General features: G+C 46.6%; 1 protein-coding gene and 2 long non-coding RNA genes across 5 annotated transcripts; 2 read left to right on the top strand and 1 right to left on the bottom strand.

The window, feature by feature from the left end:
- Positions 1-23,318: 23,318 nt before the first annotated feature.
- LOC120666137 lies at positions 23,319-26,997 on the top strand. 3 transcript variants are annotated; one of them, XR_005671584.1, is made up of 4 exons: positions 23,319-24,143; positions 24,323-24,368; positions 24,637-26,744; positions 26,873-26,997. It is a non-coding gene; the product is annotated as an uncharacterized LOC120666137 (long non-coding RNA). The 3 variants fall into 3 exon arrangements; XR_005671582.1 differs by having other exon boundaries at positions 24,323-26,744; XR_005671583.1 differs by lacking the exon at positions 26,873-26,997 and having other exon boundaries at positions 24,323-26,846.
- Positions 26,998-30,816: 3,819 nt separating this feature from the next.
- Positions 30,817-31,984, top strand: LOC120663339. The gene is made up of 2 exons (XR_005670481.1): positions 30,817-31,120; positions 31,693-31,984. It is a non-coding gene; the product is annotated as an uncharacterized LOC120663339 (long non-coding RNA).
- A 12,224-nt stretch (positions 31,985-44,208) lies between these two features.
- Positions 44,209-45,803, bottom strand: LOC120667873. Its single transcript, XM_039947864.1, has 6 exons — positions 45,756-45,803; positions 45,365-45,663; positions 45,137-45,283; positions 44,817-45,012; positions 44,631-44,723; positions 44,209-44,466 (listed from the first exon to the last, which is right to left on the bottom strand). Exons 1-6 carry the CDS (start codon positions 45,801-45,803, stop codon positions 44,209-44,211), a joined length of 1,041 nt encoding a protein of 346 aa, XP_039803798.1.
- Positions 45,804-72,089: the final 26,286 nt, after the last annotated feature.

Here is a 72,089-nt window from a genome sequence, read left to right as displayed (position 1 = left end):
GTTAGCAGATACAGGTAAAAGGTGCCCATCCCTGTAAATCCATATCTAGGGGCAGGTGGGTGGGGGTGATCCGCCCCTAAAAATCGATTTTCAGGGACGGGTGAGGGGTAATCATCCTCTACAAATGTATTTTCAGGGCCGGATGAGGGGTGGCCCACCTCTGGAAATGTTTTCCCAAACCCGCAAAAAAAATTCACCGATTCAAATTTTAAATTTTTTTGTTATATTTCCTGCTATTATATTAAAATTTGGGTTCCGGTCAATTTTAATCTACCAAGCTAGTTCACGATCAGAGATATGAAATATGTTTGATATATAAAAATACTTACACATATAAAATTAAATTATATGTAAATAAAACATCATTAGAGTACTTCATTAAAATACACATTGAATACATATTTCTCCCTTATTCCCTAGGAACACTACTAGAGGCGGCATGGTGCTCTTAATTGTGCCACTCACTCACGAAGTCCAATGTATTTTATATTATCGTCTGTTGCTAATTCTTATGCTTCGTCAAAAAAATTGCCCCTCACATTGACCACTTCATGTAGAATGAGACGGCACAAATTGTCGATTATATTTAAAAATTGTTTCTTGTGGAGCGAGCCATCGTGCTTTTCAGGATAGATCATATGATTATGCAATTATTTAATCCATAAAAAATTTAAGCAAGCATTAGTTATGGTAAAAAACAATATCCATATATGCATCTATCCCTAATAAAAAGTAGCCCGTTACACGTTCGGTATCAGTGGTGTATCTCACTTGCATCCGCATATGATCGCACATGTAGTACCCACAATACACGGAACGGTAAGGTTGCTTTATTGTGGCATGAGAATCTTCTACGCCAAGTCATTTACTTTGTTTTGTCGGCAGGATGAGCTCCTCCTTTATGAATGTAATACCAGTAAGCCTTGTTTTAATAAGAAAGAAATGGGATGAGCACCCTCATAGATGAAGGGTGAGGTGGGCTAGCGGCGGAGTGGATAGGGTGAAGGACCGGCGGTGGTTGAGTGGATGGGAATGCCGAAGAGGGGAGCTGGCAGCGGCGGGCGCGCGAGCGCCGAGCGTGACTCCACGTGACCACATGAGATGGAGAGACGACGGGCATTGAGGGGTCGATGGGGAATGGGACCAAGGGTTGCAGCCAGGTAGGGAGCCGGGGTTAGGGGTTGGAGAGAATTCTACATGCGTCGTCAGCCATGGGCTGCAGGGTGCGGTATGGTGGGCTGCTCACATAATTGACTCTCTAAATTCGGGAATACCGACAGGATTTTACCGAGTGAAATGCATGATCCGTGAATTCCGTCGTAAAAATCCCTCAACCGATATTGATCCTGTTTTTGATGAATTTTCCCATTTTTTTCCTGATTTCATTTTATCCAGAAAATATAGTATTCGATTGGTAAATTCATGATACTGTGTGGGTCGGTAGGGAATTTCCCGTTCCCGCTTTCATCCCTAGGGTGATGGGTAGATAAGTGAGAGATCAAATTTTGATGGGCGCACGCGGGCAGTGCAGGAGTGCTACGGGCCGGGTGTGCAACCAGGTGCGGCCTGTGTGCGGCCGGGTGTGGCCAGCAAAGGGCCGTTATTTGGTCGCGGTAGGAGACGACAATTTCCGTTTTTCAGTCATATATCGGTACTTTTTGGTGATTTTTAATCTCACAAGATCAACGGTGAATAAAAAATATTCTATTATAAAATTTTCAACGAAAATGAGAGGAAGTTGTTGAGAAAAATTATTAACGCGAAAGGTAATAATTGACATGTCTTATTGACCACTCCCATAGTTCAAGTTTAAAGTAATTGCATTTAAATATCTTATAAGTATTAAGTAATTCTAATAAAAAATAAAAAAAATTATGACCATTAACAATCATGATAAATTTGTGACACTTCATGTTTGTCATGATTTTTGAAGAGTATTCGTCACAATATGACCTTGGAATAGTTTATCACGATTTCAAATTTGTCTTAGCGACAAACATTTTATTTTGACACTAAACCATGCCTTCCCTTACAAAATGTCATAAAAGTAACTATATTATTACGTTTTGGTCTATTGTCATGAACTATTCGTCACATAAGGTCACATATGTTGCAGTGACTTCTGGAAACACAGCTTGTCAATTCACGTCTCCTACGTGGGTACATAGGAGATGCGAGTCCTACGTGGGTACATAGGAGATGCGAGTTGTCCTTTGATTCTGACAGCGCAATTATAGGAGACTTCTTATCAACCCGCATCTCCTTTCAGTCATATGAGATGCGTTTTAATTCCGCATTTTCTATGAGTGTGTCCCCTTTGTTTGTTTCTTACATAGTGTGATTCTAACCTTAATTTTCCGATCCTTCTTCCCCGTCCTAGCCCCATCTTGTGGCCGACATCTCTTAGGCCCCTACTGTAAGGGAACCGCCAAATTAAGACTCCAAATTAAGCGTAATGGCCGTCATTTGAACACATCGGGCGCATTAGCTTAATGGCTTAATTTGGCGATCCTTTCTCAACCCACGGCCTGATCGAAATAACACCGGTAGTCCCACGCGAAGGTGGGCGCAGATGGTACGACATGACAATACTTGAAAAATAATAATGCAACACATAGCAGGAAACACAAATTTTTACAAACCGAGTTTGAATACATAAATAATTTACATGACAAATCCACCAAAGTTGGATAAATATAAAATCCGGCAACTACGAGACATAGACATGAAAAGAATTACACACATTGCCCAAGAGCATGCAATTTCATGAGCTAACTAATGGTCTGGACCATCGACGCTCCAACCCTCCGCGTCCAGGCGGATAAACTTGGCGCAGCAAGGACAAAAGTCTACCCCTGCGGGTCTTGAAATAGTTGTGGCAACAAACCCTGAGCAACTAATACTCAGCAAGACTTACCCGACCAGTGGTTATAACTTAGCCCACATACCTAGACATGCAAAGGCATTTGGCTGGTGGTTATTTCGCAGAAAAAGCAACTAAAGTAATTCCTTACTTTCATTATTTTAGCCCCCGATTCTATATAAATTAACTCTAATCTAATAGTTGCATGAACCCAACTATAGCAAACATGGTGGTGCAAATCAAATAATTCAATGTGTTCAACATTATATATATATATATATATATATATATATATATATATATATATATATATATATATATATATATATATATATATATATATATATATACAACTCACATTCTAATATTTTGCTACGATGCAGCAAGGAGTTGGGTGCGGGTTCCTGTATTTTCGAAGTAAGGCAGTACTCGGCTTATCGGTTTCGACTACCTCCTACTCCCGGCATGCGGCTAGTACAGTTCAATCCCCGATCAGCACTGCCGACAACGACCGGTCCTTAATTGACACAGACGGGACTAAGACACCCAGGAACCTTGTCCAGATGCCATACCTATGCATCCTCATCATTTCCCGTCTGGTCTCAATTCTCCAGTCATTCTATATCAAATTCACACTCAAATACTGGAATATGAATATATCTTATATCTCGCGAGTAACCGGAAATTACTCGACTTCTAAACATCCTACATCTCGCGAGTGACAAGAGATCACTCGTCTTCTACCGAGAACCGTTAAGCATAGCACTTCTATCGTCCTATACATACTAGTATAACAAAAGGCAACCTAGGGATATTGCAACTAGGGTTCCAAACAACTCTTGAAACGTAATGCACAAGTAAATAATACATATATGGATGTCATAATTTAAAATAAAAGGACATGCACCGGGGCTTGCCTTCGGGCTGTTGCTCAGAGCTAGGCTCATACGGGCCTTGGGCCGGGTTCTCACGCCTCTCCTCCTGGGCTTGCTCTGGCTGCTCCTGCGGTGCTGCAATCACCTCATACACGGTGTCCTCAACTGCGGATGCTACACGAATATATATGAAATGATTGAGTGCAACTCAAACTATATAATCACTATACTTTAAACAGAAATGTCTTGCGGACTGTCCGCGCCCAAATGGCGGACCGTCCGCAATACAATTTCGCAGACCCACCAGAACCAACTACGACTCTGGACAAACTTCAAAACTATAGGGCGGACTGTCCGCTCCAAAATAGCGGACCGTCCGCGGTTCAACTCCGCAAAACCACCAGAGGCATCGATGCCTCTGGACAAATTTTAAACTCTACGGCGGACCGTCCGGCCCCCCTTAGCGGACTTTCCGCAGTTCATTCTGCCAATCCACCAAAGACGACAACGTCTCTGGACAAAATTCTAGACTCTACGGCGGGCTGTCCGCTCTCCAATAGCAGACCGTCCACAGTTCAATCCTGCGAAACCCACCAGAGACAACATCGTCTCTGGACAAATTTCGAACTCTACGGCGGACTGTCCGCTCTCCAATAGCGGACCATCCGCAGTTCAATTCTGTGAAACCATCAAAGACAACAACTTCTCTGGACAACGTCTAACCTAACTTGCGGACTGTCCGGCCCTCCTAGTCAGACCGTCCGTGACCCACCCCTTGACTCAGCGCAGGCTGACGGCATGCAAAAGAGCTAGGCCGACGCCGCGGCACCGCACGTCGTTCTCACCGACGGTGGCCCGACCGACGGCGAGACTAGCACCACACCATCTGCTAGACGAGGCGCACACGGGCATGGGTGACATACGCGCAGAAATCGAGCCGAGCATAGGCGGCGACATGCGACCCGGACGCTCACGACGACATCATTGAGAACGTGCGTGGAAACAACGTGAACGTGGAGGAACGAGGGGAGCTTTAGCATTAGCGACTCACTTAAAATCGATTTGAGCCCTTGGGCGAAGGAAACGGTGCCCGAACGATGAAGTTCCACGGTGAGGTCGAGTTTGGATGAAACTCAGACTGACGGCCGGGGAATCCGAGATTCCCGACGAGGTGGAGGTCGGGGCTATGGTTGGAGGGGTTGAGGAGGGAGCTATGGAGGTGGTTGAGCTTCGAGTGCGGTGGATTTGAAATCCATGGAGGGAAGCTCGCGGATTCGGCCGGCGACGTCGATCCGCTCAAGCTCCGTCCATGGCGTCTGGAGGAAGGAGAGTGAACGAGGGAGAGAGAAAGAGTGAGCACAGGGCTGGTTCAGGGGAGATGGATGGACTTCAATGCGGTGTGCGAGGCTGGCGGGGCAAATAGGTTCGACGGCCGGCACGTGGCGGCGACCGGCGACGGAGTAGGTACCACTAATCGATTCTTGAACCATAACACCTGTAGGAATATGGGGTAGCAAAAACAATAATTTTCTACCGTATAAACCAGGATTACTGCAGTTATAGATCATGGGATTACCACTAGATGCGCGGTTGCGGAACTTTTGTAGCGCGTCGGTGTAGTGTAGATGGAAGTCGGCAGTGCAGTTGCAAGGACCTCCTCTCGTGCGGCTCGTCCTTGTGCAGCAGATGCGCATCTCCAAGGTATCCTCACGTACGGGAAGAAGCATCGTGATCCGGACTGCTAGGTCCGTGAAGGCGACCTAGGGCTTGGGCGCGAAGGAGGGGCGGCACTGTGGCGCCCCGCGCTACTGTTCACGGAGGCGTTATTGTTCACGTTAACAGTAACTATGAATAGTAAAAGGCCTAGGCGCCCCCTCCATCTGTTTATATAGCCCCTTAGGTGGGCTGTCTTGGGCCCCACCTTGGGCGCCCCCTTTTGGGCCGAAAAGGCCCATTAGTGCACCTAAGTCCAGTCTAATTCGGATCTCATCCTTATCAGGCTTCTTTCCCTTAAGTGTGTGACCCTATGGGCTCATATGCGAATAGACATGGCCCGAGTACTCTTACTCGGCCCAATAGTAGACAGTGGCGTCTAGCAAGACATGTCAACTCCTATACACACACAAAGATCATATCAGATGAGCCGCCACAACATCATATGCATGCTGTTCCCTTTGCCTCATGATATTTGGTCTAGTTTAAAGCCAACCACTCTTTCTCGATCCTGTGATTCGGAATACTTGGTTAACTCTTAACCCCAGCATGGCCATGCATTTCCTGATCTGAATCACTCGAGGGGCCCAGAGATATCTCTCTCTTGTAGAGAGGGACAAATCCCATCTTGAACGACTATGTCTCACAGCATGCTTCTTGACAGACCCGAAAGCCACCTTTATGACTACCCTGTTACGGTGCAGCGTTTGATGACTCCTAAGTAAGTCGGTTCACATCTTGAGTACATACGACGATCTCAGGTCTTAGGACACAGCGTACATATTGTGTAATGAGAAGTCATCATCTCGTGTTGGGTCAGTTCAGTCTCATGTCTCACATGAGCCCACATTATTAGTTTGACATCCCCATGTCCATGACTTGTGAAACGTAGTCAATCAACTAATACATGTGCTAGTCTAATATTCATGTGTGTCCTCACATGAACTCCGACTAGGAACATTTTAGAATATTCATACAAGTATAGAGTTTCACAAATACTTCACATAAGCATTAATCAATACAAGTTGTCATCCATGAATATTCAAGGTACACTTTCTTAACCATGAATACAAGGAAATATGATTGCCTCTAGGGCATATTTCCAACAGTCTCCCACTTGCACTAGAGTCAATCCAGAATGTATCTAATACCCATTGCTCTTGTGTGCCTCTCATGCTTGGGCTGTGGAAGGGGTTTTGTCAATGGATCTGAAATGTTCAGGTCTGTGTGTATTTTGCATATTTTGATCTCACCCCGATCGATGAACTCTCGAATGAGATGAAATCGCCGCATAACGTGTTTGCTCTTCTGGTGATTCCTTGGCTCCTTGGCTTGCGCAATGGCTCCACTGTTGTCACAGTAGAGATCCAGCGGGCTAGAGGAATTAGGGAACACACCAAGCTCAATAAGGAACTTCCTTATCCAAACACCTTCCTTCGCAGCTTCCGAAGCTACGATGTACTTGGCCTCTGTCGTAGAATCGGCCACCGTCTCCTGCTTGGAACTCTTCCAGCTAACAGCACCACCATTTATTGTGAACACGTAACCTGATTGGGACTTTGAATCATCTTTGTCAGTTTGGAAGCTAGCATCGGTGTAACCCGTTACAACGAGCTCTTCCTCACCTCCATAGACCAAAAGCACATTCTTAGTTCTTCTTAAGTACTTAAGAATGATCTTCACAGCTGTCCAGTGACTCTCACCCGGATCAGACTGGTATCTGCTCGTAACACTTAGAGCATAAGAAACATCTGGGCGTGTACTTATCATTGCATACATGATAGATCCAATTGCTGAGGCATATGGAACTTTGCTCATGCGCTCTCGCTCATCAGTCGTCGTAGGACACTGAGTCTTGCTAAGATGTATGCCATGTGACATAGGCAAGAACCCTTTCTTTGCCTCTTCCATGTTGAACCGCTTCAACACTTTGTCAATGTAAGTATCTTGGCTTAATCCTATAAGCCTCTTTGATCTATCTCTATAGATCTTGATGCCCAGTATGTATGCTGCTTTTCCTAAATCCTTCATCGAAAAACTATTTTTCAGTGAAGTCTTTACGGACTCAAGCATAGGAATATTATTTCCAATTAGCAGTATGTCATCTACATAGAAGATTAGAAATGCAACAGAGCTCCCACTTTCCTTCTTGTAAACACAAGCTTCTTCTTCGTTTTTAATGAAGCCAAACCCTTGAACTACTTCATCAAAACAAATATTCCAACTCCGAGATGCTTGCTTTAATCTATAAATGGATTTTTGAAGCTTGCATATCTTTCCAGCATTGGTCGGATCGACAAAACCCTCGGGCTACATCATATACACGTCCTCAATCAGATTTCCATTGAGGAAAGCTGTTTTGACATCCATCTGCCATATTTCATAATCGAAATATGCAGCAATAGCTAGAATAATCCGAATAGATTTAAGCATCGCTACGGGCGAGAAAGTCTCGTCGTAGTCAACTCCTTGAACTTGTCGAAAACTTTTTGCGACAAGTTGAGCTTTATAGATGTGAATATTTTCATCCATATCTTTCTTCTTCTTATAGATCCATTTGCACTCTATCGTTCTCACACCATCAGGCGGGTCTATCAAGTTCCAAACTTGATTTTCCTTCATGGATTCTATTTAGGATTTCATGGCATCTTGCCATCTCTCGGAGTCAGGGTCTGCCATCACCTCTGCATATGTCGCAGGCTCATCATTGTCTAACAATAATAATTCCCGTGCTGCGCGGAGCCTTGCTGACCTTCGTGGTTGCGGAGGTGCTTCTGTTTCCATAGGCATCTCAACTTGTTCAGCTACATTAGCGTCACTTGTAGAGTCTTGTCCTATTGGCTCATCTCGAACTTCTTCGAGTTACACCGTTCTTCCACTTTTCTCTCCTTTGAGAAACTCTTTCTCTAGGAAAACTCCGTTCCGAGCGACAAACACTTTGCCCTCAGATCGATTGTAGAAGTAATACCCTAAGGTCTCCTTTGGGTATCCCATGAATATGCACTTATCCGATTTGGGTGCAAGCTTGTCAGACTGGAGTCGTTTGACATATGCTTCACAACCCCAAATCTTTAGAAAAGACAAACTGGGAGACTTGCCAGTCCATATCTCATATGGTGTCTTATCTATGGATTTTGATGGCACCCTATTTAATGTGAAAGCTGCTGTTTCTAGAGCGTAACCCCAAAATGATAACGGTAGGTCCGACTGGCTCATCATTGATCTAACCATGTCCAACAGAGTTCGATTACGTCGCTTAGACACACCGTTTCTCTGAGGTGTTCCAGGCGGCGTAAGTTGTGGAACAATTCCGCAACTCTTTAGATGATTGCTAGACTCGTGGCTCAGATATTCGCTTCCACAATTAGATCGTAAAGCTTTAATTTTCTTGCCACACTAATTTTCAACTTCACTCTGAAATTCTTTGAACTTTTCAAAAGTTTCAGACTTATGCTTCATCAAGTAGACATAGCCATATCTACTCAAGTCATCAGTGAAAGTTATGAAGTATTGGAATCCACTTCTAGCAATCGAGCTCATTGGTCCACATACATCGGTATGTACGAGTTCCAGTAAGTCTGATGCTCTCTCTGGAAAACCTGTGAATGGCATCTTGGTTATCTTGCCTAGCAAACAAGCTTCGCATGTCTCGTATGACTCAAAATCAAACAAAGTTAGAAGTCCATCCAAATGGAGCTTCTTCATGCGTTTCTCGCTTATATGACCGAGACGACAATGCCACATGTAGGTAGGATTCAAATCAGCAAGCCGAGGCCTTTTAGCATTAATATTACAGATAGGTGAATCATCAAGATTTAAAACAAATAGCCCATTCACAATGGACGCAAAAGCCACAAACATATTATTCTTAGAGATAGTACAACCATTGTTTTCACTCGCAAAAGAATAACCATCCTTCATCAAACATGAAGGAGACAGAATGTTTCAACTCAAACTAGGAACAAAATAACAATTACTAAGCTCCAAGACAAATCCTGACGGTAGGTGAAGTTGCATCGTCCCGACGGCCACAGCAGCAACTCTTGCATTATTGCTGACGCGGAAGTAAACTTCTCCTCTTTCAACGCTTCTACTCTTTGTCATTCCCTGCATCGAATTGCATATATGAGCAACCGATCCGGTATCAAATACCCAGGAATTAACATAAGAGTCAGCGAGAAATATTTCTGTAATATGAACAACAAGCGTACCCGAGGTGGAAGAACGATTCTTCTGTGTGGCTAGGTACAGCTTGCAGTTCCTCTTCCAGTGTCCTGGCTGGTGACAATGAAAGCACTCCTTGTCTGCAGCTGGTCCAGGTTTAGCCTTGGGTGTAGGGTTTGGCTTGGGGTTCGCAACCTTAGCCTTGCCCTTCTTCTTCCAAGAAGAACCTTTCTTCTTGAAAGCATGCTTGTTCTGGACAGCCATCACATGGCCGCCGCTTGTGCTCTTCTTGATGTCACTCTCTGCTGTCTTGAGCATTCCACACAGTTCAGTCAGGCCCTTTTCAGCCCCATGCATATGGTAGTTCGAGATGAAGTTCCCATAGCTTGGCGGTAAAGAGGCGAGAATGAAATCAGTGGCCAACTCTTGGCCAAGTGGGAAGCCCAGCTTCTCCAACCTCTGTGTGTAACCAACCATCTTGATTACATGCGGACCCACTGCAGCGCCTTCTGCCAGTTTGCTCTCGACAAAGGCCTTGGACACATTGAACCTTTCAGTCTTGGCCTGAGTTTGAAACATGTCCTGAAGCGCCACGATCATATCGTGTGCCTCATGGTTTGTCTCGAACTGCATCTGTATGTCAGGTTCCATGCAAGCGAGCATAAGGCAGCTTATTTCAAGGTTGTTGTCACAAGCCTTTCTGTAAGCAGTCTTTTCCTCAGCAGGTGCATCATCAGCAAACTCTTCTGGTAATGGGGTATCTAGAACATCTTCCTTTTTCTCTGCCCTGAGAACAATTCTCAGGTTGCGGATCCAATCCGCATAGTTAGTCCCATTCAGTTTGTCCTTCTCAAGGACCGAACGCAATGAAAAGGATTGGGTGTTATTGCGGACCATGATCTACAACAAAATAATAATGCAAAATACTAAGACAAACGTATTCATGATGGAGTAAACGATATTAAGCAATTAACATAAATTACTCCCACTAAAATCAATATCCCTCTATTGATTCTTAGCAATTCAAGACCCACAACTATCAAGTCGACTAGTGAGCTTTAGCATCACCATTAGAAGACTAGATAGATCGGTAAGCAACTCTTTGCTAATCATATCACATATGACTCTTGTTGTTGGGTGACATCTCCATGTCTCGCTCCCAACCTTTATGCCCCTAGGTCCTTAACCGTTAAGATGACTTTGTCAAGCTAACCAACCCTTTATGCATGCATGTATCCGATACAGCCTGTCTAGTCAAGGAAAACCAGTGGCGCCCTAATTTCATAGACCCACCACCAATCGTACAAGACATGTGACAGTGCAAGGTTTAGTTGGTAGGGCATGATAGCTCAAAATTTGTGAGGGATTGTTCTACTTCTACTCTGACGCACGTAGTAGTAAAACGTCAAGAACGGCAAGCACATAATTGTGAATCAGTATGGCCCTTGTTCTTCTGGTGATCTCCATCTCCATAGAACTTGTTCGCCATGTAGATCTCCATCTTCATGGAACTTTTTCACCATGTTGATCTCTATCTCCATGTACATGTGCACCATCCATCATGTGATGAAAACTCCAAGAACTAGAACTTGCTATTACACCTAATAGCTAGTAAATAAAATTACATTCACGACTTGGATCATCACAGGTTGGCACGCAGGCCATTACATCAAATGCAACAATTCATATGGCTCTGGCCGAATTGTCATAATCACGACACGCAGGTCATGAAACCATTACACACATGCATCACATACACATAGAGGCCATACCGATCACAAAACCTGCAAAACAGAGTTATGCAATTCCGACGTCCGAACTTAAAACCCCGAAAACTCTATATTATGGGCCAAATTTTGCAAATCTAAATTTCGCGAAAACATCGGTGCTGTTCTGAACCAAGTCTAACTTTTTCTGTAGATACAAATCGATATAAAATTCGCCTAAATCCGAGTTCGTATGCAAAAGTTATGACTGTTTTACTGTAAAACACGCTTTTGCAACAAAACAGAATTCGCAGTAAATCCAATCTACTGCCCTATGCATCTCATGCATCTGGATTATGCCCTAAGTTTCGATTCGACCAATCACATTGATCTCCAACCGCAGCGACCGGGTTTATGTGCATCACTTAACTCCGATGGCGGAAAACCGACCGGTAGGAGTATGTCGTTGCAGAACCTTCGCAGCTAGTTTACGAAACTGGGTCATAGATCGATCTGAAACTACGCATATCTCCATATGCACATATCTGAATCTATAACGAGATAGCACGGGCTCTTGATACCGCTGTAGGAATATGGGGTAGCAAAAACAAAAATTTTCTACCGCATAAACCAGGATTACTGCAGTTATAGATCACGGGATTACCACTAGATGTGCGGTTGCGGAACTTCTGTAGCGTGTCGGTATATTGCAGATGGAAGCCGGCAGTGCAGTTGCGAGAACCTCCTCTCGTGCGGCTCGTCCTTGTGTAGCAGATGCGGCACCTCCAAGGTATCCACACGTACGGGAAGAAGCATCGCGATCCGGACTACTAGGTCCGTGAAGGCGACCTAGGGCTTGGGCGCGAAGGAGGGGCGGCACTGTAGCACGACGCGGCTACTGTTCACGGTGGCGTTATTGTTCACGTGAACATTAACTATGAATAGTAAAAGGCCTAGGCGCCCCCCTCCTTGTGTTTATATAGCCCCTTAGGTGGGCTGCCTTGGACCCCACCTTGGGCGCCCCCTTTTGGACCGAAAAGGCCCATTAGTGCACCAAAGCCCAGTCTAATTCGGATCTCATCCTTATCAGGCTTCTTTCCCTTAAGTGTGTGACCCTATGGGCTCATATGCGAATAGACATGGCCCGAGTACTCTTACTCGGCCCAATAGTAGACAGTGGCATCTAGTAAGACATGTCAACTCCTATACGCACACAAAGATCATATCAGACAAGCCGTCACAATATCATATACATGTTGTTCCCTTTGCCTCACGATATTTGGTCTAGTTTAAAGCCGACCACTCTTTCTCGATCCTATGATTCGGAATACTTGGTTAACTCTTAACCCCAGCATGACCATGCATTTCCTGATCCGAATCACTCGAGGGACCCAGAGATATCTCTCTCTTGTAGAGAGGGGCAAATCCCATCTTGACCGACTATGTCTCACAGCATACTTCTTGACAGACCCGAAAGCCACCTTTATGACTACCCTGTTACGGTGCAGCATTTGATGACTCTTAAGTAAGTCGGTTCACATCTTGAGTACATACGACGATCTCAGGTCTTAGGACACAGCGTACATATTGTGTAATGAGAAGTCATTATTTCGTGTTGGGTCAGTTCAGTCTCATGTCTCACATGAGCCCACATTATTAGTTTGACATCCCCATGTCCATGACTTGTGAAACGTAGTCAATCAACTAATACATGTGCTAGTCTAATATTCATGTGTGTCCTCACATGAACTCCGACTAGGAATATTTTAGAATATTCATACAAGTATAGAGTTTCACAAATACTTCACATAAGCATTAATCAATACAAGTTGTCATCCATGAATATTCAAGGTACACTTTATTAACCATGAATACAAGGAAATATGATTGCCTCTAGGGCATATTGATGAAAACACTGAACTCTGGGATCATTTTCACTGACCCTTTGTCTAATCTTGCCCATGCCCCCATCACTTTTCTGAAGAGCAATAATCTGATCTCGAAGTGTGGGAGTGAGGATAAGGTTGGTAAGCGTACCCTCAGCTACAATGGCTAGATTCATCTTCTCCATTTCTTGGCACAAGGTTTCATGCAAAACTGTAGCTGAGACGCAGCTGCAACTCGCCTTGCGACTCAGTGCATCGGCAACAACATTTGCCTTGCCCGGGTGATAATGAATCTCCAAGTCAAAGTCTTTGATCAACTCTAACCACCGTCTCTGGCGCAAATTCAGCTCGCTCTGGGTAAAAATATACTTCAAACTCTTGTGGTCTGAGTATATATGCACTGGATTGCCCAAAAGATAATGGCGCCAGATCTTTAATGCATATACCACTGCTGCTAGCTCCAAATCATGGGTTGCATAATTTTCCTCATGCCGGCGGAGTGCTCGGGAGGCGTAAGCAATCACTTGCTGATCCTGCATAAGGACGCAGCCTAGGCCCATACCTGATGCATCACAACAAGTATTCAGTGGCGGAGGTAGGATGGGGGACAAGGGGGGCTGAATCAATGGAGTTGTTAATTTGTATGAAGATTTAATGGTGATTTAATGTTTTTGCTATAGTATTTTAAGTGTGATTAGTTGCTTTAGGGGGGGCTGGAGCCCCCCAGCCCCCCCTGTACATCCGCCGCTGCAAGTATTAATGGCCGAATAATATCCGACGAAGACAAACAGAAATGAGAATGTAGCCGAGACCCGTATCTGATACATCACAATACACATCAAAAGGCCGGGTAATATCCGGCTGAGCGAGGACAGGGACAAACGTCAGAAGCTTTCTCAGAGTCTGAAAAGCTTACTCACATTTGTCATCCCAGTTAAATCTCACCACTTTTTTGAGTAATTCAGTCATGGGTCTAGCAATTTTCGAAAAGTCCGGTACAAACCGGCGATAATAACCTGCTAGCCCAAGGAAACTCCGGATCTCTGAAATAGACTCTAGAGTCTTCCAATTCAATACATCTTGAATTTTGCTGGGGTCCACAGAAATACCCGCCTCAGAGACAATATGGCCCAAGAATTGAACCTCCTTGAGCCAGAAATCACATTTACTGAATTTAGCATATAACTTATGCTCTCTGAGATGCTGGAGAACAATGCGAAGGTGCTCAGCATGTTCTTCTTCATTCTTGGAATATATAAGAATGTCGTCAATGAAAACCATGACAAATTTATCCAACTCAGGCATGAATACCGAGTTCATGAGATACATGAAATGAGTAGGGGCATTTGTTAGCCCAAAAGACATGACCAGGTACTCATAAAGCCCATACCTGGTGGAGAAAGCCGTCTTGGGAATATCCTCAGCTCTAATTTTTATCTGATGATAACCAGAGCGGAGATCAATTTTTGAAAATACCCGAGCCCCGAATAGCTGATCAAACAGGATGTCAATTCGGGGGAGTGGGTATTTATTCTTGATTGTGACGGCATTCAAAAGTATGTAGTCCACACACAACCTGAGGCTTTGATCTTTCTTTTTAACAAAGAGTGCTGGACAGCCCCAAGGTGAAGTGCTAGGACAGATATACCCCTTATCAAGTAATTCCTGCAGCTGCTTCTTTAACTCAGCTAGTTCATTTGCTGGCATCCGATAAGGTCTCCTAGAGATGGGTGACGTGCCCGGTTGCAACTCAATAGCAAACTCCACCTTGCGGTCAGGTGGCATGCCTGGCAGATCCTCCGGGAATACATCCGGATACTCACATACCACTGGTATGTCAGCCAAATTCTTGCCCTCAACCTGATTCACCGTAGGAGTCACTGATATGTGATCCCTCAAGTTCAAGGTCATACTACCATGAATAGAAGATTTGATGTGCACAGTGCACAGATTGTGAGGTCGTGTCCAGAATAACTCCCTGACCCTCCATCCAGTTCATGCCCAATATAATATCTATCCTTTGTGTTGGTAACATTATCAGGGCTGTAGGAAAAAAATTTCCATGCAAATGCAGGGGTACTTGCTTGACAAACTGATTAGAGATCAACTTTCCCCCGGGTGAGTGAATATGGTACGGCTTGGGCATGCTCTCTATCTTCAGTCCCAATCTAACCGCACATTCTTTGCTAATAAAAGTATGAGATGCCCCTGAATCAAATAATACTATAACGGGTTGATCGTTTACTGAGAACGTACCTGCCATCACTGGAGCTCCCTTAGGAATATCCTCGAGAGTGGTGTAGTGCACTTGCACCGGCTTGAAATGATCCACGTTCTGCTTCTGGCTCTGCTGAACGGACTGCTGGCCCTGCTTTGGTGGCATCGGGCAGTTCCGTGCAAAGTGACCCACTTGCCCACAGTTGTAGCACGGAAACAAATTGGGGCGCATCCCCGGCTGTTGCACCCAGACCTTCTGCTCGCTCTGCTGAGGAATAGGAGGTCTGACCGTCCCCTGAGGCTGTGTGTACTGGGGTGGCCGATACCCCCATTGTTGCTGTGGCTGGTGCTTAAAAGGGGCTCTCTGTGGGCCCGACTGTACCAGACGGAATCTCTGAGGAGCGCTGCTCGAAGATCCCGCTGCCGGCGCCTTCCTCTTCTTCTCTACCTTGTGAGCCAAGTGGGCATCTTCCTGAATGATAGCCCCATTGACAAGCTCACTGAAAGTGTCAAATTTAACCATGGCCAGGAGATCCTGGAGCTTGCTGCTAAGCCCCTGCCTGAAACAAGCTTGCTTCTTCTCATCTGTGTCCTTGTGATAGCCCGCATACTGCGATAAATTGTTGAAGGCGTGGGCATACTGTAGGACACTGTTGTCACCCTGTTTCAGGGCCAAGAACTCGGTGAGCTTCCTGCGGATGACCCCTGCAGGGATATGATGTGCCCTGAAAGCCTCCTTGAATTGTGCCTAGGTGAACCGAGTGCCGGCGGGAAACATGGCCACATGATTGTCCCACTAGGTGCGTGCAGGACCCCTGAGCTGCTGGGTTGCAAATCCTGCCTGGTCGCCATCATTGTACGGGTGCAGGGTGAATTTGGGCTCTATGGTCCGGAGCCAACTATCTGCTTCCAGTGGCTCATCGGCTTTGTGGAACAGCGGCAGCTGGGTGCTTAGGAACCGCTCATACCCAGGGACAACTGGCTGGTGGTGATGCTCGTGCCGCTGCGCTCTGCCCTGCTCCATAATCTCTCGAAGAAGTGACGTCTACTCATTGCGTCTGGTGAGCATGGCCGCAATGGCCTGAGCCAAATTAGGAGGTGCCGGTGGCGCTCCGGCAGCATCGTCTGACATTCTGCATTTATCCAAGACAGGATTAGTTCCACCATCTAGATTAATTAAAACAATCCCGATAGTAACTAATCTTTCTATGCATAGCACATTACATAATATAGAGCTTCAAAACAATTATGTGTGACGCTTGCAGGCGGGGCCAGGCGGTCCGACCGGCTCAGTTAATCGGTCTGACCGGGCTGCCCTGGTCCAGCCAAAAAATGTATGGCAGACTGTCCGGTTTACTAGGGCGGACCGTCCGCAATGTAGGAATTTCAGCTCACCGGACCGTCCGCTACCATTTAGCGGACTGTCCGCTTCACAAAATGTCAACCCAACTCAGTTTCAGATGGTTCTGTGTGTGTTTTTCCTCAATGGCCGGCGAACCGTCCGCGTGTCCTGACCGGACTGTCCGCGCAACACATTTGAACTACCAGACAGTGTCTACCCGGTCTGGCTGGCAATGACTTCGTAAGGGTTCTAAATCTGTAATATTTATGACATACCCGTAAAACCTTATGACACAACTTCTTCTATGAGGGTCCTTAAGGTTTTAGACTCACACCCCAATTAACCCCACGGGGAAAAATCCAAAACAAGACAAAACAGGATGCATGCTCGCCCTACGTCCTTTCCAAGAAAAACTTGCCAACCAATATAGGGCCATAGGCGTGGACATTCGGTGGCATACATACGTACTCTCCCTATTATATATATCTAGCTGATTCATACTCATCTTAACTTACGCAAGCGCTTGTTAGGGTACCTGCAGAAAAATCACAGACTACATATAACCGGACCCTTCATGCCAGCACTCATGAAAAGGCCCCGACAAAAATGAAATTGTTGGTTGTGCAAGAAAGTAAGTTTAAAGGGAAAAACTAAAGTGCTGGAAGTCGGTGAATATAATTATATTGCCACCAACTATAGTTTTAATCATGTACTATATAGGGTTTACTACAACATCTATATGGCGCAACTAAGCGATTTTTCATCCAAAGCTAGAAATTCATTTCTATATTTTAAAAACCTTGAAATTAGTCATGCCCGTACCTCCCCCAGTGTGTTTCGGCTCTAATACCAGCTGTGATAGAACCGCCAAATTAAGACTCCAAATTAAGCGTAATGGCCATTATTTGAACACATCGGGCGCATTAGCTTAATGGCTTAATTTGGCGATCCTTTCTCAACCGACAGCCCGATCGAAATAACACCGGTAGTCCCACACGAAAGTGGGCGCAGATGGTACGATATGACAATACTTAAATAATAATAATGCAACACATAGCACGAAACACAAATTTTTACAAACCGAGTTTTAATACATAAATAATTTACATGACAAATCCACCAAAGTTGGATAAATATAAAATCCGGCAACTACGAGACATAGACATGAAAAGAATTACACACATTGCCCAAGAGCGTGCAATTTCATGAGCTAACTAATGGTCTGGACCATCGACGCTCCAACCCTCCACGTCCAGGCGGATAAACTTGGCGCAGCAAGGACAAAAGTCTACCCCCGTGGGTCCTAAAATAGTTGTGGCAACAAACCCTGAGCAACTAATACTCAGCAAGACTTACCCGACCAGTGGTTATAACTTAGGCCATATACCTAGACTTGCAAGGCATTTGGCTGGTGGTTATTTTGCAGAAAAAGCGACTAAAGTAATTCCTTACTTTCATTATTTTAGCCCCCGATTCTATATAAATTAACTCTAATCTAATATTTGCATGAACCCCACTATAGCAAACATGGTGGTGCAAATCAAATAATTCAATGTGTTCAACATTATATATATATATATATATATATATATATATATATATATATATATATATATATATACACACACACAACTCACATTCTAACATTTTGCTACGATGCAGCAAAGAGATCAAGGCTCTCATAACCGCGAGACACGGAGAATCGATCCGATTTAACCTTGCAAGGTAGACCTAACCAACACGGCACACATAGGCCCCGTCGGACCCCACGCACCAACTTTTCCCCTCCCCGCCTCGAACTATAGGAACCAGCCCAACGACATATGGTTAGCCGAGCTCAACTTGAGACCACCAAAAGTAAACAGATGCATCCCCAATTCTCCGCGACTACTCGACTACCCCAGGAGTTGGGTGTGGGTTCCTGTATTTTCGAAGTAAGGCAGTACTCGGCTTACCGGTTTCGACTACCTCCTACTCCCGGTATGCGGCTAGTATAGTTCAATCCCCGATCAGCACTGCCGACAACAACCGGTCCTTAATTGACACAGACGGGACTAAGACACCCAGGAACCCTGTCCTGCTGCCATACCTATGCATCCTCATCATTTCCCGTCCGGTCTCAATTCTCCGGTCATTCTATATCAAATTCACACTCAAATACTAGAATATGAATATATCTTATATCTCGCGAGTAACCGGAAATTACTCGGCTTCTAAACATCCTACATCTCGTGAGTGACAAGAGATCACTCGTCTTCTACCGAGAACCGTTAAGCATAGCACTTCTATCGTCCTATACATACTAGTATAACTCAAGGCAACATAGGGATAATGCAACTAGGTTTCCAAACAACTCCTGAAACGTAATGCACAAGTAAATAATACATATATGGATGTCATAATTTAAAATAAAAGGACATGCACCGGGGCTTGCCTTCGGGCTGTTGCTCAGAGCTAGGGTCAGACGGGCCTTGGGCCGGGTTCTCACGCCTCTCCTCCTGGGCTTGCTCCGGCTGCTCCTGCGGTGCTGCAATCACCTCATACACGGTGTCCTCAACTGCGGATGCTACACGAATGTATATGAAATGATTGAGTGCAACTCAAACTATATAATCACTATACTTTAAACAAAAATGACTTGCGGACTGTCCGCGCCCAAATGGCGGACCGTCCGCAATACAATTCCGCAGACCCACCAGAACCAACTACGTCTCTGGACAAACTTCAAAACTATAGGGAGGACTGTCCGCTCTAAAATAGCGGACCGTCCGCGGTTCAACTCCGCAAAACCACCAGAGGCATCGACGCCTCTGGACAAATTTTAAACTCTACGGCGGACCGTCCGGCCGCCCTTGGCGGACTATCCGCAGTTTATTCTGCCAATCCACCAGAGGCATCAACGTCTCTGGACAAAATTCCAGACTCTACGGCGGACTGTCTGCTCTCCAATAGCGGACCGTCCGCAGTTCAATCCTGTGAAACCCACCAGAGACAACATCGTCTCTAGACAAATTTCGAACTCTACGGCGGACTGTCTGCTCTCCAATAGCGGACCGTCCGCAGTTCAATTCTGTGAAACCATCAAAGACAACAACTTCTCTGGACAACGTCTAACCTGACTTGCGGACTGCCCGGCCCTCCTAGGCGGACCGTCCGCAACCCACCCATTGACTCAGCGCAGGCTGACGGCGTGCAAAAGAGCTAGGCCGACGCCGCGGCACCGCACGCCGTTCTCGCCGACGGTGGCCCGACCGACGGAGAGACTAACACCACACCATCTGCTGGACGAGGCGCACACGGGCATGGGTGACGCACGCGCAGAAATTGAGCCGAGCATAGGCGGCGACATGCGACCCGGGCGCTCACGACGACATCGTCGAGAACGTGCGTGGAAACAACGTGAACGTGGAGGAACGAGGGGAGCACGAGCATTAGTGACTCACTTACAATCGATTTTAGCCCTTGGGCGAAGGAAACGGTGCCCGGATGATGAAGTTCCACGGTGAGGTCGAGTTTGGACGAAACTCAGACTGACGGCCGGTGAATCCGAGATTCCCGACGAGGTGGAGGTCGGGGCTATGGTTGGAGGGGTTGAGGAGGGAGCTATGGAGGTGGTTGAGCTTCGAGTGCGGTGGATTTGAAATCCATGGAGGGAAGCTCGCGGATTCGGCCGGCGACGTCGATCCGCTCAAGCTCCGTCCATGGCGTCTGGAAGAAGGAGAGTGAACGAGGGAGAGAGAAAGAGTGAGCACAGGACTGGTTCAGGGAGATGGATGGACTTCAATGCGGCGTACAAGGCTGGCGGGGCAAATAGGTTCGGCGGCCGGCACGTGGCGGCGACCGGCGACGGAGTAGGTGAAACAGGACACGTTCGACGTGCACGGGCGGACCGTCCGCAGGCCGCAGCGGACTGTCCGCGTGGTGGTTACGCCAGTGTGTTACACCTACACACTCCGGTAGCCCCTCCGCCCATCTCCTATGAGCGGGGCGCGGCCCCAGGTCGTGGCCAAGCACGGGCGGCCGCAATGCAACAATGTCGCCGCCGAGCGTGGCGCAGCCAGAGCGCAGCCACCCTAGCACTAGGGCGCGGCGTCAGGTGGCATGTGGTCAGGCCACATGCGGGATCTCGGTCTCGGGCCATGTTGGGCATAGTCCGGCAGAAAAGAGCGTCGGGTTTCTTTTGGCCCGTCCCGAAGCTGGCCTGGCCCGGCCTACCAACTACCATCAGGTCTAGTCCCAGGCCTCTATTGAAAACTCAAGGTAGTGAAACTTCATGACAAGAAAGTTAATGCCAATAGCATTATCTCCCACCTACGACTTCGATTATCACATTTAATTGGACTTCCACGTCCCCTTGCATTATCTTTTGTATATATAACGTCGCTGGACAACTGCAAACTTATTGTATTTTCCTCCTTCCTGAACCTCTTCAAGGTTCTGTAGTCTCCACATCCATTGCTCAATCATACCCATTGCTAGGAATGAGAGGAATCAGAAAGTTAACCAGCACCTTGATGAATCAGAAAAGGTTCTGCAAACTTTTGAACTGTGTCTACTTGAAATTGATTATGTTTTGAATTTAGTTTATATTTGTGGTGCAGAGTGTGTCATCTAGCGTAAGGCACCTGACATTCTCATAATTACCCTTGGCTGTCGATACAGTTATTAATTTCACAACCAGAGCTAGAGTGCTAGACACCTATGCGGCTATGCCTGCCTTCAAGCATACACCGTTTCCAGATTTTTCTATGTATTGTTTACTAATTTCATTGTGCAACCTTCTCAGATGATTAAAATCCTCCCGTGCTTTCGATTCTCAAGTTTATGTATGTGCAACCTTCTCAGATGATTACAAGGTTTCAATATATCTGCGCTAAGATCTCTGCATTGTAAACTTCTATTCAGAACAGATTTTACCACTGACAAGAGGAACCAAAATGTTGTGTCGTAGTTAAAGGAAAGGTAAAAAGACATACTATTGAGTGACATATAAGATGATGCAGAAAAGGACGACAAAAGATGGCATAACCTGGATCCTCTATGAGGCAAACCAACATCTGTACTATAAAGAATGAAAGAATGAGATACAATTGTTACCAACTTTAATCCACTCATTCTTCTCACAAAACACATATTAATGGACCACTTATAAGACCGGATGCTTGACCAAATCAAGATGGACCGAAAAAATGAAAGGAAGCAAAATGATTCCGCCTCAAACTAAATTATTTTGTTACCGCGATCTCTTTTACCGGCCCGTCTGTACCCACCCTCTCTTTTCGCGCCTCGCCCCGCTGTTCACGGATGTGGATTCCTTTCTCTCCTTAGCCGGTTACTGTTTCTTTCCTTTCCCATCTCGATCTTCGCCTTGTTTAGTTGCAAAATTCAAAATTTCAAATCTATCACATCAAAATAGAATCTTACATGCATGGAGTATTAAATCTAGACGAAATAAATTGCATAGTTTAATTGTAAATTGCGAGACGAATCTAATGAGCCTAATTAGGCTATGATTAGACACTAAATTGCTACAGACGAGTTCTGTAATTAATTTTGTAATTAGTCTATATTTAATATTTCAAATGTACAAAAATTCCGTTTCAAAAACTTTACGGGCGCAACTAAACGCGTTCGCAATGCTGAGTCTGCGGTTGACCGCAGACTAAGCAACTTACGGTCGACTGAGCACGCCATCCCCGTCTACCCCTTCCGCGTTCCTCCCTCCTCTTCTCATTTCCTTCCCTTTTTCTCACCATCCCCGCAGCCTCCCCCTCCCCCCGTTCCCCCTTCCTCTCCCCACCCTTTCCTCTCGATAGATCTACCGGGATCCTGACCAGCGGTAAGCAGTGGCGCTGCGGCGCGCCCTCCGTGCCCGGCAAGACAGTCTGCGAGAAGCACTACGTCCAGGCCAAGAGGCGCTCCGCCTCCTCCGCGCTTCGCGCAAGTCTCCGCCGCTCGTCCGCCTCCGCCGCCGCCACCGGCAGCGCGCCCGCCCCGCCCTTCCGCTTCTCCTCCGCCGCCGCGGCCCGCCCCGGGCCGCCGCCGATGGCGGTCGCGAGGCCCGTCTACGCCAAGGTCGCCGGAGAGACAGTGTACGTGGCGGAGCCCGTTCCGGCGCCGGCGTCGAGGGCCTCGGCGTACAACGGCCTGCCCCTGGGCAATGCTGCCGGCGCGCGCACCGCGGCGAAGGGGATCTAGGGTTTGGACGGGGCGCACCGTGCACCCCGACATCAAAATTTTTTTTGATGTAATTTTTTTCAATTGATTTTTGCACAATTTTTTTCTCGTTAATTTTTTCCTATCTCTTCAGAATTTTTTCCATCTCTCTCAATTTTTTTCTTGAAATTTTTTATCTATCTAAAATTTTTCTTGAAATTTTTTCTCTCCCCCTGAAATTCCCCTTGAAATTTTTTCTATCTCTCCGGAAATATTTTCTGAATTTTTTTCTAAACCTTTTTTATCACAAAATGACCAAAAATTACTAAAAAACGGTCGGGAGATCGACTCAGAAGCCCTCCCTACGGTCCACGGTAAACTAGCGAGACCCAAACACGTTCCCATCCCTGCTTCCCGCACCACTCCTCTGCCCCCGCGGCCCCCGTCGCCGCGCCACTCCTCCGCTCCAGGCCCGCACCGCCATCGCCGGGGACGAGGTCGCCTCCCTCCGCGCGCGCCGAGGGAGGCGCCCAACTTCCCTGCGATAGGAGGGGAGGGGCGTGGGCGTCCCCAAGGAACCCGCAGCTTCACGCGTCGCCGCCGTGGAAGGAGGCAAGTTTGCCCAGCGACGGGAGGGGGGAGCGGGAGCGCCCGCAGCTCACGCCCGTGCGCCTCCCCCTCGCTGCACCTCCTGCCGCCGCCCGCTTTCCCCTCTAGCCAGAAGGGGCCGCTCCTGCGGCCGCAGCGCCGGTGCGCCCGCAGCTCCGGTTGGCGATGGGGCTGGTCCGTACGCCGTCGCAAGGGTCGCTCGCGACCAAGTCCCCGTTACCCACGCCCACGCCACTGTCGCCGCTGACCCCGCGCCCGCGGGCAACAAGAGCAGCCACAGCACGCCCAAGCAGTGCGCGGGGGTCTGGAAGCCGTGGCCCGCGGCCGCGGCCACACACGCCCACGCCACCGGCGCCGCTGAGGTGCTGACCCCCGCACCCGCAGGCAACAAGAGCGGCCACAGCACGCCCAAGCAGCGCGCGGAGGTCTGGAAGCCGTGGCCACTGCTGCACCGACGAAACGACGATCACTGTGCCGCACTTCGACCCGTCGAGGAGGGCGTCATGTCGCCCCTGCGCCTCGGAAGACACATCTCGATCACCAGCAGCAGCAGCACGCAGCACGCCACTTGTTCTCCTTAGCAGCACGCAGCGGACGCAGCCTCATGTTCTCGTGAGTCCCGCATTCTTTCATCCTCTTGATGAACATTCTGAATGTCAATGCTTGGCTACTTGCTTGTTTCAGTTCTAATAGTTGCAATTTGATTTGTTTCAGTTTTAAGCACAGCGAAACGCTAGCCATATGATACATATGATTTTGTACTGAGCTCCATTGATTTAAAATTAATGCAGGGATGCAATTAACCTTATGATGAATGCATGGATGAGCAAGGACAAGGTATTATGAACTTTGTGCCGTGTTGGCATCAGCCCTGTACATTTATGTATTTAGACTTTCAGTCACTGGATACGTTAATTGTGCTATACAGTGCAGAAAATCATGATGGCAGTTTGAAAATTTTGAATGTCTGAATGTAAAGCCATATCGTCCATATTTCTGTAGCAGAAACCAACTATGCACAAACGTCTCAGAATCTGAAACAATTTCTTCGGCTCACTGCATATTAACTAACTGTCTATGCTTCTGCATTTTTTTTCTTTTTCAGGCTACGATGGCTACCATCACATGCATTATCTAACTGGTTACTTTACAAAATATCATGATTAGTTTTACCTATGACCAAGTGATTTTCTAAATATCTTGCTCTTCCAGTTATGTTTGCTGCTTTGTTTTAATCGCCCTGTATTGTTTTCTGACATTGAGGCGCAGGGCTTTGTTCAGATATACCTTACCTACTCAGGTAATTGCAAAACAATTTGACAGATTTGCACACTCATGCTATCCTAAGGGAACATTTAAATTAAAGAATGAAATATTGGGAGGACTCACTGTTCTTAAGAATTGAATATTATATATGTTCATAAGGTGAAAATCCATGAGATGGGGATGCATTCTATATATACTAGGGTTGCTTGTTTGCCTTTTCCTCACACTTAAATTCAGGCAACAAGTAGCAACAGATATGGTTATGGTTGCTTTGTTTCTGCATGCTAACCTGAATATTGTCACTTGATTAAGTTGTGGCCCAATTTCGCATGTTCATCATATTATTGTTTTTAGGGTAAAATGACTGAATTTTGGGTGAGAGCTTTCTCGATATGAGATCATTCTCCTATTTTTAAATTTTATATCATGTCCTCTCTTTTTATCTGGCAAGCATAAGCATACAAGGAAACATAGAAGATATTTCTAGGACATTGTTCCAGAACAAGGAATGGAGATATGAAAGAGTACTAGCAAACCTGGTAATGAAGTTAGAGAATCCAAGCTCATGAATCCTATTTTGTTTTTGTTCCAATAGATTCCAAAACCAGTTCTTGTTAGCAAATTTATAAGCCTTGTGCCAATAAGACTTTAATTTTTGGGTAATGGAGAGGCTCGGTTTGTTTTGCAAATAGGATAATCATTTCATTTTACTAACAAAAAATATGATGATGGCTTAACAAAATATATCAGTGACAATGCATGAAACATGAAGTCTACTTTTGAAGCAATAGATTTTACTGATTTGAGTACGTGATGTTCAGTTTACAAATGCTAGGATCATTTTTTTTGTGCTAACCATCGTTAAAAAGTGAATTTTTCATTCAGATATGCAATGCTTTCTGAAACAGACCCAGGCTTGAGTTATCAAATCAAACACTAAAATGTTGATCTGTCAAATTAGTTAATACTTTGTTGTAATTTCTTCAGTGGATATTCAGAGCAGTCAAGGATTCTTGCTTAAACAAAAATTACATACTTTAAGCTGCCTCCAACGTTGTATATGTTTGTTGCTGAATTCCTTGTTCCCTTTTTGAATTGGATTGACACGTCTTCTTTCCAAAGTTTTAGACAGTTACAGACCACAAGCTATTGTAGCAAGCAATTCAAACAAAGAAAGGCAAGATGTATAATAGATATAAGAGGGATGCATGTTTCCAAGCATTTGCCTGTTTAAGGCTTATAAAGATCATGCAATATTTTTTGAGGTCGTGGCAAGGGTGTACAGGCTACGAGGGAATGCCATTTTAAATATACCATGTAAACTATATTATTTACCTTTTCTAAAGTAAGCAAGGTGTGCAAGACCTGGTTAGGTTTGATTGCCTGATGTCCATATATATGAAAAATATATGTTAGGATCAATATACTTTGCTAATCATTCTAATTTTGTCTCTCTGAAAATTGAATAAATTCTTGATTCATGACACTAAAGTTTGTCTGACTCTAATCAATATATGTTATAGTGCAGGATCTTTGGTTCAGAAATGATAGTCTTGTTTGCAAAATGGTAAAGGAGCACGAACGACAAGTGGCTACTGCTCTGTGTTCTTTATTATTGGGCAAGCAAGTGGCGAGGTATCCGAGGGCCATCTATGGATCCTCAACATTAATTAGATAATGGTATTTATGTCCAGATGAATGCATTAGTCCAATTTTATTAACAAAAAAAAAGTTAGATTATCAAGAAGAAGTGTACAAGTCCTGCGTATTTATAGATTAACCTTCTCAGCTTTTTAACACAGTTCTAAGAATCCAGTTGATTATAGTTGTTCACAAGCATGTATGATGGTATATTCTTGGAATTTTTTTTGGCAAAGGGTGAGGAGGAAAATTTCTGAGAGAACTAGCTGGTCTGCTTGGTGTTTGGTGAAGATAAATAACCCTAAGGTAGTAGGGTACATGACTATGCTTCTATTATTTTTTAAATACATTTCCTCTACATCATGACGTCAATATAACTTGCAACATTAAGATCATATTTTTTTGTAATTATTTTCTCATATGCCTTTATGTAGGTGATTTGTGGTTTTACTTAGCATCATTCCTCACTCAGAGTGCTTCAGCTACATTACACTATTGTGTAGACACATCATGTGACAGAACCGCCAAGTTAAACGGCTTAATTAAGCGTAATGGCCATCATTTGAACGCATCAGGCGCATTAGCTTAATTAAGTGTAACCTGACAGCCTGTTTCCAACCCACAGGCCGATCGAAACACACCAGAAGTCTCGCGCGACGGCGAGCACAGACGGTACCAGCATAATATAATTTCACAAAAATAGATAATAACATAAATATTTACAAAATAGCTTTAAATTTAGAATTTACATAAAATAAATGACAGCAGCGGAAGAGAATATGACCTGAGAGAAGAAAATTTGATTGAGAACCAATAAAACAAAACAATAACTATGAACACGTGAGGACGTCACATCGAGCCCACTGATGCGAATCCTGCTTAGCTTCTATACCTGAAACAGGGTAAACAACAAACCCTAAGTATACTAATACTCAGCAAGACTTACCCGACTTTTGGGTATACCTAGCCCACATATCTAGACATGCAAGGCTTTCTGGCTAGTGGATTCATTTGCAGAAAAGCATATAAGGGTAGATCCTTAATTTCAAAATTTTAGCTCCAAATTATAGTTATAAAGTTGCTACATATCTATGATTTGCATATCTATAACAATCAATATGAAAACATAATTGATTAAATAGCATCAACATGTATCAAAACATTTCATTTCATTTCCTTACTACGATGTGACTCGGAGATCAAGGTGCTCATGTCCGAGAGCGACTGACGGCGAATCGATCCGATTTAACCTTGCAAGGTGGACCTAACCAACACGGCACGTATTAGCCCCGTCGGACCATACGGACCAACCATTCCCCTCCCCGCCTCGAACTACAGGACCGCCCCACCAGCGTATAGTCAGCCGAGCTCAACGAGAGACCACCAAAAGTAAATACAAGCATCCCAATTCTCCGCGACTACTCGACTCGCCCTAAGGGGTGGGAAGGAGTCCTGTACTTTCGAAGTAAGGCAATACTCGGCTTACCGGTTTCGACTACCTCCTACTCCCGGCATGTAGTTAGTACAATTCAAACATGATCAGCAGGGCCGACAACTGTACGGTCCTTAACCGACACAGACGGGGCTAGACAGTTCCCGTCCGGTCTCCAATTCCTTTCCTTTCCTTCATATTCCAATATTCCATAACCAAGTCATAAAGACATCCTATATCTCGCGAGTAACAGTAACTTACTCGACTTCTACCGAATCCTATTTTTAGCATGGCAAGGATAACGACATACACATACTAGTATTCCGACCAATGGAACCTAGGAATCATGCAACTAGGGTTTCATCCAACGCCTAGAAACTTAATGCATAAGCAAGTAAATACATGTATAACATTTCATAAATTAAAATAATAGGTTATGCTCCGGGGCTTGCCTGGGGTTAACACTGAGTCAGTGTTAGTTAGATGATACTCGCTTGGCAAGTACCTTCCTTGGGATCATGCACATCGGAATCCATCCATCCATCTTCTAGACGTGTCCACCATTCACCGTCTTCTGTCTCAGCTTCAACGTGACATCCTTCACGTGATTCATCTATCGTACCTAAATGAAATGCAGCAATGCATATGTATAAATGCAAAGTTCCGAGTTGCTCAATAATATAGATGTTATTATTTTTCCTTCACAATAAAGTTGTAGTCCAACATGATGTGAGTTTGGAGAGGAAACTTATCAATTAATATTTCCTGGGCAGTCATTTATAGAGTAGTTATTTAACACAACTTAGTTCATAAAGTCAAAGTGGGGTTTTCATTATATACCAAAATATACAAAAGTTATTTCTTCTAACAAAACTAAAGATAACATGCTTTGTCCAAAACTATAATTACCCATAGCTCATGGGGTTGAAATTCTGCTGCAAGGAACAAAACTAAAGTACCAACTTACAATAAAATTTTCAGCTATTTTCATGAAGCAGATTAAACATGAACAATAAGTTAACCAACTTCTGCTGGGATAAAGATCTATTTTTATAGAACAAAGTAGGAAGTTATTGATTCTCAAACTTTACATGTAGGTTCATCTACTCAAAATCAAGCTCTAGTAAAACTATGAGATTTTTCTAATGAAGGAAACTAGGGTTTTTGATTTACAAAGTTTATTCATGATTAAATCAAAAGGACTAGTTATACCATACTAAAAATTCCCAAAATTTTTCTATAGCATCTATAAACAATGTTAAGACTGTAGTAAAAATTTCAGCTCAAGAAAACTAGTATAGAACCCTGTGGATTTAAATCTATTTAACATAGGTATAAACCAAGATCTAATGAAACCTATAGCTATATTTGTCAAAATGTCTTCAAATTTTTACAGTAATCTATTCATCTATGGTGTAGCACACTGTCCAAAAACTAGCCTTAGTTCATGGGTATAACTTGAGATCCATACAAATGTGGATTAAACTAATATTTAATCTAGAGATAAAACTATTGGTCAAATGCAAAAATGGATGTAACAAAAGTTGTAGGTCTTGCTTCAAGGATTCCAAAACATTTTAGTTTTCATTTTTTATGATTTTTATATGATTTTATATGGAATTTACAAGTTTGCTATTTTTGAAAACAAAAGGAAAAGAAAATGAACTTTTGCATCTAGGCCCCTGGATTTCTGTTTCCTTCTCAACGTGGGTCCCTGCCCGGCTTGGGAAACAGAGGAGGGGTGGGCGGCCGTTTTTTGGCGAGGGGGAAGTTGGGGAAAAGGTTGAGGGGGCTCGTGCGCACCTGTGGGTGGTGGTTTGGGGGCTCGGGGTGGTCTGTAGTGGTGGCACCGCGGCGAGCGGCGGGCCGGCGGCGAACTGAGCCGCGGCGGCGGCACTCCGGCGAGGTGTGGAGAGGGCGGCTGGGCTGGGAAGGTTCAGCAGGGCCGGGCGAAGTGGAGGCGCTCGGCGGCACGGCCCAGAGGCGCGTGAGCGCGGCTCGCGGCGAGCAGCAGCTTGTCGACGGCGGCATGGCTCGAGAACGAGCGCGGAAACAACGGGAACGTGTAAGAACGAGGAAAGCACAAGCATCAGTGAGTCGAGGGGAGTCGATTTCTATACCTAGGTTGGATGGAGAAGGACCGGAGGTAGGACTTCGACGGTGAGGGCGGAGGTGCTGTCCATGGTGGTCTGATGGTCGGGAAATCCTCGATTCCCGGCCGTGCGACGGCCGGAACTCGGTTTTGAAGGGCGGGGAAGGGAACTAGGGAGGTGGTGAATGGCCTGGGGGTTTGGTGGAGCTCGGGGCGAGCTCGGACGGCGGCTCGGCGTGGAGGTGCGGGCGGCGGCCATGGCGAGCGGTAGCGGCGTGGCCGTTCTGGCCAGCGCAAGACCAGACGGCGACGCTATGGGCGGGGCGAGCATCAACGTGGCCGATGCAGCGGAAGGAGGGGACGGCACGGCATGGCGGGGGCGCGTGGCGCTCTGCGTGCGCGAGCGGCGCCGTGGCCAATTTGGCCACGGTGAGCACGCACGGGAGAGAGGGAGCAAGCTACACGTGGGCTTGATATTTTTGACTCCATTTGAATCTTCAAATTTCGTTTAAGACTCCTAATTGAGGGCTAATTGAGGGGTGTTACACATCACCCTTCCTTGTAGTCATTCAGGTTTTCCCAGTAGCAATTGAGGTCGAATGGATGGATCCACTTGAAAAGCTGATGGAAGAAGAGGCTGTCATTACCATTTTACCATGCTCCAGCAGTCTGTCGCAAATGATGAATAAGATTTTGAGACATGTATGCAGGGTGCTTCAAAGTTGGACCTGATATCTCCTAAAGTAGTCTTAATTGAATGGCGGTCAATCAAGATACTGCTAAAAAAGATTACTGGTATTGATTAAAAAAAAAGGAAGGGGCCCATAAAGGGTCCATAATTTTTTTATCAACCGGCAACCAGGTCTGCGCACGGGAGATCCGGTTCTGTTGGTCTGGTAAGCTAATTTCCTGTTCATTCTTGTTTATCCAAAAATCCCCCGGTTCTTTCGCTGCCCCTGCCTCCCCTGCAGATCCATTCTTCACAGAAGCAGGATATATACGCTCCAATCATCCACCGGCGAGGCGGCGGCGTCCTAGCTCCGTCGATCTCCTTGATCAGCTGGTGCCACCGGTGGGCCAGATCGTCGCGACTGCCGCAATCCTAGTGCTTTTGTGACCTGACCGTCCTATTCAGGCCAGCAAGCACAGGCCGCCAAGGTGAGCTGCCGCAAAATTATCTGTACCCATTAAATCTTAAGTCGATTCCCTTTGATTAAGAGCCTATTCCTTTTGGACTATGATTATTGCTTCACCGTAAATCCATTCTCGTAGAACTTCTCCCTTGTTCTGTTTAGCCACGAGGAATTGGGAATTTCTTCGTCAATCTAATCTAAAAAAAATAGATACTGGCAGTGGAAGGTTTCATTGTTTCGTGTGTGTTTTTAAATTTCGTGAATCTAAATTTTCTGAGTTTTATGGTAACTTAGATTGCTCTTATAGTAATCCTTTGTTTCAGTTCTCTTAGATGATCAGGGGAGCATGTAAACTTGTTCTTTCAGTGCCTAGGAGCTAATTTCCTTTAGTACTATTTTGCTAGTTTTAATGTAAACTCTGGACTAGTGCGTCCAGTAGACAAAAACAAAGCTTATGACTTACGAGGATCACTATGTTATTGGCAAGCTAGAGCTCCCTTTCTTATAGCCATATATGTTATTCCCGTTTTTGCTCAGTCCTACTTGTTATTATACATGTACATTTGTTCTAATTTTCATTCTCCACTACAAATCCAGGAGAAGGGGCCCCTTCAGATTAGGTCAGAGCTCCTCTTCTACGTGCCTTACAACCCACTAAACACAGATCAAGAAGCTTCCAGCTAGACTTGAGGCGCAGAAGACAAGATCTTGATGTCATGGTGTTCAAATTAAATAAATGGAGACATCGTATCTTATCTCGTATATTTTGTTTCTATTTCATTCTTTGGAAAAAGATGGATTGATATTTATGTCTTGCGATTCACCTAATCGATGTGCCATGGTATACTATAATTTGTGTTATATCCTACTCTTATTTTGCATTGTGTTACATCATGTGGTTCCTCGGAGCACCTTGACGCTAAATCGTGCCTAGCCAAAATTATGGTAAAATCGGGTTATGGTAAATTATGACATGTACAATGGCACACATCAGTTCTAGCAACTAGATCATGGTAAAATGATCTATTTGTATACTGCCTAATTGTCCTGGGAACTGCTTGACGCAAATTGTTGCTACCTCCTTCCTAATTACTGTATATTGAATTATAACACGTACCTGACTTTATAGTAAATATTGATAATAATATTTTATAGTAAACTGAAAATAATACTGACCGCCAATACAAACAAATAGTAAATCTGTCCAAAATTATCAAATTTGTAGTAAGCTGTGTCCTATCGTAAGTCATCATGTAATAAATCTGATCTGATGTATTACTTAGAGATTGCCGTAATTCATATGTACTGCAAATAGTGAACTCTGGTATACTCCACTTAGGGATGGTCGTAATTCATATGTACTACATAGAGATTGTCGTAATTCATATGTACTGCAAATAGTAAATCTGATATGCTCTTATAGTAAACTCTAATTCGTATTACTTGAGCCATTCTCGTAACCATTGCGCACTGGCATGCACTACGTGTGGAAAAAAAATACCGTAGCATACTGACATGCACCGTGTAGAAAATAATAGCTAGGCGACATGCATGAAGTAAATGCAACGGTAATCACGGTCATTTATTAGAAATAAAAAAGCTGGCCGGCTCGTGCAGGTGCAGCTTATAACAATGCGGCTCGCTCACCCTGGATGGCTCTCAGGCTACCTGCACTGGTGTGCGGTAAAACTCCCTCCTTTTGCAGGTAGAGTAAAAAACGTCTGCAGCGGCATACGCTACGGGCTACGCTACCGAAGCGTAACATCCTCGTTGCGCCAAATCAAGAGGAGGTAGCGGGGGACGCTACCGCACCGACCTGGCGTGGGGCTCGCGTCCCCGCGCGCCTTCCCAACGGCTGCGGGAAGCTGCGGCCGAGGGCGCGCCGGCGACCGGACCGCCGTCGGAGGGGAAGGGGCGAGTTGCTGCCGGAGGAGGGGAGGGGTGCCGGCGGCGGGGCCGCGGCCGAGCTCCCGCGCGCCCGCGCCCGTCGCCGCCTGCCCGGCCGCTCACCACGCCATGGCCGCCCCTTGCCCCGGCCGCTGCCGCCGAGGTCCTTCGCGTTGCTCCGCCCGCCGCGCCACTGGGGAGTCGAGCCATGGACGCGGCAGCCAGCCCGCTCGCACGCCATGGCCTCCGCGACGCCACCGCCGCGCGCACCGCTGCGTCTCCGCCGTGCCACGCACCGCCGCCCAGCCCTGCTCGCCGCGACCCAGGAGAGATGGGGCGGTGCGGCTCGCCGGCACCCAGGCCATCGGACGTCGCCGCGCCAAGCCCCGACCGCCGCGCGCAGGGGTGGGAGGGAGCAGGGGGGCCGGCGCGGAGAGGGAGGCCCCCGCTCGCCTCCGCCGCCTGCTGCCGCGCTCCGCCCTACCCTGCTCCTCCGCGCCGCCTGCCGCTGCCATGGCCGCCGCCGCGGGTCTCCGCCGCCGCCCGCGGGCCTCCCCGTCGCCGTCGCGCAGGTGCACGAGGGAGGGGCCGGCCGCCGTGGACTTGAGGCTGCGGGAGGGAATGGAGCATGGCCGGAGAATGGCGTCGGGGGAGAGGGAGGCCGGGTCCCGCCGTCACTCCCGTGGCGCGCCGTCGCGGCCACCGCGCGCCGTTGCGGCCCGGCCGCCGCGGGCCCGCCGCGCAAGCCGCCGCGCGCACGCTCGCCGCGGCCGCGAGCTCCGGCCGCCCTCGAGCCCTACCGCGGCCGCTCTGCCGCGCGCGGGCCGGGTCGCCGTGCCTCGCCGCTCCCAACCCCGGCCGCCGCGAGCGCGAGCAGTACGCGCGCCGCCCTGCGCCATGGCCGCGGCCGCGCGCGCGGCCGGGGGAGATGGCCGGGGAGCGGCCCCCTTGCCAGAGGCGGAGAGGGAGTCGAGGTGGTCGAGCGCGCGAGGCAGAGAGGGGTCGAGGTGGTCGATGGACAACGCCGGCGAGGGAGGGGGAGGGAGGCCCGAGGCCGGAGCTCTCCGGCCGGCCGCTAGGAGCAGGGGAGGGGGCGATACGGGTTGGGGAGAGAGAGAGGAGGGAGGGAGGAGAGAGAGTGGGGAGGGAGTGGGGTATAAAAATTTCTGACATGTGGGTCCGTCTCTGGTAGTTAATATAGAGTAAGTATGGGTGCAGAGAAACTAAATGTAAAGAAAAGAATTTTGATGACTAGATATGAATATTTTTTTTAGAAGATGATTTTAGAATATGACGAGTGCGGATAGCCTCATGCGAATGGAAACTGAGCAGGCGGAACATTAACTCCTGATTAAACACGAGGGGGAGCGGATGCGCATCTGGTGCGTAGAATAGAATAGCTACAGAATACTCTATTTTATAGTCGGCTATAGAATATAGCCTCTCGTATATATTAGGAGCCAGGGCTTCCAATAACTAACGGAAGCCCCGACCAACCAGAGCCAGCCCCACGTGCACAAACTGGACCAGCTCCCCCCTCCATCCCCCATCCGATATATATATATACACACACGGACAACCCTACCCACCCCCTTCCCTCTCCCAGCCGCCACCCCCACCCATCCCCCCGCGCGCGCATCAGGGCACAGGTGGGCCCCCCGCGGCAGCGGCACCGGCACCTCCCTCTCCGACTATGTGTAGCGATCCCGGATCCGGCAGCCACCGGCGGCATGCAGCGGTCACCCTCCCCCAGCGGCGTGCAGCGCTACACCTCCCGGCGGCGCGGTCGGGGAGGAGGGAGGCGGCAGCGCGACGAGCAATCAGGCGTCCAGAGGCCGCCTGCGAGGGGGCTGCCGTGAGGAGCAGGGGGCAAAGGAGGCCACTGCGGCATGCTGCAGCACAGGGAGGCGGCCGGCTGGCCGGCCGCTAGCGGCGGCAGCCTGCCCAACAGCGCCTGTCCGACGGCGCTGGAACTGCCCATGGACGACCAAACGGCCTTTGCATGTCGGGTGTTCGACCATATGCCCCTTAGGCGGCAGCTCGTCATACCATGGATTGCTTTCTTTTTGGTTTCTATGCGGAAGAAATATTGTTTCTAGATGTGCATCCTCTCTGCTTCCTTTCTATGATTTTTGTTTCAAAACACTGATTCTTGCTTCCTATGCTTCTATATAGGATTCTATGCTCGGTGGAGCTACCGACGATAGTGAGCAGATGGCGAGGAGGGGACAGGAGAGCGGCGGATTCGCGACGAGCATCTTGTTCCCCATCCCCGCTTGGAGTTCAAAATTTCTCCTTTTTTCTGCAGGGATGCATAGTGGCATTTTCTATGACATGTACTTTGGGTTTCTATGACTTACTGTTGCATTCAATCATGTACAAATTCAACTAGCATTTTCTATGACATGTACAGTGGGTTTCTATGACTGTTTACCGTTTGCATTTAACCGTGTACTGATTCAACTGTGTTGCTGTAGATATGAAAATTGATGGTGGAATTAGTTGCTCTATTTGTTCCTCTTTTTCTTTGTCCGATTGAAGTTTAAATGTTCAAATGTGTATGATTTTTTGAGTGTAGCTCTATGATTGTCGTCTTCTATGACATTGTTGTTCATGTTTCTATGACATTGCTCGGCTTCTACGCCAATGTTGATGTGTTTCTATGCCATTGTCCAGTTTCTATTGATGTGTTTGTATGCCATTGTCCAGCTCTATGATTGAAAACCATTTGTGAAAATCAGTTGCGAACTGGATATCCGAGTGAAGAGTTATCATAAAAAAAACCCGCGTGGAAACCACTTCTCTCTCTCGCTGGCGAGATAGTTTTAGATCTACTAGCATCCAATGGTTGTCACCACTGCTTTCTATGATTGTCACTACTGCATTTTATGATCACCACCGGTGAATTTAAAATTATGTTGTACTAGCTCTATGATTGATGCTACTGTGCATAATTTTTGAATGTGTGTATACAAATTTCTGCAGAGGATGTCTGATTACATGTCAATATTCATACGTGTTATGTCTGGTTTTATGCGTGTATGACCCATATCGCTACTTTCTATGACATGTATATAGTATAAACTGCCATCTATGACCTTTCTATGCCTTGTATCCCTGTCTTCTATGATCTACACGACAGTGTGATCTCTATGGGTCAATAAGATTCGAAGTTCAAATTCTATGAGCCAATTAGATTCAAAATTTAAATTCCCCATCCCCCTAGTTGTTATATGCAGTTCTATACATTTTTCTATGCCTCTGCACACATGTTTCTACGAGTGCACACTTATGTTTCTATGCCATGTTTTTAGGACAAATGCATCTATGACTATAACTATGAGTTTCTATGACTTGTATGACATGTATACTCTGCCTTCTATGATTCAAATTTTAATTTGTAGCAAAAGTGAGACGGTGTTCATGCCGGACTTTTATGACCTGTGTTGCTGCCTTCTATGACTCTGCATAGAGCATAAAATAATTTGCATCATCGCTAGCTTCTATGACCTGCCCTCTATGACTTGTATCGCTGCCTTCTATGATATGCTACTGTGATTTCTATGAGCCAACTATATGCAGAGGGTATTTTGTGCCTCTGCACATATGTTTTTATGACTGCAGGCATATGTTTCTACGCTATGTTACAGGACGCATCTATGACTATAACTACAGGTATCTATGATGCCTAGATTTAAATTTCAATTTTTTTTCAAAAACAATTATTCAAAGTGGATCTCATATGATGCAAAAAACACCAATAATCTAGTGGTGAAAACCGTTTGCGAACTAGATATCCGAGTAAAAAATTATTGTGAAAAAACCAATATGAAAAAAAATCATCTTTTTACTCTCTCTCCCTCCCTTACCTGCGCATGCAGCGGATGCGGCTGGCAGCGCATGCGCGTGGGGGCCCAGCGCATGCCGCGGCGCATGAGACATGCGTGGGGTCCGACGGGACCGCGTCAGGTGCCGGGGGGGGGGGGTTGGCACGCTTGTGGGTAGGGATGAGAACGGACGGAAACGGGCGGGAAAACCTCTCAACCATTTCCGTTTCCGTTTTTTTATTACGGGAAACGGGAGCAGGAGCGGAATAGCCGGGTACGGAAACGGGATATAACGGTTACGGAAACGGGCGGGAACCGGAAAATCTACCGGAATGCATTATTATTTAATCACCATTCATTTTGCATGAATATAACATTGGACACTCCTTTACACAAGTTATTTTTTTAAGAAATATGATCAATGTTTCTTGTTTCCTATGATTAAACGGTGAAGTACATGTATTGATGTTGAGGAACATGAGAGAAAATATGGTGTACTTATTATTATTTTTCCGGATTTTATAAATACAGAACTAATACGGGATTATTCCAGCTAAAAATGGGATCCCACAAATACGGGCGGGATACACCCCTTCCCGCTTTATGTCCCATTTCCGTATTTTTCCGTAAATACAAAATCAGATGGAATAAATATAGAAATACTAACGGGGCGAGATGGGAATTTTTCCGTCCGTTTTCATCCTTACTTGTGGGGGACGCCGGGGGCTGGCTCTGGTTGACCGTGGCTTCCATTTGTTATTGGAAGCCCTATATATATATATATATATGAGAGTGGATTTGCTGCAACGGGTGGCCGCTGCCCACCCGCGTAAGTTCAGCGTCAGGAACGGTTTAGCTTTCTGACATTGTACTTCCACGGATTCAGTCAGTGCGCCGGTAGCCTGCAAATCCGGCCTACCAGGGGCGTGTTTGGTTCCCTTTTGGGTACCGCCTGGCTCGGCTCTCGGGAGGCAGGCTCTCACGGGCCAGCAGCGAGCGAGCCAGGCTCCGGAGAAACGAGGTCCAGGTTCGTTTCCCGGGAGCCAGGCTGAGCGCCAATTTCTGCACGGGAAGGCGCGAGTTAGATGGAGATGCAAGCAACCAATCTCCCGTCAGTTGTATGCGCCGAGCCTGGCTCGCGTTGTTGCAGCCAACCAATCACTCATCGGGTGCATGCGCCGAGCCTGGTCAGGCCGCATACAAGCAAGCAAACACGCCCCAGATGTAGGGCCATAGGTTTATTCGGTGCAGGACTTGCTGGATTGCATGGTACGGAAGTACGCGCGGCGCATTGACTTTTCATTCATACCTGATAGGATACGTCGTCTGGGTTCATTAACTAATAGTAAATTCACGCCAACCAATACCTCTGGCTTGTTTCGTTCTTTCCCAACTTCATGTTAGCCTTTGGCTCCTGCTAGTCTGTTGTTGATGTATGGATCCATTCGTCCCCTCCTTAGTTCTCTTCTTCGTCCTGAGTTTCATTCTTGTTAACGGTGGTGGTTTGCCGGCTATTTTATTTGGGTTTGCTGTGGTTGCTGGGCTGTCCTTACTGGTGCACCACTTTTCTCTCTGCAACCGTGGTGTTTTGCCCCTCAGTTGCAGGAGAACGCACGCATTGCTTGCGGCTATTTGTGGCATAATTTGCTCATCACTTCCCTGTTGGAAGATTTACTACACTTTTTCAAAGCCTATCGCCGCTGCTTGCTTCTTCCTAGTCATCTGTTTGGATTTGTCTGTTGTGGTGGTGTATTCGTTATCTCTTTACAGCCAAACTGATCAAGAGCTGGCAGTTAGCACCACTGTTCATGTGGTTTGATAACTAGTGCAAAGGCGGCGAGTGTACTTGCTGTACTTGTCGTCCGTATACGAAAAATTTGGCGGCAAAATTCTCCGTTTCCCACCCTATGTCTGCCGGTAACAGCTAAGTAAAAATTCAGCTCCCACAGTCCCCCCCCCCAACTACAAATGCACTGCACCCGCACGGCGCCGGCATCAGTTGTATCCTTCCTTTTTCTGCTCTTTGGGCCTGGCAATGTGTTCCGAGCCTGATAGTGTTCGGTGAGTTTTTTTGTACCTTTACAGCTTTCCTTCACAACTTTTTCTCCTCTTGGTTGTTATGTAATCTATTGTTTTGTTCTTGCGTGCCCTGCAGGCTTCCTGCCTCTTGGAACTACGGCGCTATTGAGGGGGATAGGTCAATCTTTGAGCTTGAAGAAGGAAAAGTCTTTGACTCTCCGCAAGAGGGGTTTGAGTTCTTTAATATGTATTCGTGGGAGCTTGGTTTTGGGATTCGGTTTGGTCGCAGCCGCATCAATATTTCTGGCAGACGCACCAGACAGGATATCGTGTGTGCATGTGAGGTTAGCTAGCCTGATTCTTGTAGTTCAGTGTCCTTGCAATTTTCCCGTTTTTTATTCTGGGTAGTCTTTTTAGTTTCGATTTTTTCCAATATTTTCTGTAGGGTCGCGATGGGAGTCCGGATGCCAAGTCTGTTCATTGCGGATGTGCTGTTATGATTCGGCTCTTGCGCAAGGATGACGATTCGTGGTATATTAGTCGTTTTGTTTCCAACCACAACCATCCTTTAGCATCCACTTGCGGCGAACGGCGTCAGTGGAAGTCCCATAGCAGGATAGACCAAATGACGCGTGACTTAGTCAAGAATCTTAGGGCCAACAACGTCCAAATCTCTAGAGTTTGTTCGATTCTTGGGAGTATGCATGGTTCTAGCAGTTACATTCCTTTCAGCCGGCAGTCAATTAGGACTCTATGTGGCCGGCTTGCCCAGGAATCAATTGAGGGGGATATGAGTAACACACTGGGTCTTTTCACTTCCATGAGGGAACGTGACCCAGCAATGGTTATTAGGATGCAATTGGACGATGAAAAGCGGATCAAATCTCTGTTCTGGTGCCACGGTTCTAGCCGTTTCAACTACTCTTGCTTTGGTGACGCTATCACTTTTGATACAACCTACCGCACCAATTTGTACAACCTTCCTTTTGGTTTGTTCGTGGGTGCTAATCATCATTTCCAGACCATTATATTTGGAGCAGTTCTGCTCACGGAGGAGACGACGGATGCATTTCAGTGGACTTTCCGGACTTTTGTTGAGGCTATGGACGGACAACATCCTAGGACGATTCTGACAGGTTTGGAAGAAAGTTAATTGTGACTGTTGTGTTGTTGTTACTTTTGATTCTTTTGAGTGTGGGTGCAAAAAGGTTAATTTTGTTTTTTTATGCAGACCAGTGCCTGGTTATGAAAACTGCGATTGCTACGTAGCTCCCAACCAGTAGGCACCGTTGGTGCAAGTGGCACGTGTTGAAAAAGCTAAAGAGTCGCTAGGAGGCATTTACAGTAAGAACTCTACCTTTAAGAAGCAATTGCATGAGCTGGTTGATGAGATAGTTTCTATCCCAGAGTTTGAGACACGATGGGCTCAGTTAGTAGAGGATCATGGTCTTAGGGAGAACGAGTTTCTTGACCGCGCTTACTCTAATCGGGAAATGTGGGCTAAGCCCTATTTCACCGAGACTTTCTGTGCGGGGATGACTAGTACTCAACGTAGCGAGAGCGCTAATCATCTGCTGAAGACCTATATACCTCGGTCAGCTCCCATGCATCTTTTTGTGTCACAGTACAACAGGATGATCGCTGATCGTGAGGCCGACGAAGGAAAGGAGGAGCACGCCACAAAGCAGGTTACTATTTAAATATTTCGCGGGATTAGTTTGTTAATTTTCTTTTTCTCGACTTAAGCTCATCAAACTTGTTTGCCGCACTAGGTCCGCCGATGCCTGTGAGTTGGTGTTCCTCTCGAGTTACATGCTGCTCAAGTATATACCCGTGCTTTGTATGAGAGGTTTTCGAAGGAGTTATTTAAGTCAGGGAAGTTTGGTTGCGTTGATGAACCAGAAGGTGGTTCGTACAGGGTGATTTTGCTAGACTACGGTCCATATATGGACCACGGCATGGTTGAGTACCGTGTGGGATCGAACCCAACGTCCACAGATTTCTTTTGCCAGTGCAAACGTTTTGAGCATTGTGGAATTCCCTGCCGTCACATACTTAAGGTATACACATTTTGAAAAGCTGTTGTTTTGTTGATGGTTTGGTTTTGTTTTCATGTTTGGGTGTGAAAAATCTTCAGCTACTGATGTAGCTTATATTTTCTGTGATTGTACAGGTTCTGGTCCATCATGGCTTTACTGAGATTCCTCCTGGTATTTTGCTGAAGCGATGGACTAGGGAAGCCAAGGCTTTTGGTGATCCAAAGCTGGCAGCAGTTATCTCAGCGCAGCAAGCTACTGATCTTGATTTTTCTGGTATGCACACTTTACTGTATGCTGCCGCGATGGAGCTCGTTGGTCTTGCATCCACGTCAAGGCCAGCTTTTGAAATCGGGATGCAGACTTTGTCCCGTGGGAAACAAGCCATTACGGCCCTGTTTGGTTAGTACTAGCACAAGTAGCACAAAAATTTTGACTAATAATTAGGGGTACTAAATAAAAGTAATTTACAAAACTAACCTGGGAGAGTGTTCATCAAATGCATATGCCGTAGGGTAGTTGTACTCACCTTGTACGTGGGTCCGTATAATATTTTGTTTAAATTCTTTATTGATGACTTAAATCAGTAAACTTTTTGTTTTCCCAGTGTGATTGTGGGTTCTGGCAGTGGAAGGATATTGCGGACTGTGCTGGTGCCGCTACTTCTTCGCAAGGTGCACCTGAGACATCTCCTGCACTCGGCAATCATGGTCCCGTGGACGGCTATCCTTCCCAGTCTGCGACTCGTGCCAATGGGTTGGACGCACCAGCTGACTTTCGGGCCGAGGTTGATCGGCTACGGAGATAATACTTGGAATTAGAGGGAAAGATTTACCGTGCTTTTGTGTGTTGGTTTACGTTGGCGCTTGTTATTGTGTGGTTTGCAAGTCGTGTCTGATGATCTGTACTTGCTTGCCGTACTGCCTGGTCTTAGATCGGGGCATGCCTATGAGATGTTCAGTTTATTTCTTAAGGTTTTATATCATTCGCGTGTCTCACTTTGGTTGGCATTTATTTCGTTTTAATAAAATAAGATGTGAAAAGTGTACCCCAATGCCGTAATTAATGCTTTGATGTCGTGCACGATTTCAACGGCCCTCTGGTGCCGTGCGCGCTGGGCCTTCTGCAACGGAGCATGACTGCACGGGACTGCGCCTAACGGTCGATTTGCTTGCCGTGTTTTTTTTATTTGTCGATTTTGATTTTATGGGTTTTTCTAAAGAAATTTTGGAGAGAGAAAATATTGATGATGAAAATTTTGAGATAGACTATTTTTTGGTAACAATTTGAGAAGAAATCTGGAGACTACAATGTTGCATCTAGAACAAAAAAGAGGTTTGGTAAAGATTTTTTGTTTCCGAACAAAAAATGATTCGGTGCAAAAAAGGACCAAAACGAAAAAACATGGAGGACACCGTGAATATATTGCAAAAAAATAATAAAAAAATCGGAAACCCAAAAATCTTGCCGTACAGGTCGTCGCGTCTCGGTTCCTGGTACGATGGAGATGGGGCTTAGCTTGGATGAGACCGAACGCCGTGAAAGGAGCTGGTGCTCAGCCTCTGGATGGTGGCCGGAGCTAGGAGGGAAGCGGATCGTGGAGTCGGGGAGGCGGGACCTTGAGTAGGGGGATAGTAGGTGTGGCCGGCTGTCCACGGAGCCGCCGGTGCGGCTCACGCTCCTACCCGGACTGCTACCTGGCCTCAGCCTCCCATGGCCGCCGCCGGCCGAGGCTATCAGGAAAGACAAGGGGGGAACCAAGTCTCTGGATCTAAGAGACCAAGCGGAACGGTCAACAGTAGATGTGTAGTGGGACCAGCCATGTGTAGAGGGTAGGTGAAATTTGAAATTGATCGTGGGGAAGCAGGTTGCATGCAATCGAAATTTGTGCATCGGGTTCTGGGGCCCGGACGCTGCCACGTGATGGAATCGTGGTGACCGGTTTCCGCGCCGGGCCTCAGCGCCGTGCGACCGATTTAGTTGGTCAAGCATGTATCTATCTCTTTGGCCCTGATCGCTGTGCTGGTGCTGGAGGTTGCTGCTGGAGTGGTGTGAGAGGAAAACACTGTTGGCTGGCTGGTGGCTAGAGTCTGCTGCTGGAGTGGTGTGAGAGGAAAACACTGTTGCCTGTCATTGTGCGCAGACAACTTAGGTTGGTCAGCCGTCGCAATTATTGAAGCATTGCTACATAATGTTTGTTGGGTCGATCATTGACCTTTTTAGTAGGTTACTGCCAGCGCATAGGATACAACCTCGAATATAGGTGGTGATTGGGTGGTTTGTTTAGTCAACCATCGACACATGTACTCGGTCAATGGCAAGCGTGTGTAGGTAGTTGGTCCATTCTTATAGGGTTGCGTATGTCGTCCGAGCAATCAAGGAAGGTTACTTGAAAATTTTTGTAGGCCGATTTGGTCGGGTAAGTTTTGATGTAGTAGTTAACGATGTTAATCCATTTCGTCTGGCACCCAAGGTGGTGATCAAGCACTTAGCTATGTAGCCGGGCAGTAACTGGTGCATTCAGTTTCCCGTTAACTGATCAAATTTTTGACGCACTGAACCATTTGACAGGTGGTTGTCAAAACAGCGACCCGTTAGGAAGAGCATCAATGACTACATTTGACAATAAATTTCCAATTAAGCTTGCCAGGAAGAACCCACCTTGGTTGTCTGCTCAAGTGTCGGCTGATAAAAAAAAAAGAGATGGACCATTCTGTCGCTCGTGTTTTTTTGTGAGGTAGGACAAATAATTTTGGATTTGGGATTCCCAATGTAAGATCAACGTGAATCCAAAAGCGGTTGAATAAGGAAATATCTGCTGGTCCATACAAAGGCGTCTTGCGCCTGCTTACAAAAGCCGGTAGAGCCAAATGTTCTTGAGACGCATTACAAACAAGCATGGCAAAAGCAATTAATTAAAAGGACTACATCAGAAATGGAAGTTTCTTCCGGAAGTTGATGATCTGGATCATAAATCTCTTGCACTGGGCCTCATTGTGGTGGGGTTGGAAGTCTTTGCGGCAGGTGGGCACGGTTGCACTCCATGTGGATCAGGTCGTGCGCCAATTGCTTCCTAGTTTCGTATGCCGTGCGCTGCGTGCATTCAGTTAGTGAGATACATAAAGATTTAAAACGCAGGCGTGAATGGACTAGAAATAGAGATGGAAGCATTGAGTTGCAGCTAGGATTCTGACCTCGTCCAGCGTCACGATACTGACATTAACTTCCAGTGCGTACCACCGCATGCATGTGATCGTATAGATCCCGGTGTCCCATATGCAAAATGGCAATCGTAAGAGCCCCAGTAATGCTGGGTAACTGTTTCAGATGTTTACTTTATTCACTTACACCGAGCACTTTTCTTCTGGCATCATTTGTATGGTTACTTTCCACCTGTTGTTTTCTTCGGTTGCGACCCCCCTGACGCAGTCGAAGCATCTCATTGCTTCTTGGAGCACCTTCCTAGCTGTCATCTCATGCCACTGGGTGCTGATGGTCCCCCCTTCTTCCTTAAGCAAAGGGTCCATCACGGTGAGGGTCCTGCTTGCGATGTTGACGGCGTAGCATGACCAGCCTTGGCCGATGCGAACGGGTGCCAGTAGCTGAGTAACAAAATTCGGAAATTACGGGAAAAAAGTTGTGGTTGTTACAAGACGTAATAAAAAGTGGAACATGGATTAATGCAGACTGCAAAAGGATTGTATGCGGAAAAGGCAACATTGGATTTGGGACTGAAAATATAGAGCATGTAGGAAACAACATTTACTAGTGTGCATGTGCTTAGATCATATCCTATAGGGCTGCTTTTGAAGTACTGCAGGGACATGTGGCCTTCGTAGTTTGGCTGTGTTACATATGACTTCTCGAGGGCACAAAGCATGGTCTGATCGGTTAGAAAAATAGCATTATATGATTAGGGGAAAACAAAGCAAGAAAATGCAGGTACACTCACAGTCCATTCGGGCGGGATGTAGTGCCTTGCAGCGATATTGGCTCTGTGGGCCATCATGTTCCTCTCGAATTCCCTGAGCAAGCGGATAGTACCTCCCAAAATGAAGCTGTCAATCTCGACCGGTTTAAGGATCCCCTGCTTAATCTGGTTTCCAGTGATTTTAACTGGCAGCCTCCCCTTGACGTCGACCCAAATGCTGTAACGAATTATAGAGGAAATGATTTCAGGGTAAAAAAAAGGTGGATATTCAGGAAATGAAAACAAGAGAAGTTTGAGGTGGCAACATTGATCAGTGGGAAGTGTGTAGCGGCGAGCCATACCTGCTAAGTTCTTGTTTTGTTGCCATGTGGTTGATCCATTTCAGCGTATTGTCGCAGGACCTTTGTTCAAACTCTGCCAAAGAAGCCTTAAGCCTTGGTTGAAGCCACGCATCTTTCCTGATGGGCGTGGCATTGACCACAACCTCCCTATTTGAATAAACAACTGATTCTATACAAATTGATGGGATATAGCTACAGTTAAGGAATGTTTTGTGTTTTCGGTGTTACCTCTCCCTTTGGTGTGCCTTGTCCTTCCCCTTTGCTGATTTTAGCATGGCCAGCACGTCTTCTCCACTTGTCTCAGTGAGATCAACAACTTGTTCAGTATTTGGCGAATCTTCCTGCTGCCAAATGGATTTCCGTTTCTTGTTTTGGGCCAGCTTCCCTTCAACCTCATCCAGTTTCCCACTCATCCTGTCACACCATGACCGGATGGTTGCAATGCCGCCACGCATGCTGTTGATTGCTTCTTCCAGCTCTTGCAGGGCTGCGCTCGAGGTCTCAGTCCAAAGCTGGTTGATAGGTGCCTAATATTAGAAACAAATCCGCATGAAAATGTTGACCTGTCTTTCGGTAATGAACGATTGTGTAGTAAAAGAACTGCATGATTTTTGCTGACCTTGTTCCCTGCTATGCGGCCTTCCACTTCTATGGAGGTTTGTCGCATGGGTATCTGTGATTGGATGCAGTCCTCGTGAGGAATGAGAGTACTCTATCCTACCTATGATGAGTGGATTGTCAACCGTGCGGTGTGATCGTGCGCTTGGTCTTTGGATTGCAGGTACATGGGCATCGAGTGTCGACGGGGAGCTGCCGTGGAGGTGCTGTGGCCGATGGACCGTGCGGTGGACGGCGGTGAAGGGCAGCCGGGACCGGAGCTCGGACCGGGCGGCAGCTGTGGCGTCCACTCCTGGATCGAGGGCGCAAGCGGCGACGGAAGGCGGGTTTCTTGGTTTGCTCCACAAAACCAAGGAGGCGGATGGCGGTTGAAGACGCCAAGTCGTGGAGGTGACGGGAGTCGGTCTCGGGACTGACGGAGGCGACGGGCGTCGACGGCGTCTAGGGCCTCGCTGCGGGCGAGGAGGTGACGGGCGTCGGGCTGCTTCCAAGAGTTTTAAGGTTTTCCAAATGGATGTTAAATCTGCCTTCTTGAATGGTTTTATCGAAGAAGAGGTTTATGTGAAGCAACCCCCTGGTTTCAAAAATCCCAAGTTTCCAAACCGTGTTTATAAACTTCAGAAAGCTCTTTACGGTTTGAAACAGGCACCTATAGCTTGGTATGATAGATTGAAAACTTTTTTGCTGGCTCAGGGCTTTAAAATGGGATGTGTGGATAAAACTTTGTTCCTCATGCGATCTGGCACTGATTTTCTTTTAGTTCAGATATACGTGGATGATATTATCTTTGGTGGCTCTTCTCACGCTCTTGTCTCCAAGTTTTTTGAGCAGATGTCCAGGGAGTTCGAGATGATCATGATGGGTGAGTTGCAGTTCTTCCTCGGGCTGCAGATCAAGCAAACTCCTCAGGGCACCTTTGTCCATCAAGCCAAGTACACTAGATACATGCTACGGAAGTTCGACATGAGTGACTTGTCTCCTCAGCCGACTCCGATCAGCACATCTACAGCGCTTGATGAGGACTTGGACGGCGAGGCGGTGGACCAGAAGGAGTACAGGAGCATGATCGGCTCTCTCCTGTACCTAACGGCGACGCGACCGGACATCCAGTTCGGCGTCGGCCTTTGTGCGCGGTACCAGGCTTCTCCGGGCACCTCCCACAGGCAAGTGGTGAAACGCATCTTCAGGTATTTGAAATTCACCCCTGAATTTGGTCTTTGGTATTCTGCGGATTCTTCTCTGGTTTTGGTGGGCTTTTCTGATGCCGATTTCGGTGGGTGTCGGTTGGATCGCAAGTCGACATCCGGTACTTGTCAATTTCTCGGTACATCTTTAGTGTCTTGGTCCTCTCGCAAGCAGGCTAGCATAGCGCTTTCTTCCACAGAAGCTGAGTATGTTGCCGCTGCTAGCTACTGTTCCCAGATACTTTGGATGAAACAAACCTTGCAGGATTATGGCTTGAGTTTCGGTAGGGTTCCCATCTTTGTAGACAACATGTCAACCATTAGCATTGCAAAGAACCCTGTCCTACACTCCAGAACCAAGCATATAGATATCCGGTTCCATTTCCTGCGAGATAACCATGAGAGAGGACACATAGACCTGATCCATGTCCCTTCAGAAAGGCAAACCGCAGATATCTTAACCAAACCGCTCGAGCAGGACACTTTTGCTCGCTTGCGAGGGGAGCTTGGGGTTTGTTACCCCTTTTGATCGCTAACTTTTGTTTTGGTTGGCTTGGTAGGTCTTTGTTTTTCTTCCCTTGGTTTTGTAGGTTTGGTAGTTGCATTGTGCATATGCATTGTACATGTCTGCATTTTGCATTGACTCACTTGCACTAGCATTCTTGTATACAATGCTATGATCTTCTAGTGCCTGCTAGTGTGAGTTGGTAAACTTGATCATGTATAGCTTGCTCCATTGTGTATATGAGATCTTCTGAGTTAAGCTTTTTTATTTGAAAATCTGAAAACATGATCACCCTGTCTTGGCTACTAGCATGTTAGGGCGTGTTGATGTGCTTTGCTATCTTATTCATGCTAGTGTAGTCTTTTCGTTCAACAATTCATACTTGAAATGATCTAAATCTGATAAAATTGCTTGAACTGTTCTGGAAATGGATTGAAAAGATCCAGGTGGGATTGCTTGTCGCACTGTTCGAGCTTTCGGGATGGCTCACTTTGCACTTGTGAGAACCCGGGTAAGGCTGTGCATACTGAAACGAGTGCTTTAAGCTTCTGATTGTCTTTTGACATAGGCTTGGCCTCGTTGCTAAGTAAAGCATGACAAGCTTTCAACCCCTGGCATTAAGAATTGATTGCTACAAATTTGATTGAAAAATGAATGTTGCCAACTTGTTTTGGCTGGTTTGGCTCACCTGTATGAGATTGAGTAGCACTGCTTTACATTTCCTACTTGTTAGTGCTAGATCATGGGTGATGCTTTTATTTCTCCTAAACTGAACTTGCCTAGCTCTAGACTGATTTGATATACCCTGTTGAGCTAGATGCAGGTGCTGTTTATCGATGCATATGTGCTTGAGACTAGATGTTGCTCATATCTTTGTACCCCTGAATGCTTTCACTTACACCTCCTGCATTGCATTCATTGCATAGCATTTGTTCAGGTGGAGTCTCTTCTTCAGGGGGAGCTTTAGGTCTTTTTAGACTTGATGTGTGCATGTGCCAACAAGGGGGAGACTAGTTTGATTTTTGAGAAAAACTTGTTGTGCACAGGGTTTTGAGAGTGCATCATTTTGGGAGAGTTGCACTTGTGAGAGGGAAAAACTTTGTTTGGGGAGTTTCTGCTTGTTTTGGCTCCTGGTTTTCCTCGTTTTCCCTCTACTTCTTGCACGACTGCGTCGAGCTTTACCTCTGTCTTTGAGGAGTCATGTTTTGGCTTTTGATCGATTGCGTCGAGCCGTTGCCCTTGTCTTAGGGGATCGATCTCTGCTTGAGTAAGTGATTGTTTCTGCCTTTCTGAGCTTTTTGCCACTTGCTTGAGTTCTTCACTTCTTGCTTCTCTTTTTATCACTTCTCTGGTTTCAGGTGGTGTGTTGACAATGCACTCATCAAGGGGGAGATTGAGGAATGAGAGTACTCTATCCTGCCTGTGATGAGTGGATTGTCAACCGTGCGGTGTGATCGTTCGCTTGGTCTTTGGATTACAGGTATATGGGCATCGAGTGTCGACGGGGAGCTGCCGTGGAGGTGCTGTGGCCGATGGACCGTGCGGTGGACGGCGGTGAAGGGCAGCCGGGACCGGAGCTCGAACCGGGCGGCAGCTGTGGCGTCCACTCCTGGATCGAGGGCGCAAGCGGCGACGGAAGGCGGGTTTCTTGGTTTGCGCCACAAAACCAAGGAGGCGGACGGCGGTTGAAGACGCCAAGTCGTGGAGGTGACGGGCGTCGGTCTCGGGACTGACGGAGGCGACGGGAGTCGACGGCGTCTAGGGCCTCGCTGCGGGCGAGGAGGTGATGGGCGTCGGGCGGCGTCTAGGGCCGTCAGAAGGCCGAGGCGGGAACGGCGTATAGGGCCACGGCGTGGAGGCGGGAATCTTCACGCGCGTGAGGTTTTGGCGGTTTTCTCAAAACCGGCCTCCTACCCGGGTTTCGCGGACCCTCCAAAACCGCGGACCGGATCTTCGTCGACGTCGCGGCATCGCGACAAAAACTTCGAGTCGAAGAAAGAAGCTCCGCCGTCGATCGAGGCTGTACAGTAGGGTTGCTGCTGCCCCGACCGGTCTGACCGGTCCCCTGGACCGGTCTGACCGGTCTGGCCGCAGCAGCCGGGTATAAATACCCCGCACTAGCCCGTGGGAGGGTGAGTCTCTTGAGTCTTTTGTTTTCTCTGGGTTTTTCCTTCTCCCTGCCCCTGCTCTAGGTTAGGGCCAAGAACTCCAACGCAAAAGAGGGTTAGGTATAGCTAATCTCTCAATTCTAGAGGGTGGATGGCTCTAGCTTTGTATAGGTGAATTCCTCCGAAATTTATGAATGAAATCCTGTTGAGATTCACCTTTGTGTGCTGAGTACTCGTCCTCTCCCTTCTTCTTTGCGTTTTGGTCTTGATTTCCTCTCTTTTGGATGATTCGTGTTTAGAGGAATCGAGCCCTTGATTTCGTGGTTTGATGGACTCATTGTGACGATTCTAATCTATCTAGCCTAGTGCCAAACGTGCAGGAATAGCGAGTTCTCACGAATTGAGGTTTTTGGGTTCTTGAGAAAACCCCAATTCTCTTTGATCTTCCCCCAATTTCTCACGATCTATTAATCTTCGGGGAAGGATCTTTTGGTAATATTTCATGGGGTAGATAGGAAGCTTTCCTCCAAGTTTCGTTGGATTTGGAGTCCGTTTGCTCGAGATCTGACATTTGGAGCTTTATTGGCGGGCTGTCTGGGAGAGACCGGTCTGACCGGTCTGTGCAACCGGTCTGACCGGTCTGCAGTTTGAATTTCCCAGCCCGACCGGTCAGACCGGTCCAGTACACCGGTCAGACCGGTCTGGATGTGCTGTGCTGTGTTTTGTGAAGTTTCTCTCGCCTTTGCTTCCGCGCTGCAACCTAGGTCTTTTGCTTCGAGATAGCTTGTCCATAGCTATTCTCGCTGACCGAGAATCGAAGGCTTGCGGTGATTTTGGGATATAGGCCGACGGATCGATTTCCGAAGAAATTTTGATCGGCTCCTATTCACCCCCCCTCTGGTCGCCAGCTTCGGTCCCACAATTGGTATCAGAGCTTGGTTGAGGTTTTGAGTACCTTAACCGTTTCGAAAACCACTCGGCGACCATGACGAGTCTTGGTAAGATCCCGGTGTTTTCCGGCGAGGATTATGCCTACGGGAAGGTTCGCATGAGAGCCTTCCTGCAGAGCATGGGAGCTGACGTCTGGGAGATTACCACGAACCAGCTTTACGAGGTGCTGGCTGTTCGGACCACACCTCTTCAGGTGATCCAGCACGAAGCTAACGCCAAGGCCGTCAATGCATTGTTCGCTGGCGTTTCTCGTGCAGAGTTCTCACGTGTCTAGGGTTTTCAGGAAGCCCACAAGATTTGGACGTGCCTTGAGAACTACCACGAGGGTACACCTCTGGTGAAGGCCAGACTGTTCAAGACTCACCGGCGTGAATACGAGAACTTCACACAGGAGCTGGGTGAGAGCATTGATCTGATGTTCAGTCGTTTTCAGTCGATTGTGAACAAGGTCAATGCGAACAGATCTGCTGGTGCCCTTGAGTACACAGAGCACGAGAAGGCTCTCAAGTTGCTCTACGCACTTGATCGCTCTGTGTGGGATCTCAAGGTGAACACTATCATTGAGTCTGCAGGATATGAGACTCTGACTGTGAACGAGCTTTTCAGCAAGCTCAAGGCCACGGAGGTGGATAACCAGACACGAGCCAAGCTCAATGGTGCCCCTCCTTCCAAGAGTGTCGCTCTTGTGACTGGCCCAGGTGGATCGAGCTCTAACGCTAACTCTGCTCTTGGCTTTTCTCTTGCCTCTTTGCCTTCTATTTCAGATGAGCAGCTGGAGACGCTGGGTGATGACGACTTGTGCCTCCTTATCAGCAAGTTCCAGCGCGTCTACCACAACAAGCAAAGGAAGAAGAACCCCAGGTGCTACAACTGCGGCGATCTGAACCACTTCATCGCCGATTGCCCCAAGAAATCCGGCGGTGGCCAGAACAACTTCTTCGACTACTACCGCCACCGCGACCGCGACGAGGGAGGCTCCAACAGGGAGCGTCGGCGCCACAAGCACCGCAGTCGTGACCGGGGAGGACGGTTCGACAAGGAGTCGCTCAAGAAGCGCTTCCAGTATAAGGCCAAGAAGAGGGAGAAGGCCTTCCTGGCGCAGCTCAGCGACCTCGACAAGAGCTCCGACACCGACCGCTCTTCTTCACCGACCTCCGACGACGACGACAAGAAGAAGAAGAAGTGGGACAAGGAAGCCACCAGCTTCATCGGCCTTTGCTTGGCGGCCGGTCGGCGCAAGAGCTTCTGCACCATGGCGGGTGAAGCCGATGGTGCTCGTGCGTCTTCGGGTGGACATGCTACACCGACGCACTCCAGTTCTTCTCCTGGGTCCCAGAGCGATTCAGAGGTAAACTCCACGATTGACCTGCTTGATACAGAGGTTAGGGAGTTGTACGCCGCTCTCGACAACCAGAAGAGGCTGCTTAAGGAAGCAGCTAGAGAGCGTAGAAAGCTTAGGGCTGAGCTGGCTTGTGCTAGGGAGAAATCTAGTGAGGATGAGTGCGCTGGCTGCATATCTCACATGAATGATCTTGTTGCTCTCCATGCCAAGCATGATGAGAACGTCGCGAACTTAGATGTTGCTAAGACTTCGCTTGCTGACGTGTCTCATGAGCTCGCTAAGGCCAAGCATGAACTAGAACTGGTTAAGGACGCTCCTGTTGTTAGCGATGTGCTTGAATGTGATGAGTGTCTTATCTTTAAGTCCGATCTAGTTTCGTTGCAGTCCAAGTTTGCTACTGTTGTGTGCGAGCTAGAGGAGATGAAGTCTAGGCCAGTTTTGCTTGGTGCTTGTAAGCTTTGTCCCACGCTTAGGTCGGAGCTAGAGGAGAAGAACGCTTTGATCAAGTCTTTTGGAAAGAATAAGATCATAGAGTCTACCCACCTATTGACTACTCTGTTTGCCCTGGTTTGATCTCTGATTTGGATAGTCTTGCGGTAGAGAAAGCCCACTTGGAGAATGAGAACACATACCTTAGAGCGATTCTGAGTTGGGTTTCTAGTAGTGAGCCGCAGTTGGGCATGATGATCAAGCAGTTCAACCGTGGTGATGGGTTTGGGGTCGGTTACACATACACGAAGTCAGACTTTGACAGGTTGTATGGTAAGATTGGCAAGGCTGCTGGAAACACTGCTAGCACGAGCACGCAGCCTTCGCTTGTTGACCCTGCGGATGGTGTGCTTAAAGAACCACCGAAAGCACCTCCGCAGAAGCAGGTTTGGGTTCCAAAGCCCAATGAGCTGAGGAATCCCCTCGACACGCTCCCTGCTTCCACAGCCCAGGTTGCCCAGAAGAAGAGGGCTGCTCCTCCCCGTCCGCAGGCTAGGCCTCTACCTCCCAAGCGTGAGGTGAGGTACCACTGCGAGTTCTGTGACAGGGGAGGTCACCTGGAGGATTTTTGTTTCAGGAGGAAGCGGGCTGTGAGGAAAGAGCAGGAGAGACGGAACGCGGATATGTACTCTGCTCGGGTGCATGGTCCTTCTCGGCGTGGTGATAGGCGAGATGCTAGGGCACGCCGTGTAGGTGGAAGTCAGGGAGACAGTGGTGGTTACCGTGCTCCAGCGGGTGGTCGCTTTGCCGGTCGTGCTTCTGGTCGTTTTCAGTATGGCTATGGACCACGGGACCGAGGCTTTGGAGGAGGTTTTGAGGCTCCACGTTTTCCTCGTGGTGGTGTTCGTCAGTCACGTGGTAGACGGGACGGGTGATACGCTTTGTCTGGTTTTGCTAACCCTTCTGTAGAGCAAATGGCTCGACACTGGTTTGCTTCTCACTTTGCTAACCCCAGTGTTGAGACATTTGCTCACCCTTTGTCTCACTACTGATGTGCAGGTCGGAGGCTTGGAGAACAGGTGGATCATGGATTCCGGTTGTTCGCGCCACATGACCGGAAATGACAAATGGTTCTCCAGCCTCACCCCGATGCGCTCAAAGGAGTACATTGTGTTTGGGGATAATGGAAGAGGAAAGGTACGTGGACTTGGCGCTGTTCGGGTTTCTGATCATTTTACCTTGAGAGAAGTTGCTTTGGTTTCGAATCTTGGCTTTAATTTGCTCTCTGTTTCGCAACTTCTTGATGAGGGGTTTGAGGTTCGCTTTAAGGAGGGCTGTTCGCGTGTTCTTGATTCCAGGGGGGATTTGGTTTGCCGGATTACACCTCGCGATCGGGTTTTCTTGGTTGACTTCTCTGGAACTCCGTTTGGCCCTTCTCATTGCTTGATGGCTGGTCCTTCTTCTGATCTGTGGAAGTGGCATAGGAGACTTGGACATTTGAGCTTCGATTTGTTGTCGAGACTGAGCTCACTTGGCCTGATCCGAGGATTGCCCAAATTGAAGTTTGAAAAGGACCTTGTGTGCCATCCGTGTCGTCATGGGAAAATGATTGCTGCTTCTCATCCGCCTGTCAATCAGGTGATGACCGCTCACCCTGGAGAATTGTTACACATGGACACAGTAGGTCCTTCTCGGGTGATGTCTGTTGGTGGGAAGTGGTATGTTCTTGTGATCGTGGACGACTTTTCTCGCTATTCTTGGGTCTTTTTTCATGAGAACCAAGGATGAGGCTTTCGAGTTTGTTCGAGACTTGATCTTGAGGTTGAAAAACGAGTTACCCCAGGCCATGAGAGCGATCCGCAGTGACAATGGCACAGAATTCAAAAACGCTCGTTTTGACGCCTTTTGCAATGATCAAGGGCTTGAACACCAGTATTCTTCTCCCTACACTCCACAGCAGAATGGAGTTGTAGAGCGGAAGAATCGGACGCTGGTTGAGATGGCGAGGACGATGCTCGATGAGCATAGGACTCCTCGCAAATACTGGGCTGAGGCGGTTAACACCGCTTGTTATGTGTCCAATCGCATTTTCTTGCGTCCTTTCATGCACAGGACTTCTTATGAGTTGCGGTTTGGACGCCAGCCCCGTGTTGACCATCTCAAAATTTTCGGTTGCCGGTGCTTTGTGCTGAAAGATGAAAATCTTGATAAGTTTGAGTCTCGCTCATCTGACAGTGTTTTTCTCGGTTATGCTTCTCACTCTAGAGCGTACCGTGTGCTGATTATTGATACTAACATCGTCAGAGAGACTTGTGAAGTCACTTTCGACGAGACTGCACCGTGCAATTCTTCTGTCTTTGAAGTTGCAGGAGATGATGAGCTCGGCACCTCCATCTTTGAAGATGAGGAGGAAGAAGCTGCAGATGGCGACGCTGAGGGTACCACGCGTGCTGTGGACCCAGCTATCTCTGCCACGAGCTCGGATGATGACGATGGCCCCGACCCGACTACGTCTACTTCCCGGGGGCTGTTCGAGGAGGTGACTCAGGCTTCACCAGCTGCACCTGAGGAGGCACCAGCTTTGATTGAGGAGGAGGCGACTTCGACACGGGAAGCACCGTGACACATTCAGCGTCGCCATCCACCTCAACAGATGCTAGGTGATCTCAACGAGCGAGTCACCAGGTCCAAGGTAACAAGTATCGCTGGCTTTGCTCATTCAGCATTTGTTGCCTCTTTTGAGCCCAAGGATATTGGACACGCTCTTTCTGATTCTAATTGGGTCAATGCCATGTATGAGGAACTTGAGAATTTTGAAAGAAACCAAGTTTGGGTTCTGGTCGAGCCTCCACCTGCTTGTAATCCCATCGGAACGAAGTGAGTTTTCAAGAACAAGCAGGGTGAGGATGGTTTGGTTGTTCGAAACAAGGCTCATCTTGTTGCCCAGGGGTTTTGCCAAAAAGAGGGTATTGATTTCGAGGAGACTTTTGCCCCTGTTGCTCGTTTGGAAGCTATTCGAATCTTTCTTGCATTTGCTGCTTCCAAGGGTTTTAAGGTTTTCCAAACGGATGTTAAATCTGCCTTCTTGAATAGTTTTATCGAAGAAGAGGTTTATGTGAAGCAACCCCCTGGTTTCGAAAATCCCAAGTTTCCAAACCGTGTTTATAAACTTCAGAAAACTCTTTACGGTTTGAAACAGGCACTTATAGCTTGGTATGATAGATTGAAAACTTTTTTGTTGGCTCAGGGCTTTAAAGTGGGATGTGTGGATAAAACTATGTTCCTCATGCGATCTGGCACTGATTTTCTTTTAGTTCAGATATGCGTGGATGATATTATCTTTGGTGGCTCTTCTCACGCTCTTGTCTCCAAGTTTTCTGAGCAGATGTCCAGGGAGTTCGAGATGAGCATGATGGGTGAGTTGCAGTTCTTCCTCGGGCTGCAGATCAAACAAACTCCTCAGGGCACCTTTGTCCATCAAGCCAAGTACACTAGAGACTTGCTGCGGAAGTTCGACATGAGTGACTTGTCTCCTCAGCCGACTCCGATCAGCACATCTACAGCGCTTGATGAGGACTTGGCGGCGAGGCGGTGGTCCAGAAGGAGTACAAGAGCATGATCGGCTCTCTCCTGTACCTGACGGCGACCGGACATCCAGTTCGGCGTCGGCCTTTGTGCGCGGTACAAGGCTTCTCCGCGCACCTCCCACAGGCAAGTGGTGAAACGCATCTTTAGGTATTTGAAATTCACCCCTGAATTTGGTCTTTGGTATTCTGCGGATTCTTCTCTGGTTTTGGTGGGCTTTTCTGATGCCGATTTCGGTGGGTGTCGGTTGGATCGCAAGTCGACATCCGGCACTTGTCAATTTCTCGGTACATCTTTAGTGTCTTGGTCCTCTCGCAAGTAGGCTAGCATAGTGCTTTCTTCCACAGAAGCTGAGTATGTCCCAGATACTTTGGATGAAACAAACCTTGCAGGATTATGACTTGAGTTTCGGTAGGGTTCCCATCTTTGTAGACAACATGTCAGCCATTAGCATTGCAAAGTACCCTGTCCTACACTCCAGAACCAAGCATATAGATATCCGGTTCCATTTCCTGCGAGATAACCATGAGAGAGGACACATAGACCTGATCCATGTCCCTTCAGAAAGGCAAACCGCAGATATCTTAACCAAACCGCTCGAGCAGGACACTTTTGCTCGCTTGCGAGGGGAGCTTGGGGTTTGTTAGCCCTTTTGATCGCTGACTTTTGTTTTGGTTAGCTTGGTAGGTCTTTGTTTTGCTTCTCTTGGTTTTGTAGGTTTGGTAGTTGCATTGTGCATATGCATTGTACATGTCTGCATTTTGCATTGACTCACTTGCACTAGCATTTTTGTATACAATGCTATGATCTTCTAGTGCCTGCTAGTGTGAGTTGGTAAACTTGATCATGTATAGCTTGCTCCATTGTGTATATGAGATCTTCTGAGTTAAGCTTTTTTATTTGAAAATCTGAAAACATGATCACCCTGTCTTGGCTACTAGCATGTTAGGGCGTGTTGATGTGCTTTGATATCTTATTCATGCTAGTGTAGTCTTTTCGTTCAATAATTCATACTTGAAATGATCTAAATCTGATAAAATTGCTTGAACTGTTCTGGAAATGGATTGAAAAGATCCAGGTGGGATTGCTTGTCGCACTGATCGAGCTTTCGAGACGGCTCACTTTGCACTTGTGAGAACTCGGGCAAGGCTCTGCATGACTGAAACGAGTGCTTTAAGCTTCTGATTGTCTTTTGACATAGGCTTGGCCTCATTGCTAAGTAAAGCATGGCAAACTTTCAACCCGTGGCATTAAGAATTGATTGCTACAAATTTGATTGAAAAATGAATGTTGGCAACTTGTTTTGGCTGGTTTGGCTCACCTGTATGAGTTTGAGTAGCACTGCTTTACATTTCCTACTTATTAGTGCTAGATCATGGGTGATGCTTTTATTTCTCCTAAACTGAACTTGCCTAGCTCTAGACTGATTTGATATACCCTGTTGAGCTAGATGCAGGTGCTGTTTATGGATGCACACGTGCTGGAGACTAGATGTTGCTCATATCTTTGTATCCCTGAATGCTTTCACTTACACCTCCTGCATTGCATTCATTGCATAGCATCTGTTCAGGTGGAGTCTCTGCTTCAGGGGGAGCTTTGGGTCTTTTTAGACTTGATGTGTGCATGTGCCAACAAGGGGGAGAATTTTGAGAGAAGTGATCGAACAAGGGGGAGACTTGTTTGATTTTTGAGAAAAATTTGTTGTGCACAGGGCTTTGAGAGTGCATCATTTTGGGAGAGTTGCACTTGTGAGAGGGAAAAACTTTGTTTGGGGAGTTTCTGCTTGTTTTGGCTCCTGGTTTTCCTCGTTTTCCCTCTGCTTCTTGCATGACTGCGTCGAGCGTTACCTCTGTCTTTGAGGAGTCATGTTTTGGCTTTTGATCGATTGCGTCGAGCCGTTGCCCTTGTCTTAGGGGATCGATCTCTGCTTGAGTAAGTGACTGTTTCTGCCTTTCTGAGCTTTTTGCCACTTGCTTGAGTTCTTCACTTCTTGCTTCTCTTTTTATCACTTCTCTGATTTCAGGCGGTGTGTTGACAATGCCCTCATCAAGGGGGAGATTGAGGAATGAGAGTACTCTATCCTGCCTGTGATGAGTGGATTGTCAACCGTGCGGTGTGATCGTGCGCTTGGTCTTTGGATTGTAGGTATATGGGCGTCGAGTGTCGACGGGGAGCTGTCGTGGAGGTGCTGTGGCCGATAGACCGTGCGGTGGACGGCGGTGAAGGGCAGCCGGGACCGGAGCTCGAACCGGGCGGCAGCTATGGCGTCCACTCCTGGATCGAGGGCGCAAGCGGCGACGGAAGGCGGGTTTCTTGGTTTGCGCCACAAAACCAAGGAGGCGGACGGCGGTTGAAGACGCCAAGTCGTGGAGGTGACGGACATCGATCTCGGGACTGACGGAGGCGACGGGCGTCGACGGCGTCTAGGGCCTCGCTGCGGGCGAGGAGGTGATGGGTGTCGGGCGGCGTCTAGGGCCGTCAGAAGGCCGAGGCGGGAACGGCGTCTAGGGCCAGGGCGTGGAGGCGGGAATCTTCCCGCGCGTGAGGTTTTGGCGGTTTTCTCAAAACCGGCCACCTACCCGGGTTTCGCGGACCCTCCAAAACCGCGGACCGGATCTTCATCGACGTGGCGGCATCGCGGCAAAAACTTCGAGTCGAAGAAAGAAGCTCCGCCATCGATCGAGGCTGTACAGCAGGGTTGCTGCTGCCCCGACCGGTCTGACCGGTCACCTGGACCGGTCTGACCGGTCTGGCCGCAGCAGCCGGGTATAAATACCCCGCACCAGCCCATGGGAGGGTGAGTCTCTTGAGTCTTTTGTTTTCTCTGGGTTTTTCCTTCTCCCTACCCCTGCTCTAGGTTAGGGCCAAGAACTCCAACGCAAAAGAGGGTTAGGTATAGCTAATCTCTCAATTCTAGAGGGTGGATGATGGGCGGATGGCTCTAGCTTTGTATAGGTGAATTCCTCCGAAATTTATGAATGAAATCCTGTAGAGATTCACCTTTGTGTGCTGAGTACTCGTCCTCTCCCTTCTCCTTTGCGTTTTGGTCTTGATTTCCTCTCTTTTGGATGATTCGTGTTTAGAGGAATCGAGCCCTTGATTTCGTGGTTTGATGGACTCGTTGTGACGATTCTAATCTATCTAGCCTAGTGCCAAACCTGCAGGAATCGCGAGTTCTCACGAATTGAGGTTTTTGGGTTCTTGAGAAAACCCCAATTCTCTTTGATCTACCCCCAATTTCTCACGATCTGTTAATCTTCGGGGAAGGATCTTTTGGGAATATGTTCATGGGGTAGATAGGAAGCTTTCCTCCAAGTTTCGTTGGATTTGGAGTCCGTTTGCTCGAGATTTGACATTTGGAGCTTTGTTGGCGGCTGTCTGGGAGAGACCGGTCTGACCGGTCTGTGCAACTGGTCTGACTGGTCTACAGTTTGAATTTCCCAGCCCGACCGGTCAGACCGGCCCAGTACACCGGTCAGACCGGTCTGGATGTGCTGTGCTGCGTTTTGTGAAGTTTCTCTCGCATTTGCTTCCGCGCTGCAACCTAGGTCTTTTGCTTCGAGATAGCTTGTCCGTAGCTATTCTCACTGACCGAGTTTCGAGGGCTTGCGGTGATTTTGGGATATAGGCCGACGGATCGATTTCCGAAGAAATTTTGATCGGCTCCCATTCACCCGCCTCTGGTCGCCAACTTCGGTCCCACACCTCGTATAGCTGCGGTTAGGATAGTTGTGTGCCATAAGAAAAAATGAAAGCCAAGACATCGTGTCGCTGTAACAAAACACTAGATTTCTGAGGCCGCATAAGGTAGCTGTTCCCTTGGGTTCGTGCGCGAGCAAAAAGATTCAGCTTGTTCCATTGTTTTTGGTGAGATAGATGCTTCAGATTTCAAACTTGTGTTTGGTCTGTGGTGGTGCGTGCTAGCTGTGCATTTATTACCTAGGTTTTGCGGCATGGTGCTTTGCTACGTGCAGGCAGAGGGTGTGAGGACAGTTGGGTTGTACGCGTTTGTGTAAAAGCAAAACGTACGATGAAAAAATAGTACAACAGCTATTAATGTGCGCTGGACACCTTGGAGTGCCTAGTTTTCTATACAGTTGTGGCTTAAAACTTCCAGGCCATATGCGAGTACAGCTAAGTCCACATCGAAGGGGGTTGACTAGGGTTACCTCCTTGGTTATTGCCCTTACTTCATCTTCTCCGTGTTGGGCTTCGTCATTTGACTCTCCAACTGATGCTAATACTGACGGCAGAGGCTGGGTCAGTAGGAGGTAGTCTTCTTCTAGTTGGGCGTCATTTAGGTTGCCATCGGCTGGTAACATGCCATCGTAGTTGCTGGTTGATGACGGGATAACACATTTCTCGGCAGTTACATTGGGCTGTGGTAAAAAAAAAGATAGTATATGTCATAATGGGTAAGCTTGCGAAAGTAGTTGGAGAAGGTACCGTTTACCGTATTTCCGATGATGTTCTCGGGTGCAGTGTTTCTTTGTATAGTACAGTGCTGCGATTTGCGAAGGCGGTGACTGATTTGAGTTCTCAGAAGAATGCATTGAAGAAGTTTCTTTCCCGTATTTTTTTACGTGCAACAAAAGTATGTGTACCAATGTCCGAAAACCAAAGCAACAGTCGGCTTGGAAGAATTAGAAAAACATTTAAATGGTAGTACATTCATAATTTCCAATCTGAAGCAAGCAGTGATCCGACTACTCACAAAACAGTTTCAAATAGGCACTAGTTAAACAGTACAGAACGATAAAGGCGTACACAAGCTTAGCTAGTCTACTGGTGGGGGGGGGGGCGCAGTTCACTGCATGTCGCTAGCAGTGATCCCACATTTATTGCGTGCTAGGGTGTGGAGGTGGGGGTAGTCCCCATGGTAGGGGCTCGAGTGGCACTCTTGATTAGGTTGTCTTGAAGTGGTCCTCATCAATGGTGGTGTACACTTCACCCACCATTGCTAGGTCCAGCAGCAGGGTCCTGCGGCGCATGTTAATTAAGATGAATTAAAATGACGACACTGCTAGGCGTGTATTAACATAATGATATCGTGGGATAAAATAATCTAATTAGCTTATAATTCAGACCTCACTTCTTCCAGTCCGCACGAAACTTCCTGTGAAATGGCGGTAAATGGGAACACCATCTGTATCACTGTGCATAAACGGGCGTGCGTTATATGTCTGAAGAGGTAAAAAAGCGTAGTGCATGCACGGAAAATAAAATCTGCTAGTAACGAACAAGTATTAACCTTGTCATCTTGCTCCTAATGAATTGTATCACTGCATTCGAAAGCGGGGAGCCAAGAGTGTTGCCCTGTGATCCACCAAAACCAACCGGGCTCGTATTACACATAAACATACATCCGAAATAAAAAACACAAATAACCAAAGTGGTGCGAATATAAAATTTATCTGGAAATATATATTCATGTACCGGGTCCAGGAGGTCAGAACCCCAGAAGGAACGGTCCTCATGAATTATTTTTTCCGGTGCAGATGGACGGGGTGTTGTCAAGTCTTCCTCTGGGAGGGTGGTTGGCCCTGGTAAAGCTAGGATTGGTGCTTCCTGGATAAAAAAAAATTATTGATTGTTGTATGATTTGGGATCAGCCTTTAAAAGGTTTCCTTCAGGAGAAAAATCCAGTTACCTCAATAGTCGCTAGTTCGAGGTGAACTTGGATGACGTGCAGAAAGTGGTGAGTGATGGTGTTGAAATTGGTGACCAGACTACATGCATGTTAGGTAGGAACAATTAATTAAAAATCACTATTAATGCCCCCGCCCGTTAATTACACATCTGATGTGTTCATTACGTACCGGCAGCTAAAAGCTTCAAGCATCCAGGTGCTATCCTTCTTGGTGACCTTTCCATTCAGTTCAGCATATGCTCCGTTATTGCCACGTTTGGTGGAAACTTAATTAGAAGGCTAAGAGATTGCCAGGAACTGGGTTAAAACTGACGATCACATGCCTGATTCGCTTGAATTCAGCATTGGCGCTGCTGTCATAAGCAATCCTACACCACACATCGGAGGGTAGATGAAAAATAAATAAACCAAAGTTTCGTCCTAGAGGTCAGTCTGAATTAAGTAAGTGATCCCACCACATCCCTCCCGGCATAGACTCCGTGCCGTCTTCGAATGTGAAGTTACCACATGTGCCACCCTCGATGCTTGGGTTAATAATCCTACCCACTGCCCTGATCTGTAACCATGGGACAAAAATATGATAAAAAAATAGCAGGCTGGAGAACAAACGATAATGAACAAAACCCGGTGGCCTACCGTGCTGATTATGGTGTGGTTTATGACCAGCTGGTCATCTGGAGCGGCGTTGATGGCATCTTTGATTTGCTTCATGGTCACTGGCATTATTGCGGGTGCTTCCCGTGGCTGGAGTGGGAGCTGGCGTGTGGTTCTCCTAGTGCCGGAGTTCGGCTGGTTACGCTGGGTTCGTTCCAATTTTTTTTTTGAATCTACTAGACTGGTTTGGTTTGTGTCCGAGAGGTGGGGGGGGGGGTGTATTTAAAAGGCCATATTTGCTGAGAGGTGAGAGGAAAAGAAGTACATGGAGGGTACAACGGTACATATTGCTCGCTGAATAAGGAAATTTAAATCCGGTACATGCGGTAGGTTGCAGTTATGAGAAGCAGCATTAAATTTAAAATGGTACAGAGGTACATAATGGGATACACTTAAGCGTGTGCTCTGAATAAAAAATGGGCATAGAGTACTTCTCATAGATCAGAGCATCAAAACACACGGTAACACACGTCATCAAAACAGGGGGTCCAGGAAAAAAATTGCTGCTACAGCGACACGTCCATTACAAAGGCCGGCGGTAGGACACCATTGTTCTTTTTTAGATGGAGAATGTCATAGAGTATTTGTCGCCTCGCAGAAGTTTGAATTTCGAACACACGGTCCTGAAAAAAAAAGGTTTGGCGTTGAGAAATAGGGATATATTGACCGACCGGAGTTGAAGTATGTACGGTGAAAAATGCAGCTTACGATATCAACTGTGGCCTCATGGCACACTCCGTTGAATGTCTTGCAGAAAAATAGTGATAGGATACCGTTATCTGGCCTGCAGGAACCAGGAGTTGTCAGTCTGTTTGGATATTTAAAATGTGGTAATATCTTAGTGTGAACAACCTTTGTGTGAACTGCGCGTGGCGTGGGTAGGGGTCGATGAAAACCAAGGGCCAGTTCCATGCATCTGCGGGCCACCCGTCGAAGAATGCGGTGACACAACTCTTCAGTGCTTCATGGAGCTTCCTAACTACGGCCGTATGCACGGCCCATTTGTTCTCTTTGTTCTGTTCGATTTGGCCTGGAGCATATACATTGATTTGATTCCTTTTGAAGTCCCACCCCACGGCAGTCCAGTTGTCGGATACTACTGCAAGGCAAAAAAACTAGCATTGTTTTGGTTGTTAGTTTCCTGTTCATAATTAATAAGAAATGGTTCGATCGCTTGTATCATTTGGCATTGCCGTAGATTATACTTGATGTGGTTGCCGATGAATTGTTGCCTGATTGTCCTTGACTCTAAGATGTTTTCACCTGACATAACCTTAACCTGCATATATTAAAAAGATGTAACCTGTTATACAGGGAAGGTAAGCGGAAAATCTTTATAATTGAAAGAGACCTTACAGCGAACTCAGTTTCCAAAAAGTGCCTCCATACACTGTCCCCCTTTGACGTCGACATGGTCAAGTCATCTTGGTGCACCAGCCTGAAATATGCATCACAAATACCAGACCTAATAGTATTTGACCCCGACAGTTGCATCACCAATTCCTTGTTCGTGAGTTCGAGCGGTGTTGGAGCATCGTGGCTGACCCAGGTGCTGCTGTGTATGGAACAAAAAATGTCCTCAAGTCTGAGACGTCTGATCCAGGGTTGTATCCCCCTACGTTGCTTAAAGAATACGAAAGAAAATGAATAAAGGAATACCTTATAGCTGCTGGATTTGAAGCACAAGCCCACTGGTAGAACTTTTCTGCCTGGTTAGGATCACGCAAACTGCCTGTGTGGCCCAACTCCCATGGGCTCTCACTACCACAAAACCGAGATTTCGTGAGGGGATGGATTTTTCGTGAGAGTTTAAAACACACCCTCATGAAATTAGTATTTTTCATGGAGGTGCTACAAATCCCGTCATGAAAACCTATTTTCGTGAGAGTGCTATGCAAACCGCCATGAAAAATTGTTATTTCTTGACATGAACTCTCATGAAAATAGTTGTTGCCGCCAGGAAACATGTAGCGCAGATTTTTTGCTTGGCTGAATTCACAATGGCGCCTAAAAATGCTAAGTCGCGCGCTTGCGCTTGGTGTTGGCGCCAAGAGAATGTCCGGCGCTTTTTTTTCTGTTGGCCCATCACACAACAAAACCGCCCGACCCGTTCCAAACCCTATCCACAGGCGCCCCACTCCCCCAACCCCACGCGACGCCCCCACAGCTCTCCTCCGCCGCCGCACCTCCGCAACCCCGCGCGACGCCCACTCCGCAACCCCGCGCGACGCCCCAACTCTCCATTGCCGCTCGCCCCTAGATCTCCACCCATCGCCAGCCCCCAGCACTCCACCCCGCCGGCCGCCCCTCCCCAACCGAGCGCCGGACGCCCACCCCTCCGCCACCAGCGCCCGAAGCCCCTCTACACCAGTGCCCGAAGCCCCAGTTCGCCGATTTCCAGAGCACCGGTGAGTAGTCCCACCATAGTACTCCGCTCCAGCTGCAGCAGTTTATCCAGATCTGAATTTAGTCCCTTTCTAGAAGTCCAGCACCAAGTCATGCTCGTTCTTGAGTTAAAGCTGTTGCTGGTATTTGTTTTTTAATTGCTCAAATTTCGGCTTTGTCACTATCAAGCAACAGTGCTTCATTTATTCCATGTTTATTTAGCTAGTCGGTGCATTCAGCAGCAAGTGCAGCTCGATCGATTTCTTTGGTCACAGCAAGTAATCATTAGCTTGTTCAGTTCACTGTTTTTCGCAGCTAGCAGTCAATTCTTGAGCGGCTTTTACAGGAAGCAAGTTGCTGTGGCAAGTGAATTTTTAGCCTTGTCCGATTTGCGCGTTGCTGAATTTTTAGTTGCCTGTACCGTGGTTCTCTGCAAACTCTGTCATTCTCATTTCATCAGTACAGCACTCCATCCTTTTTCCTGATTTTTTCCGTGTTGTGTGCTCTAGCAATATTTTCCCCTAATTGTTCTGTGTTGCTCTAGCAATATGAGGATGTTTGTTGCATATGAAACTGTGTGTGTTCTGTATGCTGAATTGCTGATATGCTGAACTTAATCGTTGAGGATTGGAGAAGCACAGACATGGAACCGAGCTTCAATTAAGGTGGAGAAGGCAGCACTGACGCCAGCCAAGCTTGCAGAAGGGGACTGTACAACGCCAAGGTTGAAGTAGCAGGCACCATTGCAGTAGCTACATCAACTCCAAAGGAGCTATTCTCACATCTGTGTTGACTGCTCCAAGCCAACAGAGGTAACTTATTCTTTGTCTAACAAACTATCTTGATGCTACATGTGTGCTTGTTGGGTAAACTGAAGTTACTTGATATTTGTACATGATTGACTTTAGTGTCTGTTGTATTGTTGGGGAATTGAAGTTAGTTGATATTAGAAAATCAATATTTGATTGTTTGGTAAATCCATAGAAAATGGTGCTAGTATTTGGTTGATAGATGTGAATTTATATGTATCTAAAATCTATTTTTTTAATAAAATACAGAACAAAAACAATGGCAGAACGTGAGTGGATGTACACTGGTTGGTCTCGTAAACAAGGCCCCTCTGATGATTGGATAGAAAACACCAACAAGTTTTTGGATCGTGCTTTCTCTATGCCTAATGTAGTTGAAGATGGCACCATCAAGTGTCCTTGTGCTACGTGTCGGAACTTTCTTAGGCAGACAAGGCTGACAGTAGAGATGCATTTGTGTAGAGCTGGCTTTAAGGATAACTATAGAATATGGACAGCTCATGGTGAGGGAGTTGATAGTACCTATGTTGAGGGTGGACATGATGATGCTTTTTGTGAAACTGACCACATGGATGAAATGTTGGCTACCATAGCTGGTGGCCATCCACCACCAATTGATGACCAACCGCCTGCCTATGCTAAAGCTTTTTATAGGATGGTAGAAAGTGCTGATCAATTAGTCCATGAGAGCACAACTCACTCATCCCTATCTGGTATGGCACGCCTGTTGGCATTGAAAGCGCAATACAATATGTCAATTGCACACTTTGAGGCAAACTTAGAATTAATCCATGAACTATTGCCTCCTGAATCTAAGTTGCCCAAAGACTTCTATCAATCAAAGAAGCTTTTTGAGGGTCTTGGTATGGCATATGTCAAAATTGATGTTTGTTATAACAATTGTATGCTTTACTATAAAGATAATGAAAGTGAAGACAAGTGTGGTGTTTGTGGCACCTCCCGCTACGAAGATGGTAGTAGCAAAGTGCCACGTAAAGTGCTACGTTACCTTCCTATCACTGATAGGTTACAGAGGTTATATTTGCATGAGCATACGGCACAGCTGTTGCGGTCTCACTATCCGTCCAAATCTGGTAAAATGGTGCACCCTTGTGATGGAGAAGCATGGCAACAGTTTGATAAAGATTTTCCAGACTTCAAAAGTGACCCTAGAAATGTGCGTCTTGCCTTTGCAACAGATGGTTTTACCCCTTTTGGTTTAATGGCAGCTCCTTACTCCTGTTGGCCAGTGTTTGTTACCCCATTGAATTTTCCACCATGCACAATCATGAAATCTGAGTACATATTTCTTGCTCTTGTGATCCCTGGCCCGGAACATCCTGGAAAGAAACTAGGCATTCTAATGCAGCCTTTAGTTGATGAATTAATGAGTTTATGGGAGGGGGTAGACACTTGGGATGCTTCACTCAAGAAAACTTTTAAGATGCGAGCAGCCTATCTATGGTCAGTCCATGATTTTCCTGCTTACGGTAACTTTGCTGGATGGAGCGCACATGGTAGGTTTGCATGTCCAGTGTGTTTGTGTGATACTAAGGCATTTACACTTCGTTATGGTCACAAGGCTTGCTGGTTTGATTGCCATAGGCGTTTCTTACCTAGAGGCCATCAATTCAGATTTCAATCTAATGCATTTCGTAAGGACACCGTGGTTCTTGATGAGCCTCCAAGGATTTTGACGGGGGAGGAAATCTATGCCCAAATGAGCAAATTCGTAGGTGACACAAAAACCTATGGTAAATTGCACAATTGGACCCATGTTTGTGGCCTTTGGCAACTTCCATATTTTCCTAAGTTGTTGCTACCACACAACATTGATATGATGCACAATGAGAAAAATGTAGCTGAAGTTATATGGAACACTTGCTTTGATGTACCTGACAAGACTAAGGATAATGTCAAGGCAAGGAAAGATTTAGCCGATATTTGCAATCGTCCATCACAACATTTGAAGTTGAAAGCAAATGGCAAGTGGGACAAGCCACGTGCCCCATTTTGCATTAATAAGGATGACAAACAAAAAATTCTTAAATGGTTTCAAGAACTTAAGTTCCCTGATGGATATGCAGCCAACATTAGAAGAGGGGTTAACTTGTTACAAAGGAAGATTTTTGGCCTAAAGAGCCATGATTACCACATATTCATGGAGCGCTTACTCCCTGTAGCCTTCTGTGGATTCCTTCCACATGACATATGGTTGTGTTTGGCTGAGCTTAGCTTTTTATATCGGCAGTTGTGTGCCAAAGAGTTGAGAAAGGATGTCATAAATTCATTAGAACAGCAAGTTGTTGTCCTTGTTTGCAAATTGGAGAAGATATTTCCTCCTGGTTTCTTCAATCCTATGCAACATCTTATAATCCATCTTCCCCGAGAGGCTCGACTAGGAGGCCCTGTCCAATCTCGTTGGAATTATCCATATGAGAGGTAAATTCATAACTAATATTCTACCGTCTTTTGTAAAAATAACCTTCTCTTTGTGCTTTCTTTGGTTCCTATAGGAAAATCCAAAAACTGAAAGGCAAAGTACAAAATAAGGCACGTGTTGAGGGCTGCATTGTCGAGGCTCAGTTAGTTGAGGAGGCAACAAATTTCCTCACCCTCTTTTTTAGGTCACAAGCTCGGTCGATTAGAAACAAGATGCCTCGTTATGATGATGGTGCTTCTTCCTTCAAAAGTTCTTGCAACATTGAAATTTTTCAATACCCGGGGCATTGTATGAGTCCTCGGGGTGTTCATGAGCTACCAACGGAGAAGTATGAAGCTGCTTTTTTATACATTTTGACAAACATGCCAGAGATGGATGAATTCTTCAAGTATGTGGATGTTCAACCTATTCCTAGTATATTTTATATCTAGTCTGTTCACCCTAGCTAACTTAATTTGGCCCCTTAGGAAATTTGATAAGGAACATTGGAAGAGTCGCACTAGAGCAAGACCTGACCAGCTCCGCGAGTTAAGGTTGAAAGGGTGGAAAAACAGCCGTGGGCAGCATGGTCCTAGCTTATTTGATTGGTTTAAAGAAGAAGTAATATTGCTGAATGCTCCTAATTCACATTATCTTTGTATACCAATTTGTACACTCTTAAAACTGACACACCATTACTATTGTGGACCTGCAGTGCTTGAGGAATCCTACTATTGATAATGCATTGCGTCAAATATCCTTTGGTTTTCGCAGAATGGTGACCAGTTATGGGGGTTATGATGTGAATGGATATAGGTTCCGTTCAGAAGAGTATGAGAAAACAAAATCCAGATTAACAACAGTTAATAGTGGAGTTTGTGTTTCCTGTGTTGATGAGAACGACAATGAGTTAGAGTATTATGGTATTATCAAAGACATTATAAAAATAAAATGGGAAGGAAGCCTACAGCTAGAGATGGTGTTGTTTGATTGTTGCTGGTTTGATCCTACACCAGCTGGAACAAAACGCACTGAAAATTTAGGATTGGTGGAGATTAAGCATTCTTCTAGGCTTGCAGCATTTGAACCATTTGTTATGGGGAGTCAAGTTAAACTAGTATATTATCTGCCTTATGCATGCAAAGATAAATCAGATCTAGTGGATTGGTGGGTTGTGTATAACGTCTATCCACGGAACTACATTCCTTCAAATGACACAAATGATGGTTCAAATCCTCCTAATGGGCCAACAGAAGAGCTTTTCTATCAAGAGGATGGGTTGCTAGGCTCATTTGTCATTGATTTAGGGGCTGACTTGGACAATATAGTTCCAACTGTCTCCGATGAGATAACCGATCCAAATGATCTCAAATTTCTATCCGAACTGAATATTGAAGCTCAAGATGAAGATATAGATGATGATCTAGAGGTGGATGAAGATATAGATGATGATCTAGAGGCGGAAGAAGATAGAGATGATGACCAAGATGATCTGCCTGAATATGCACCTAATGACCCAAATGATTTTTAGATTCTTGTTTTCTATTAAAAAAACTAGTTGTACTGCTGAATGCACTGATGTGTTGTTGAATGTACTGCTGAATATGCACCAAGACTATTCAATGTTTATTACCTTTGTCAGAACTAATGTGTTGCTTTCTGAATGCTTACTTGTTATTTATCTGAAGTTCTGAACCAAAGAAACTATTACATGCCTTTTCATCTATCATTCAGGTTTCCATTAGTATTGGTGTTGTTTAAATATGTTCCCTTTAATCTTCAGTTTGTAATTATTATGCAGGTCATGTTCGGGCTTCGACATAGAGGGCTTGCGAGGAAAAGGGCATGTGAAGCTGATGGTGGGAACTCACAAGGGACCAATGCTGCTGGTGGGAACTCCCAAGGGACCAATGCTGATGGTGGGAACTCCAGAAGGACCAATGTTGGTGGGAACTCCCAAGGGACCAATGCTAGTGGGAATTCCCTAGGGACCAATGCTGATGGTGGCACTGCCAATTCTCAAAGGGTTGGTGATGATTAGAGTAACATAGAAATGAGCAATGGTGGTTTTGATGACTCGAATGATGGTGGAAGTGGCACATTACAAGTTATGGACCAACCTACAAAAAAAGCAAGAGGGAGAGGGAAAAAAATGAGACGCAATTGAGAGTGGGAAGGTTATGCTGAAGCCTCAGGGTAGCAAGTGTGTACATTTTTTTCTGATCTTTTACTGCTGATAGACTTTTTTTCTACTATTTATTCTATCTTTAGTGTTGACATTATATTATTTCTTGCAGGCAATTCACCTACGTGAACTACAACCCTAAAGACTACAGGTTCACAGGTTGGAGCTCTTATCAAACGGTTCTACCCTGGTATGGTTAATATCCATGATGAGGAAGGCAGGATCCTTGAAAAAAGGGCAGCAATGTCATGGAATGATTATTATTGCAAAAAGGATATCACAAATGTAACATATGCTAGGCTACTCAAGTGTGAATTCTGGGTAATTAAACTAGCCATCATACATACTGATTGCCTCTTCTATTTTACTGGAAATAACTGACATTTCCTTTGCTACATATGTAGACTTTGTTCAAGGTAACCCGAGCTGATGTGAGAAAAGCTGACAGAAATTTGGAGACTTATCTAGCAAAAAGAGTTTCTGATTTGATATATCAGGCTCGTTTGGATGCTGTAAAGATTCATAAGGACTGTGATGACAATCAAGCACGTGCTATATGTGGCAGAACCGCTTAAATTATCCCGGCTCAAGTGCGTAAACCATCACCATAAAGGCAACATTAGTTTAAACGCACTTCAAACGGAACAATTTTTGGTCTGTCGGGTAACGTCCCGATACAACCACCGATTCTCGGATCGAACAAGCATACCCCGCATGAAGGCGAGTTCAGAGGTATTACAACCACAATTTTTACAACATAGGCATAGTAATGATTACAAGCCAGTTAAACACATTATTACAAGGCCAACTTAAATAAAACAGTTATACAAGTTATGATTATAAGTTCAGAGTCTAAACAGCGGAAGATGAGACACGATGACTACAACACGTCGCAAAAGTATACCAAGCTAGCCCAAGCCTGGTATTACTCGTCACAGTCATTGCCGGCCGAAGACGTATCCCATTCTACGGACCAGCCAGGAGGCAACGAGCAAGGATAGGTCAAGCTAGCGATCTGATCCTCAAAAGTCATACCTGAAAAAGAGTTCCAACAGCAAGGCTGAGTATTCTAATACTCAGCAAGACTTAACCGACAACGGGTATAAGTAGCCCACCTTAGCTAGACTATGCAAGGCTTTGTAAGGCTCTGGTTTTCCTTTGCTGAAAAGCAATAAAGAGTAGGTCCTTACTGTTTTAGCTTTAAGATTCTAGTTGATTAACCATTCTATGTAAGCATCTACTATCCAAACATGGTGGAACTTCTAAGCAAACATCAAGATTAATAAGAATATTGTTGCTCTTATTACTCTGTGTGGCAAAGAGATCAAGCAGTCTCATTTCATCGTGAGAGGCGGACGATTCTGAATCGAAATTCAACCTTGCAAGGGTAACCTAGCACACACGTCTGGAATACCGTCGGGTCATTCCCAAACAACCGTTAACCTTTCTTTCCGGCTTGTGGATAGTGCCACTCTCCCCGACTACAGGGCTCCAAGGCCGAACCTTGTCCCTAGAAGTCGTAGTGTTGCGCAACATAAAATAAAACCTATCCCTACTGAGAGAGTGGGAGGTATATCCACTCCCCGGTCCAATCGGCTACTAGGCTTGCCGCGTACCATATTTACGGCATGTGACTAGTACTTTCAAAAACTTAACCAGCACTACCACACACCGCGACCTTAGCAAGTTCATCAACACAGACGGGGTCTCACATAGGACATGATATCGAACACAACCCCGTCCGTTGTCCTTATATTGATAACAGAAAGTAAACAAGCAAATCCTATAAAGCTCGCGAGTGACAGGCAATCACTCGACTTTTACCGTTCCTATAAGCTTAGCAATTACTCGAACTCAAGTCTAGTGTTCAGTACATAGGTTCCTAGGATCATGCATCTAGGGTTTCAATCCAAATCCTAAGAACTGTAAATGCACAAGTAATACAGTAAATGATATTAATTTGAAGTATAGGTTATGTCCGGGGCTTGCCTTCTCGGTAATTACTAACTATTTCAGCGCTAGGCTCTTCCGAACTTTGGTTCGGGGCTTCAGTTAGTTCCGCAGTGTTTACTTGAGCTTCTAGATCACCTCCGTCAGACTCCGGAATCAACTCGTACGTCCCGTCC

This window comes from Panicum virgatum, chromosome 3N (assembly GCF_016808335.1).
Source record: "Panicum virgatum strain AP13 chromosome 3N, P.virgatum_v5, whole genome shotgun sequence".
In the NCBI taxonomy this organism is placed as follows: Eukaryota; Viridiplantae; Streptophyta; class Magnoliopsida; order Poales; family Poaceae; genus Panicum; species Panicum virgatum.
Note: the sequence above shows the minus strand (reverse complement) of the source record. Positions and strands in the feature narration are given on the sequence as shown.

Bases quoted from the DNA above. Each gene is read 5' to 3' on its own strand.
- LOC120667873 (XM_039947864.1), bottom strand. From the start codon at position 45,803: ATGCGACAAACCTCCATAGAAGTGGAAGGCCGCATAGCAGGGAACAAG. The intron at 45,013-45,136 runs GTATGGCTCGCC...AATTCGTTACAG, and splicing joins ACAAAACAAGAACTTAGCAG to CATTTGGGTCGACGTCAAGG. The intron at 44,467-44,630 runs GTAAATGTTGTT...TTTGTTACTCAG, and splicing joins ATCTAAGCACATGCACACTA to CTACTGGCACCCGTTCGCAT.